Here is a 72,089-nt window from a genome sequence, read left to right on the forward strand (position 1 = left end):
ACAAATCCCAAAGCCACAGGCACAACACTGGGGAAAAAAGTCCCTAGACATTCGCTTGCGCTTGTTGTGGGAGTGTTTGGAGCCTCCTAGACGCACCTTGGTCCACATCAAGGGAGCATCCAGGGGTTTGATGCACTAAATATTTAGTTGGTCTAAGGGGCTAGTTACCTGAGTGGTTGGGATGGCTCCTCGAAGTTTTGTTGTTGATGTGGAAGGTTTGTGTGATGTGTTCCACCGATTCCACTTCCTTAACTGATACATAGGGAATCAAATCATATAATAGTAAATTCTCGTCACATGTTTACCCTGGTTGGTTGGTTACTTGGGTAAATGTGGGAGGAGGGTGTTACATTTAAAAATTTGTCACCCCTTTGAACTTGTCTTTCATGTCATAATAATTTTCTAGAAGAACAACTGATTTAGCAATAACATTTTCTAAATTAGGTTCTTTCTGAAGAAGACTCATTAATTTCTTTCTCATGTTGATTTTCATCAATGATAGATCCTGTAAAAGTATCTTCTTGTGTGAGGAAGTTCAATACTTGGTCATCATTTTCTAAGACCCTCATATTTTTTATATTCTCTGGGACTAAGGACTTAAATATCAATTCCACAAAATTTATCACGAGTAAAAAAGTATGCATGAATTAATTTAAAAGCAACATTTGTATCAACATTAGAGTTTTGTGCTCAAAGAACATAAACAATCTCAAAATGGTCAAAATTATGGATTATGTTCCAAACCTCTTATTGAGAATTCTTCATATGATTAGAAACACAATGTATAGAGTTTCATACTTGTTCAACAATGATTTTTGAATAACTTATCACTTTGATGTCTTAACATTTAAATCTATTACTTTCGGGACCTTGAGTGAGGGCCTCATACTAAGCAATATATTTTGTACATTAAAGCTCCAATCTATAAATATAAAAAAGAATTTCCTTGAGGATCTTTGAGAATACAGTCAAAACCTACACCCTTCTTAGATTTGGAGCCATAAAAAAACAACCATAAATCTATGTTTACATTAGAATTTAAATCGCTAGATTCTATGTCTGTACAATTTGATATAGCAATTTGTATATAATGAATAATTTCATATTGTAATCTTGAATTCACAAAAGGTGAAGATCTAATAGTAAAATTACCAAGATAAGGGTCAAAACAATAATTGCCTAGAATAAAATTATTGGGTAATTCTGGTTCATTGTAATCATTTAAATCGATAATGATGTGTATCACGTGTTTTTCACATTCATAATTTATCTTATTTGTCTTACAGTGTATGACAGCCATAAATGTGACCAATTAGTTGAAACATGTCCATTTAATTTTCCTAAACAATCTCTACTCAAAAGCAATCCATATCACTTTGAAATGTCATCAATAAAGAAATCAATGATCTAGTGAATTTTAGGATTTGAAGCTAATCTAATTAACACATTTTTCACTTCTCCTGATACTTTAACCTCTAATATGTCTGATTGCACAATTTGGGTAGTAGATTTTAGTGGTTCCATATTCAATTTTCTACAAACTAAATATGACATAACATTTAATGATGCACTTGAATCTAATAGACAATTATGAAAATTTCTATTTAAAATGTCAAACGTTAAAAAAGGGGGACTTGCATGAACTAGATTTATTTCCAATTAGAGCTATATTAATATTGGGTTATTTTTTTATGAAGAATTTTGTGCTTTTTACCCCATATCTCTAGTTCCTATAGAAGTTTATTGATTTTCGGATGTAGTTACTTTCAGGGATTTAATTGCTTTTTCATTTTGTTGAGCTAATTTGGATAACTTATAAAAACATGTATTACCTCTTGCTTTCATCACGTCTTCTACTAAATCATAATGCATATTATCAAAACTAATTGTACTTATTTGCACCAGAAGATGATTTATTGCTAGATAACGATTTCTTTGTAGGAGACAAAACAATTGGGTATCTTGAAATAGGAGGTCATTTACTTCTAGTTTGAGAAATATTAATTTCTTTTACCTCATCACTATCACCATCATCATCATTTGTAATTCCTCGTGAAATATCCCATATTACATTTATTAATTATTTAGGAACTTCCTCATCTTCTTGTTCATTATCATTGACCTACATTTATTCTTCCTCTTCACCTATAATAATGAGTTTACACATATTAATGAATGTTGGATAAGTTTTTTTTTCAAAATAATTAGCATTGTATATCATATAGATATTGTCATAAGAAAATTCTTCAAAATGAAGTTCCTTAGTAAAAGGTTGACATGTTGGAGGTGGAGGAATTTCTCCTAAAGGGTCTCCATGATCTCTTAAAAGATTAACCTTACACTAAGATTTTCTTTAAATATGTAAAATCATTTGCGAGTTTTTTAATTATTATTTGAAGATTGTTCAGATCAACATCTGTTTTATCTTCTTTTCTTCCATTGTTGTGCTTTTTACTTATTCTTGATCAAAGTTTTTTTCCTTAGTTTGTGATTTCCATGCTATACTTATCAATTCTTTTTCTAATTTTAATAACTTTTTTTTATGAAAATGGCAATGGAAGAGCAGTATTTAAAAATCCAATGGTTATCTTGTCTGCAAACATAGAATACATGGATATTTTGTTATTTAATGTTAAAAATATTTAATTGAAGTCTTTGATTTTCTATTTTGGGTTCATCTTAATTCTAGATTGTTTGAAGATTTATCCTCACCAGTTTTTCAAAAATAATGATTCTATGTTTGTACAATTTGATATATCAAGCTATATATAATGAATAATTTCATATTGTAATCTTCAATCCATAGAAGGTGAAGATCTATTAGTAAAATTACCAAGATAAGAGTCAAAACAATAATTGCCTATAATAGAATTATTGAATATATTTGGTTCATTGTAATCATTTAAATCAATGATGATTTGCTTCATGTGTTTTTCACATGCAATACTTATCTTATTTGGCTATCCGTTGTGTTGAAAAATACGTAACTAGGTTCAGCCTTCATAAGTATGAAATGTACTCTTGTAAATAATAAAATGAAAAATAAATTATTGTTATTGGAGCATGGGTTTCATGCTCAAGTTCTTTTATTTTATAGGTCAAGCACCCATTGAGTGCTTCTAGGGTGTATCTTAGGTTTAAGATTCATTGTCATATATTGAAGACCCTATGGGCACATTGTATCTTGTAAAGAAAATTTTATTTTTCCTTTAAACTGTCTAAATACCTGCAATATCAAGTCGACCTACATGAAGAGCCACATCCACCCTTTGAAGAGCCTATATATAGAGAGGAACTCGTCCTCCATTATACACACTCATTCATCTCATTCTCTATGTGAAGAAGAGGAAGAAAAGAAGTCAAAGAAGCAGGTACGAAGAAGAGGAAGTCGAAGAAGTCAAAGTGCTTGGGCTATATCTATCTCTCTTGTGAAGTCATAGTTATGGTTGTTTCCCTGGGTCTATCTCTAGTTCGATCTTGAAGGAAAGAGAGAGGAAAGGCATGTGAAGGTCCCTTAGGGAACCTCATTAGCCCTAAGTCTCAAGTAAAGGCAAGCAAAGAAGAAGAGAATGCTATTTGAGGGAGATTGAAGTCTCTAGGAGGAGTAGCAACAATTTCCTTGAGACATAATTTCGGATCTACAATAGGAGGTCGAAGTCACTACGACAGGAGGTTGAGTTGATCTTGATCTTGGAGGGTATTTGTCTGAGTCACTAGGTCATGGTATTCATCAATTGAAGAATCTATAAGAAAGAGAAGAGATTTATGAGTTTTCACCTCAAGAGGAGGGGTTGTGGCCCTGGCTTGCAGCCTATATATTGTGTCACTATTCTTATTGTTTTGGTAGTTGTTTGATGTATCACACATTGTAATAATAAGGAACAAAGATAATAAGTAAAAAGGTAACACAAATAGTTATCAAGTTAAGATAATTAACATACTTACTGCCCTATTGAATTCTCAACATCGTATTGGAGCTAAGGTTTGCTAAGGGCATCATGGAGATCTTGTCTACAATGAAGAAGTTCATCGAGAAGATTGCAAGTCATCTCAAGGAAGAATGGAACTTATTATTCTCTGCAAAGAAGGTATCAATCAAAGAAAGGGATGACGGTCTCTTCTCGGCTCTCTCTGGCACATTTCAAGATGAGAACATTTGGGTAATTGACAGTTGTGCATCGAGGCACGTGACTGGCCATTCCAATAGATTGAAGACCTTATCAAAAGGAAAGTCCACTTATTCAGTGGAACTTGGAGACAAAAAGAGCTATCCCATGAAAGGTATTGGATCAACCTCCATAAAGCTAGAAGACAAAAGAAACATCCACCTCAACAACATTCCCTTTGTTCCAGGTTTGCACAAGAATTTACTTTCTATTTCAAGTCTAGAAGACAAGAGTGATAAAATAGCCTTCATTGATGGAAAGGTCGTTGTTTGGGGAAAAGAATCAATTATAGATCAAGCCAAAGTTATAGGTATTTGAGAAGGAAGACTCTACAAACTAATATCTCCTATGGCCCAAGCCCTCATTCACATTGAAATTAGCCCATGTGAACTTTGGCATCGAATTTTTGGTCATGTACATTTCAAAATCCTTTCAACTCTAAGTTCCATAGTAGATGGAATTATGAATCTAAAGGAGGATCATGAAGGTGTATGTAAGGGATGTGCATTAGGTAAGAATACCAAGAGACCATTTGGAAGTAGTGCTTCACAGTCAAAAGAAATCTTAGATCTCATTCACTCTATTGTATGTGGTCCTATGACTCCTAAATCGCTTGGAGGGAATCTACATTATGTCACATTTATAGATGATCATTCAAGAAAGACTTGGGTTTACTTAATGAAAACCAAGGACTAAGTATTTACAAAATTTCAATAATTCAAAGATGAAGTGGAGAACCTTATAGAAAGAAGAATGAAGATATTAAGATATGATGATGTAGGAGAATATACATCCAAAGAGATTATAACATTCTGTAAGGAGTCTGGGATTAAGAGGGAGTTGATAGTCCCATATGATCCCAAACAAAATGGAGTTGAAGAAAGAAAGAATAGATCCATTGAAGAAAGTGTGAAAGTAATGTTACACGATTAGGATCTACCTAAGTTTCTGTGGGGAGAAGCCACCAAGACAATTGTCTACATCCAAAATCAAAGTCCTCGCGGATCTCTAGAAAAAAAAAACTCTGGAAGAAGTTGCCAATGGAAAGAATCCATTTGTAGAACATCTCCGGATCTTTAGGTGTCCTTTATATATTCATATACCAAAGGAAAAAAGAAAGAAGTTGGATCCTTCCGACATGAAGGGAACATTTGTTGGGTATATAAACTCATCAAAAGCTTACAAAATCTACATGAGAGATGGACATCACATAGAAGTCAGTCGTGCTATCATATTTGATGAAAGCATAGCATTCAAGAAATCAAATGAAATTTCTATAGACTCTGATGATGAAGAACTTCCAATATTTGAGGAGGAAGTTGACCAAGGAAAAGAAAAATCACACCATGAATAAGAAGGTCCCTACGAACCTATTCAACCTATGGTCATCCCTCAAACAAAGAAAATACCTAATTGGTTGAAATATACACTATTTGATGCAGAAGGTCATGGAGAAGCAGGCTCATTTAGAGAAAGAAAGAAACCTAAGAGATATTCTAGATATGTTGCATACATGAAAAAACTAATAGAAGCAGAACCATCCTCCTTTGAAGAAGCTAAATAATCGAGAATGGAAGGATGTCATGAACGAAGAATATCAATCTATAATGAAGAATGGAGTCTGGGAGATCGTACCTAGGCCCGAAGACAAATATGTGGTTACTTCCAAGTGGATCTATAAGATCAAACATGCAATCGATGGAAGCGTAGATAAGTATAAAGCAAGATTTGTGGCCAGAGGTTTCTCTCAACTTGAAGGCATCAACTATGAAGAGACATTTTCTCCAACATCAAGATATACAACGATTCGATCTCTAGTCTCTCTGGCAGCATCAATGGGATGGAAAATCCACCAAATGGATGTGAAGACTGTGTTTCTGAATGGCATAATAGATGAAGAAGTCTACATAGAGAAACCCTTGGGATTCAAAGTAAAAGATAGAAATGCATATCTGTGCAGGTTGAAGAAGGAATTATATGGACTCAAACAAGCACCAGAGCATGGTATGTTAGGATGGATGCATACCTTCAAAGGATAGGCTTCACAAAAAGCTTTGTTGATTCAAACCTTTACATCAAGGTTGTAGATGGTGAAACTGTAATCATTCTTCTGTATGTAGATGATCTTCTCTTGACAGGTGTAGAAGGTCAAATTGAAGAATGTAAGAAGCAACTAGCAACAAAATTTGACATGAAGGATCTTGGGCTTATGCATTACTACTTGGGACTAGAAGTCTGGCAAGGAGCTAATGAAGTTGATTTGGTTCAAGGAAAGTATGTGATCGAGATACTGAAAATATTTGACATGATCGACTGCAAACCTATGACTACTCCGATGATCACAAACTTGAAGAGACTAAGAAGTTTTTAATCTAGCTATGTGGATCCTTCCAAGTATAGGAAACTCATTGGCTCACTATTGTACATGGTGAATACTCAACGAAACATATTCTTTGCAGTAAATATTCTTAGCTAGTTCCAAGTGGAGTCGAAGCATGATCATTGGGTAGCAGCGAAACATATTTTGAGATATCTGCAAGGAACCACCCAGTATTATCTGAAGTATGACCGAAGGAATGGTGTCCAATTGATTGGATATACAGATTCTGATTAGGGAGGCAGTGAGCAAGATGGAAGGAGCATTACAAGAGGATGTTTCAGTTTGGGATCCTCCATGGTCTCATGGATGAGCAGAAAGAAAGACACATTTGCTTTGATTAGTGTTGAAGTTGAATACATTGTAGCCTATGAAGTAAGTTGAGAAGTAGTATGGTTGAGGAAGCGGTTATCTGACTTGTTTGAAGGACCAATGAACGCTACAGTGATACTTTGTGATAACACCAATTGTATACTTTGTATGATGATCCATTTTTTCATGGAAAGACAAAGAATATAAACAACAAATATCACTATATTCGAGAGCTAGTGCAAAATGGTGTGTTGCAACTACAATATATGTCCATTGATGAGCAAGTAGTTGACATATTGACGAAATTACTTTTGAACAAGAAGCTTTTATACTTGAGAGACAAGCTTGGTTTGGTTGATGTATCCTCCCTGATTGAGAGGGTGAGATAGACACTACATTCTTGTCTTCACTTGGGAAGAAAGAATGGAGGATTGGTTAACCATCTGGCATTCAATACTCTTTGAGAGTGTGGTAGGGCATTCAAGACAAGAGTAGTCATGGACGGATATTCTTTTAGGATTAGCTACCCAAGATAAAAATAATTCAATGGAAGGTCATACTCTGTGAACACCCGGGTGGAGTATGTACCTGAGAGACAATGATTTTGGTGTCTATGAATCATTGGTCTTTCCAGCATTGTTCTTTGATCATGTGGATAGATTTTTTAGTCAAGGCCTTTCTATGTAACAATGTTAATTTATATGATGCTAGACAGATGGGTTACCAATCCGACTCTTTTTATGAGATCTCTTTAGATTGAGAATGACCATGTACCTCTTATGAATACCTCCCTAGTTAAGAGGGAGTGTTGAAAAATGTGTAACTCGGTTCGATCTTCATAATAATGAAATGTACTCTTGTAAATAATAAAATGAAAAATAAATTATTATTATTGGAGCATGGGTTTCATGCTCAAGTTTTTTTATTTTATAGGTCAAGCACCCATTGAGTCATTCTAGGGTGTATCCTAGGTTTAAGAGTCAATGTCATATATTCAAGACCCTATGAGCACATTGTATCTTGTAAAGAAAAATGTATTTTGTCTTTAAAGTGTCGAAATATCTCCAAGATCAGGTCAGCCTAAGGAGATGTCAAGTTGGCCTACATGAAGAGCCACGTCCACCCTTTGAAGAGCCTATATATAGAGAGGAACTTGTCCTCCATTATACACACTCACTCATCTCATTCTCTATACAAACAAGAGGAAGAAAAGAAGTTGAAGAAGAGGGTACGAAGAAGAGGAAGTCGAAGAAGTCAAAGTGCTTGGGTTAGATCTATCTCTCTTGTGAAGTCGAAGTTAGGGTTTCTATGTTGGGTTTATCTCTAGTTCGATCTTTAAGGAAGGAGAGAAGGAAATGAAAGCGAAGGTCACTTAGGGTACCTCATTAGCCCTAAGTCTCAAGGAAAGGCAAGCGAAGAAGAAGAGAAGGTTATTTGAGGGAGATCAAAGTCTTTAGGAGTAGCAACAGCGATTGCAACAATTGTCGTGAGATAAAATTTCAAATCTACAATAGGAGGTCGAAGTCACTACAATAGGAGGCGAGTTCATATTGATCTTGGAGGGTATTTGTCTGAGTCACTAGGCCCTGGTATTCGTCAATTGAAGAATCTATAAGAAAGAGAAGAGATGTACGGGTTTTCCCCTCAAGAGGAGGGATTTTGGCCCTGGCTTGCAGTGTATATATCGTGTCACTATTCTTATTGTTTGGCAGTCGTTTGATGTATCACACACTGTAATAATAAGGAACAAAGCTAATAAGTAAAGTTGTAACACAAACAGTGATCAAGTTAAAAGAATTAACATACTTACTGCCTTGTTGAATTCTCAACACATTGTATGGTAGCCATAAATGCAACCAATTAGTTGAAACATATCCATTTAATTTTCCTAACCAATCTCTACTCAAAAGAAATCCATATCACTTTGGAATGTCATCAATAACAATATCAATGATCTCGTCAATTTTAAGACTTGAAGCTAATCTAATTAACACATTCTTCACTTATCCTAATACTTTAACCTCTGATTTGTCCAATTGCACAATTTGTGAAATAGATTTTAGTGTTCCATATTCAATTTTCTACGAACTAAATATGACATAACATTTAATGATGCACCTTAATCTACTAGACAATTATGAAATTTTATGTTTCAAATGTCAAATGTTAAAGAAAGGGGGACTTGCATGAACTAGATTTATTTCCAATTAGAGCTATATTAATACTGGGTTACTTTTTTGATAAAGAATTTTGTGCATTTTCCCCATATCTCTAGTTCCTATAGAAGTTATTGATTTTCGGATGTAGTTACTTCTAGGGATTTAATTGATTTTTCAGTTTGTTTAGTTAATTTGGATAACTTACAGAAATAGGTATTACCTCTCGCTTTCTTCACGTCTTATACTAAATCATAATTCAGATTATCAAACTAATTGTACTTATTTGCACTAGAAGATGATTTATCACTAGATAAAGATTTCATTGTAGGAGACAAAACAATTGGTGATCCTGAAATAAGAGATCATGTACTTCTGGTTTGCGAAATATTAATTTCTTTTACTTCATTACTATCACCATCATCATCATTTATAGTTCCTTGTGAAATGTCCCATATTACATTTATTAATGATTAAGGAACTTCCTCACCTTCTTGTTCATTATCATTGACCTATATTTCTTCTTCCTCTTCACTTACAATAATGAGTTTTTACATATTAATGAATGTTGGACAAGTTTTTTTTCAAAATGATTAGCATTGTGTGTCTTACAAATATTGTCTTAAGAGAATTCTTCAAAATGAATTTCTTTAGTAAAAGGTTGACTTGTTGGAGCTGGAGGTATTTCTCCTAAAAGGAGGTCTCCATGGTCTCTTAAAAGATTAACCTTATACTAAGTTTTTCTTTAAATATGTAAATATCATTTGAGAGTTTTTTAATTATTATTTGAAGATTGTTCATATCAACATCTTTCTCTTCTTTTCATCCATTGTTTTGTTTATTACTTATTCCCTAACAAGGTTTTTTTCCCTAGTTGGTGATTTCCATGTTATACTTATCAATTCTTTTTCTACATTTATAGTTTCTTGAAAAGTAATAATAGTCAAATAAGTTTTAATAACTCTTTTTATGAAAATGGCAATGGAAGATGGAAGAACAATATTTAAAAATTCAATGATTATGTTGTCTACAAACTTAGAATATATGGATATTTTGTTGATTAATGTTAAAAATATTTGATTGAAGTCTTTGATTTTCTCTTTTGGGTTCATCTTAAATCTAGATCATTTGAAAATTTATCCTCACTAATTTTTCAAAAATAGTGATTCAAAATCATTCCAGCTAGTTAAAGAACTTTGAGATAAATTAAAATATTGTAGAATCTTTTTGTTCAAAAGTATAATTAAATAATCTACAAACCACATCCTCATGGTTAACATTCAATAACCAATCTGAAAGCATAAATTGTTTTGATATGATCTCGTGAATTTGTATTATCAAGATCAAATTTTGGAAGAAATTTCTTGGGTGTAAATCATGTTGAACACTTATAATGGTGTTCTAAAATTCTTATTATGAACTGTAGCCATTTGTCTAGGACTTCCTTGAGATTGAGATCATGAACCTAGTTGAGATTTCCTAAGACTTCCTTGAGAAGATCCTGAATGAGATCCTATACGATACTATAGAGGAATTTCTAAGGGAGATGGGGATTTACTAACACCAAATTGAGATTCAATTTTCATTTCACTAATTCTTTGCCAAGCATTTTACCAATCAAATATAAGATTAGTCCTAGAGGAATATTGAGTATTAGTTGCCTCCTCTTTTTTAAATCTTTTACCTTTTGCAAGTATAGTAAATTCAACCTATGGTTTTCTAAAAAAAATTTGCTCTATGCTCAACGTAAAACTCCAAGATGTTGAAATTGAGGAAGATTATACAAAATAGATTCCCTAGAAACACCATAATACATTGGTTCATTTTGTGGGGAATGATTTGGATCAAATGATTCAACATGTGAACATTGGCTAGGATCAATTCATGGATTTGAGATTGCATTTCCTTAGAAAGAATAAGTAAATAAGTTAAATCTTCTATGGTTTGTGTGGAATATGAAAGCTCACTAGGAAGTCTTTCTTCATGTTATGGAGGCGACTTTGATCTAGATGATTGGGTTGGATTGAATTTACATGGTACTTTGCTTACCATTCATTATCAAATGCCCTTAGTTTAGTGCCAAGTTGTTGTTACATAGAAAGCCCTAAAAATTCTAACTTTATTCATCCAATGTTTAAAAAAAAAGAAAGAAATGAAAATAAAACTATTAAAAACATCGTTCAAAATTCATAAATAAAATTCATAAATCACTCCAACCTTAAATATGACATATGGAAATGATAATCATGTACAATATTCTTATTTTACACAAACAAAATCATATATATTTATAGAGTGAAATATATACATAAGCAGTTTGAACTAACTTTGCTCGAGATTGCTCTCCTAAAAAAGATTCCATTTTCTTTAAAGTCATATACAATATTCTATCAAAGAAATCAATTTTATATATATATATATATCACCTATTATTTTATTTAGATCACTTACAACACTTTAAATCGCTATATTTTATGTTTGTACAATTTGATATAGCAAGTTGTATATAATGAATAATTTCATATTGTAATCTTGAATCCATGAAAGATGAATAGTAAAATTACCATGATAAGAGCCAAAACAATAATTGCCTAGAATAGAAATACTGAATATTTTGGTTTATTTTGGTTCATTGTAATCATTTAAATCGATAATTATGTGTTTCATGTGTTTCTCACATTCAATATTTATCTTATTTGGCTATCCATAGTATGGCGGCCATAGATGTGACTAATTAGTTGAAACATATCAATTTAATTTTCCTAACCAATCTCTATTCAAAAGCAATCCATATCACTTTGAAATGTCATCAATAACAATATCAATGATCTGGTGAATTTTAGGATTGGAAGCTAATCTAATTAGCACACTTTCACTTCTAATATTTTAACCTCTAATTTGTCCAATTACAACACTTAGTGACACTTGGTGGTCCTTAATGGCATGTTTCGATTGGTTAGATATTTCATCTTTTAGCTATAGATTATGGTGATTGTTTTAAGGTTTTTTTATTAAATGTGTGTAATGTATATTTTGTGTATTAAAACAACTATTAAACATTTTATCAAAATAATTGTTCATGTTAGAGAGAAACTTTGATATGAATAGTACAAACATTTTAATTTTCAATGTTTTGGATTATTAAATAAACTATGTGGTGTATGAATTGCCTAGAGGATTCGAGAGGTAAAACCATGCAAACCATGCAAAGGAAATGACACTATTTAAGTTTTTAAAGAGGTTTTGCATCTCAATAGAATTTGTGCATTATGATATTTGTAGCGCCATGTAGTTAATGGGATTCATTGACATTTTTCGGGGAATATGTAAAATTACCTCTTTAAAAGAATCACATCTGTGGGAGATATTTAAGACATTCAAACTGACATTGAAATGCAATATGCTAGAAAGCTAAGTGTTAAAAACTAGTAACATTCATGAGGTTGCTTCTTCAAGGTTCTAAACATTTTAAGTCACATGGAATTAAAAGATAACTTATACCTCACAACAAAATGGGGTTTCTAAGGAAAAGACTCAAAAATAAAAGGAATATACTTTGAAATAAAGGTAGTGATGGGAATAACATTCTATCTCATGAAATGAAGTTCAACAATAGTTGTTGATTTTTTTGACCGCAAAGAAGGCTTAGAATTAGATAAAACCTCATGTAAAACATCATTGACATTTTGTAGCATTTCTTCTATACTATTCTTAAAGTTAAAAGATCATAATTAAATAGAAAATATAGCAAAATGTGTATTTGTTGAGGAAAAGCCTATTAACTTTATGACCTTGTTGATAAAAGATTAAATTATCAATAGAAATCTAATGTTAAAAATTCAAACACAAAATCAATGGTGTATACTTAATTAACAACAAAGTAACAAAGAAAAAATTTTAAATGTTGAAGATGAAGTTGGTCTAAGTACTTAACATTTTAGAAGTGAAAGAGGTACAAATAAGACCCAAAAGATCAAAATTGTTTTATGAAGTCATCTTTAAAGTTAAATACGATTTGATATAGAAGATCACTTAATTAAGAGAGTTTGTGGATATCATTATTGAAAAAAAACTCACTTAAACTAACTAAATTCTTCTTGCAAAATATTATTGCATTGAATGCATCACTAGTGCACAACAATTGACAATTTCATGTAATCATGTTAAGGAGGAGTTTGCCATTGTCGTGTCAGTTGAATTGGATGTTTTGATGAAGAACCAAAATCTATTCACTATAAATGGGTATCCACAAAAAAATCAAAGTTAACCATAACATTGACAAACACTAGTGCAAATATATGCATTAATGAAGGATATTGATCTTGAAGAGATATTTGTATCCACAAGCAAATTGATCTCACAAAGTAAGTTTTATTTGTTGTCACTCATTTTGGTTGGAAATTACATCTACATTGAATAGAATGGCAAATGTATTTTTAAATAGTGATGATGAGTATGTCTATATGTAAAAACGACAAGGTTTTGTACAAGAGGAAACAATTACTAGATTAACGTTGTAGTATGCCATTGTCATGTAGGTTGAATTGGATGTTTTACTAGATTAACCCTGTAGTATGCCATTGTCATGTAGGTTGAATTGGATATTTTGATGAAGAACCAAAAACTATTCACTATAGGCCAAGTTCATGTCAAATCGTCAAAGCCATAGTAAAAAAAACTTTGATCGGTTGTGAAGACCTAGAGGCTGCTCTGGCCGCGTGACCTAGCTCTTTTGAGCTCTTGCGTTGTGCATGCCCACAACTGCATACTTACTACCCTCCAATCTGCCATGGCCCAAGAGGGGAGCTCGAAGCCCCTCCCCCTTCCTTCAGAAGTTCGTGAATTTCATAAAATGGTGGCTGCATGCTGCAAACGGCCCCCACCAGCACAATGATAGAAATTTGTTAGAAAAAAAGGACAACATACCCTCGGTGGCCCTCCCTAAGGAATAAACTTGTCGATCTGCTATGAACCTAGCGGACAAAGGACTCATAGGGCAGTTCACAGGCCTCTGGCCCTCGCCCAAATTGGTAGAAGATTGGATTAAGAGAAACTGGTCCCCATTGATCAAGGAAGGTATCAAATCTTACTTTGTTGGCAAAGGCTACTTCATGTTCGTGTTTGAATCTGCTGAGGATCGAAGTCTCATCTTCAGGAATGGGCCTTATTTCATGGGGCCACAAGGTTTATATCTAAACAAATGGTCGTTGGATTTCGACCCGACACAAGATGTGCCCACTGCCGTCCCAGTATGGGTGCGACTTCCCCACCTACCCCTGCATTGCTGGACCCAGAAATCGCTCCAAATCATTGGCAACTCCCTTGGAAAATATATCGACCAGGCTGCGAGGAAAGATCAATACTCTTGTGCTCGAATATGTGTGGAAGTAGACCTTGAAGAAGGATTACCAGAAGCAATAAAACTCACAGTAGCCGGATGGTCTCACATCCAAGAACTGGATTATGAGCAGCTACCCTTCAAATGTAGACACTGCCATGGCTATGGGCATTTTGTGAGATACTGCAAGAAAAAGGCTGAAGAACAGAGTGATAAGTCGAAGGGAGAACAGTGGACCACAGTCCAGAAAGCTGGTCATGCAAAAGCACAAGGGAAAGGGCCTACAAAGGAGAACAACACTGAAGATCAAGGAAATGAAAAGAGGAACCCCCATGCCCCGGATGAGAATCCAAACCCTAATGGAAGCCCCCCCCCCCCCCAGATCCTCCTGAAGCAGATCTGATTACCCCGGCACAGATTGACATCCCTCAAACAAACAAAGGAGGAGGAACTGCCTCTCCTGGTGTCTCTCAGGGTAGCCCCTCCATTCCCTCGTATGCAGATATAACAAAGAAAAAAGCGGCAGAACCCTCTGACTCCTCTAAGGATGAGATCTATGAGAGACCCTCGAAGAGGGCGGGCAGGAAGCCTCACAAAGTAGTGAGGGAAGAAGAAGCAGAACATCTAAAGATGCAAGGCAACCAATCCACAATAGAAATGTCTATTGGGAGAAATACAAGAGCAAGACCTTCCAAGGGAGGCCTCTCAAACCCCTCGCCAGGTAAATAATGCGTATAGTCTCTTGGAATTGCAGAGGTCTGGGGACCCAACCAAAAATCGAAGTCGTCAAAGATCTGATGAAAATAGAACCCACATATATCCTCTTGCTCCAAGAGACCAAAATCAAAGGGCAAGCCCTCATGGAAATCAGCAAGTCAAAATGGAAAAAGAATGCAGGCAAAGCAGTCAGCTCGAGGGGATCTTCAGGAGGAGTTGCGACACTCTGGACTGACGATCACTTCCATCTGCTTAACTCGCATGAGACCCAGCACTGGATCTACACTGAGCTCAAGCACCTTGAAAGTAAGTTAACTATAGCCCTATTCAATCTCTATGTTCCTGTCTTTTATGCTGAAAAAAGAGAATGTTGGAATTCTCTCTCCGACTTTTTAGACCTTCATTCCCCCAACAACATCATTCTGGCCGGAGACCTCAATATTGTTATGAAGCCAAAAGAAAAAAGGGGGGAAACAGCATCAAAGACCAACTACTGCCCTTGGTCGAAGAACTCATGCAGCAGAGGGACCTTTTAGATTTTGCACCTGTAAAAGGCACATACACTTGGACCAATAATCGAACTGGGACTGACCACATTTCTGCCCGGTTGGATATATTTCTGATTCAGAGCTCCTTGCTGTTGGAAAATCTTCTTATCTCCACAAAAATCCTTCCCAAACTCACCTTGGACCACAAGCCAATTCAACTCCTTATGGCTCCTGAGGAAGACCTAAGCCCAATGCCCTTTAAATTCAGCCCTCTTTGGATTGAAAAAGAAGGGTTTCTTGACACTGTTCAATCAGCCTGGGATATTCCCATCAAAGGATCTCCCAGTGATGTGTGGGAACAAAAATTAAAAGCCACAAAAAAATCTTTAAAAGAGTGGCTAAGGAATCTATCTAAAAACCCTTCTCAACAGAGAAATGAAGTTGTTCACTCATTGGAAACTCTGCAAATGGGAATAGAAGACCTTCACATCACTCCGGAAATTCTAAATAAAGAGGTTGCACTCCAAAGCAACATCCACGGCTCTTTCAGACGGGAAGAAGAGTATTGGAGGCTCAAATCTCGTAGCCTATGGCTCAAGGCCGGAGACCGAAATACTTCATTCTTCCACTGACAGTACAATGCCCGATTATCTCACAACCATATTACTGAGATAAAAAATGAAGAAGGACAGATCTGCAAAAAGCTCGATCAAATTAAATCAACAGTTGAAAATCATTTCAAAAACCTCTACGGGCCTAGGAATGAAGGCAGCAAAGAGGATATTGAAGACCTTCTCTCTAATATCCCTCACCTCATCAATCAAGAGGACAATCAAGCTCTTCTGAAACCACTATCTGAAGAAGAAATTATCAAAGTAATATGGGCAATGGAATCAGATAAGGCCCCTAGGCCAGATGGCTTCTCTATACACTTTTACAAAGTCTGCTGGAACATCATCAAAACAGATCTGTTGAAAATGATACAAGGTTTCTTCAATAAAGCAAAGGTTGGGGGAGGTATCAATTCAACCTTCCTAGCCTTAATTCCAAAAGAGGTCAATCCAGAAACTTTTAGCAGATTTAGGCCTATTTCACTTTGTAACGCTTCCTATAAAATATTTGGTCAAAATCCTTGCAAACAGAGTCAAACACCTCCTTGAAAAATTAATCTCCGGCTCTCAAGGGGGAATTGTTGAAGGTAGACACATCTTGGATAATTTCATTCAAGTCCAAGAAGCTGTCCACTCCAGTAAACTGAGAAAAGAGAATGGGATTTTGATCAAGCTCAACATGGCCAACGCCTTCGACAGGGTCAACCACTCCTTCCTCTTCCAAGTCCTCCAATCCTTTGGCTTCCTTACTCAATTCATCAATCTCATCAAAGCCTGTATTGATAATCCTTGGATTGCCCCTCTAGTCAATGGCCGGCCAACATCCTTCTTCCAAGCTCAGCGTGGATTGAGGCAAGGTTTCCCGTTATCTCCTTTCTTGTATATTCTAATGGCGGACTCCCTTAGCAAGAAGTTTACTGCAGAAATGAATTCTAGTGACCTCCCTGGAATTCGCACTTCCAATGCCCAAAAGCCTATAAACCACGCCCTCTTTGCAGATGACTCCCTCCTTCTTGGTGGTGCCTCTACGAGAATAGCTAAATCTTTCGACTCTGTCCTAAAAAGCTATTGCAGAGCCTCAGGAGCTATGATAAATGACAGAAAGAGCTCAATCTACGGATGGAATGTGGATCAAGGCAATCTGAATAGTATAGCCCAGATCCTTGGCTTCGAGGGCTACGCCCATTGGGACAGCATCAAATATCTTGGCCTACCACTCACCTCCGAGGTTAATATCAGAACTCTGTGGCAAGGTATTATCAGCAAGATCAAATCCAAGATCGCCTCTTGGGGAGGGTTCTGGCTCACAAAGGGAGGAAAAACAATCTTAATAAAATCTGTGCTTTCTGCCCTTCCTATCTACCAAGCCTCTTTTCTTCTTGCTCCTAAACACATCATGGAGCAAATCTCCTGCCTTCTGCGAAACTTTCTTTGGCAAGGAGGCAAAGGCAATCAAAGAAAAATGCACTTGGCAAACTGGGATCTAGTAAAATGCCCAATAGCGCATGGAGGACTCCAGAGAAGAGACCCCGCACTCTCCAATCTCGCCCTCAGCTGCAAGCTTCTCTGGAAAATCTATTCCAACCCTGCTCATCCAGTCAGTGATACGCTCAGGAAAAAATATGCGCAGGGGGTCTCTCTCAGGCAACTATCTGTTGACAACACCTCCCCTGGAACGTTAACCTGGAATTTATGCAGAAACAGCATCAGTCGCTTTAAGTCTCACCTCTACTGTATTCCAGGCAATGGAAAAAAAATTTACTTGTGGGAAGACCATATAATGAATAGCGCACCCCTTAAATCCCATGATGAAATTCGTGACCTCCGATGTTGGCTTCTAGATGCAGGGTATCGCAAGCTATTTGACATAACAGAGTGGGATCGCAAAGGGAATTGGCAGGATTGGAGCTTCCCAATCGTACCGGAGCATCTCCTTCCACAGCTGGCAGCACTGAAATCGCTCCTCTCCAATGTTGCGCCCATCCATCATGACAGTCCAGATAGCTGGGGCTGGGGAGACACCGGCACTTATACCACTACAGCAGGTTATATCGCTCTGTAGCCAAAAAAAGATAAAATATGTTCTCCCAGCATTTGGAAACAGGTTTGGCATTCTACAGGACTTTCGAAAGTCAAATTTTTTTTTTTCCCTGGATCCTCATGCATAACAAAGAGTTGACAAGTGACAATCTGCTAAAAAGAAACATTGCTGGACCTCATCGATGCATCATGTGCAAAAATGTTGGAGAGACAGCCCCTCATCTATTCCTAGACTGCGTTTTTGCCAAGGAAGTCTGGAAAATAACGCTCCTTGATCTGCAAGTTAATCTGCCCCAGCAATGCACCGTGGCTGATCTTTACTCCACATGGTTCCAAAATTATCCTCATCCCATTCCCAGCAACTCTCTGTGGTATCACATTTGGCTTTCAATCCCTAAATTCGTGTGTTGGGAAATTTGGCTCGCCCGGAATGACTTGACATTCAATAATACTCCTTGCTTCCCTGCAAAAATAGTTGCTAAAGCTAAAGCTCTTCTCCTAGAATCTGTTCTTCAGCATTCGCAAAAATCAGATTCTTCTCTCCTCCCTTCTAAAAAGAGCTAGTTGAATCATCTTAGCCCTCTCCCCAAAGGCAAATCTCTGATCCTCCCCCTTCCCAACCCTCACTGGAGATTAAGAGATCCAGAAGCCAGCTTCCAACTTTGGTGGAGGAATCAACTCAAAACTACAATTTTCTTCGACGGAGCCTCCAAGGGAAACCCTGGGGCAGCGGACGCTGGTGGAGTCATCTACTCCCGGACAGCACTAGAAAACACTGCTTCAGCTGGGGGCTTGGTCATCATACAAATAACCAGGCAGAACTTCTTGGCCTCACAAAAGCCTACCAAATTGTTCAGGAAAGAGGCGTCAAAGATTGTTAAGCATTTGGAGACTCAAAAATCCTCATCAAAAAGATCAATATGCAGGTCCAATTCAACAACGCCACACTCAACAAGTCTTTGAAAAGGCTAATGACCATACTAAAGGACTTTGAATCCTTTCAAATTTTCCACATTCTCAAAAGCTCGAATAGTGAAGCGGATATAATGGCAAACAAAGGTTGCCTTCTTGCATCGGGCAAACTCAACATCAATGACAATAGTATTATTCAAGCAAGTGTTCCTTAACCTGAGAAACAGAGTACATCATGATGTATTAAGATGTAAGATATTGTAGTGTAACAAGGTTGATTAGGCTCCAGCCCAATCAAATCATAAATAAAACATACCCATTTCAGTTAAAAAAAAAAACTATTCACTATAAATGAGTATCCCACACAAAATTCAAAATTAACAATAACATTGACAAACATAAAATGCAAATATATGCACTAAGGATATTAATCATGAAGAGGCATTTGTATCCACAAACAAACCAATCTCATAATGTAATTTTTATTTATTGTCACTCATTTTGGTTGGAAACTACGACTACATCGAATAGAACGACAAATGTATTTTTACATGGTGAGAATGACAAATTTATTTTTAAATAGTGATGATGAGTATGCCTATACATAAAAACAAGGTTTTGTAACAAGAAGACATAAATACTAGATTAACATTATACTTGCAGGTTGTTGAGGGGTATGGATTGAAGCAAGCACCAAGAATCTAGGGTGTGAAAATAATCTAGCATATTCAAGTCAGTGGTTTCTTGTAATTTTATTTTGTGTTTCTGGTTAAGATTAAAAACAATAAATATATTTTGGTTTTCTTGCCAAGATAAAAAATGATAAATATATTTGTGTTTTATTTATTTATTTGTTAAGATTAAAAATGATGGATATGTTTATACTTTTGGCACTTAAGTGAATGATAGTAAATTCACTTGATAGAAAAAAGAAAAAATACAACTTGTAAAGCTTTTAAGATATCAAAGCTTGTGATTAGATGCATTATCATTTCAAGTCTTAATCTTCAATACCCCAACCTAACCTAAGGTGTCACAAGATGTATACACATAATGCACACAAATTAGGAATAGGGGCACTAAACAAGCGAGCATAATCACTTTGTAACCAATCAATCATTATAATACCCAACATAAAGTGTCACAAGATGCATACACATAATGCACATAAATTAGGCATAGGAACACTAAGCAAGCAAGCATAATCACTTTGCAACCAATCAATCATTATAGTAGGGGAGCACTACCTCTTTCACCCTCAATACGATAAAGATCTTGGCATATTGAGGCATATAAATTATAGTGCACCAATACTTACGATCAACGTGAGATACAATAGAAGAAAATTTTATGGTAATAGAAAATATTTTAATATACCACATTATTGGTGTATCTCACTAGAAAGCTAACCAAACAAGCATAATCAACATGCAACCAATTAACCAATATATGAGTAGATAAGATACCATCTCTGTCAATGCCCTCATTGACAAATGATTATGTTATGTAAGTAGGGGTGCCATGGGCATTGACAAATGATTATGTTATGTAAGTAGGGGTGCCATTGTGAGTGTTAGAACCAATGCTCACAACAAAAGTAGAATAAGTGATTAAGAGATTTTATAGTCATGTAAACTAGAGTAGGGGTGTCATTGTGAGTGTTAGACCCAATGCTCACAACAAAAGTAGAATAGGTGTTAGGGTGTCATTGTGAGTGTTAGAACCAATGCTCACAACAAAAGTAGAATAGGTGATTAAGAGATTTTATTATCTCGTAAACTATTTCAATAGACTACAAGAAAGATTTATATAATTATTATTATTCACACTCACCCACACAAGTCATAAAGGAGAGAATTACAAATTGAGCAAGCAAATATAATCACCTATTATGTTAATAGGGGCATAGGGGCATCACTACCTAAGAAGAATAACACTGCGAGAAAGATTTATATAATTATTATTATTCACACTCACCCACACAAGTCATATAAAGGAGAGAATGACACATTCACCAAGCAAGTATAATCACATATTATTTTAATAAAGGCATCACCACCGAGGAAGAATAAATATAATTGAAGTCACTCCATGATGTTTCAAGATATACATCAGATTATAAATATCCATCATATTATTCTCGCACATGCACATCAGCCATATCCATCATATTATTCTCGCACATGCACATCAGCCAGATAAAGGAGGAAGGGAAAGTTTGAATGAAAGCATAATTACCTCAACCAATTACCCATTATGTTAGTAGGGATGAAATCAACCAATTACCCATTCATATCCATCATATTATTCTCGCACATGCACATCAGCCACATAGTCACACATGCACATCAGCCAGATAAAGGAGGAAGGGAAAGTTTGAATGAAAGCATAATTACTTCAAGCAATTACCCATTATGTTAGTAGGGATGAAATCCATTATGTTAGTAGGGGAGACTAACATAATTCTTTGTAATATGAATCTCATGGTATATTAAGAGTTGTATATCAAAATATATACATATTACAAGAATCTCATGGTATATTAAGAGTTATATATCAAAATTTTACAAAGATAACCACTATTCCAAAATCTCATAAGATAAGTGTATCTTACTATTATTATTCCTTCGCAAAGACCACTTAGAAAACATGGTTGAGGCCAAGCATGAAAACATAATCACCCCAACTCATTGTAAAGATTGTAAAGCAAAGATTGTAAAGCTTTTTCTACCATTTTAAATGTTGATTTAAAATTGTCAATAAATAAAAAATCAAATGCACTTATCAAATTTTGTATAGGAAAATAGTGCGTAGCATAATTCATGTTGCAAGTACAAACTCAAATCTCAAATTTGCAATTTTCCTGTGGTAATAGTTGCTGAATTTATCAGCAACACCAACAACCCGCAATAAAAAAATCAATGCACTTATCATATTTTGTATAGGAAAATAGTGCGTAGCATAATTCATGTTGCAAGTACAAACTCAAATCTCAAATTTGCACTTTTCCAGTGGTAATAGTTGCTGAATTTATTAGAAACACGAACACCCCGACATAAAAAAATCAATGCACTCATCAAATTTTGTATAGGAAAATAGTGCATAGCATAATTCATGTTGCAAGTACAAACTCAAAACCCCGACATAAAAAAATCAATACACTTATCAAATTTTGTATAGGAAAATAGTGTATAGCATAATTCATGTTGCAAGTACAAACTCAAATCTCAAATTTGCAATTTTCCAGTGGTAATAGTTGCTGAATTTATCACAAACACCAATTTTCCAGTGGTAATAGTTGCTGAATTTATCACAAACACCAACAACCCGACATAAAAAAATCAATGCACTTATAAAATTTTGTATAGGAAAATTGTTCGTACCATAATTCATGTTGCAAGTACAAAGTCAAATCTCAAATTTGCAATTTTCCAGTGGTAATAGTTGCTGAATTTATCACAAACACCAACAACCCGCAAGTACATTGGAACGAGACTAATTATTTAGGGATATGTTAATAAGTATTTTGAGATATGCCGTGTAAAAAAGTACCTTGAGATATGTTAAAAGACTTTCATTTTGAAAGTGGAAATGTTTTTAATTGACTTACTTTAAAAAATTTCCAGCACATAACTAAACTAATATTCAAAACACAACGTAGTTTGTATAGGAAAATTGTTCGTACCATAATTCACGTTGCAAGTACAAAGTCAAATCTCAAATTTGCAATTTTCCAGTGGTAATAGTTGCTGAATTTATCACAAACACCAACAACCCGCAAGTACATTGGAACGAGACAATAATTATTTAGGGATATGTTAATAAGTATTTTGAGATATGCCGTGTAAAAAAGTATCTTGAGATATGTTAAAAAACTTTCATTTTGAAAGTGGAAATGTTTTTAATTGACTTACTTTAAAAATTTTGCTCAGAAACTACGTTGTGTTTTGAATATTACTTTAGTTATGTGCTGGTATATTTTTTGATGGATATTTCTGGTCAACAAAAGCAAGCAAACTCTTTTCCATTATGAAAATTTATTATAATGAAACAAGTATATCTTACACACTACAATTTCGATTAAGCAGCTGTGATTGAACGGTATCTATTCCATCACAATAGCCTAAGGCTTGCCCTTAGCCCTGTCTGCACTAAATGGCCCATTTGGGCAAGCACGCAGACAAACCAGACAACAAGACGTGAACATACCTCTGGAAGAATTTTACCCCGATAGAAGAATAACACCACCCCTACTTTTACCAACCAACCTAGCTGCTCCTTTTGATGCAATGAAATAACCATGAAAACGAGTTCAATTTTTGCATTGAGGCCTCTTAAATTGTGTGTAAATTATCTATAAGATAAGAGCCTCCAAGGCATTAACATATCATTGTGTGCCAATAGAGTTCTAATGTTAGCATTCTAATGGGGCATTTGAATTCAATTCATTCAAAATATAATACAATTATTGAAAAATATCAACTCCCATAAAATAAGATACCCTCTAAAATAAGAGACCTATATGAAAGACAAATTTTAAGTTATTTGGGGCCTTTGTTTAAAGTATACTACAATTGAAACCCCCATAAAATAAGATGCCCTGTAAAATAGGAGACCTATATTAAATTTTTAAGACCCCCATAAAATAATAATGCCCTGTAAAATAGGAGACCTATATTAAATTTTTAAGTTCTTTGGTGCCTTTGTTTAATCTGTATGGATATAGAATGAAAGCTTTAATGTATTAGTCAAGCCTGATCCTCAACAATATTGCCTATTTAGCCTAGTCCATTCTAAACCCCTACAGCAAAGCATAACATACCTTACAGATGGAAGCTTTAAGTCTCTGTAAGAATCAGATAAAAAAATCCAAGTCAGTGATTTATTTTTTAAAATATCCGAATTGGCTGCAAAAAATATGGCATTTAGAATTCGAAGGTATTTGAGAAATTGGATCTAAGCAAATAACTTGTTGCTTGCCGCACTACAAACTAGCGGTGTTAAGGATTCATTCTTGAACAGAAACAAAAACACTTGACACTAGAAAGTGCTAGACAAAAAGCAAAAGGCATCAGTACATGAGAAAAATCTTTGAATCCTTTCCTTTGGCATGATATAGGATTTTACCTGCAATGCCAAAGATGTTCACTGTTTCTACTATTACCAACTTAACAAAAACCTCGTGTAAACCAAGAGAATGTAGAGTTCAAATTGCAAGCATGTTAAAAATTTAAAAAATTAATGAGTGTGCTTACTAGAAAAGCATACAAGAAAGTTTTAGGCTTGGCCTGAGTTTGTTATAAACTATAATTTAGAATACCACGAGTAACTGCTACTTTGAATAGTTCTTGTACTTACCGTCAAGCCATGTAGATAAGTGGATATGAAGTTTCAAATAATGAAATGCTATGCACTGCCTCCTAAAATACCAACGCTGACAACAATAGACGACTATAACAATCCTCCCCACCACTCTTCATGTGCCATTCTAGTTTGCCCACCAGAAGTTTGGAAGTTCATTTTCTGTGCTTAAAATTTAAGTTGATACTGCAGTATCACCTCGGATGTGCGGAAATTTGGCCGGTACACTAGTCCATGAACACAACTTAGCTCCTAATGACAGTGAGTGCAAAGAATGTCATCTTGGTTCTAACTTCTATCTATATGAAAGTTGGCAGTAACCTTTGTTAGTTTCTGATAGAATTGGTATGTACATTGGAAGAAGAGAAATGGAAGGGATGAAATGCTTTTTTACACTTTAGACAAGAGGAAACAGTTGACACGGGCTTCTAAACAATTCGAGGGAATTAACAAGGCTTAGAATGAACACGACTATTTCTAGTTTAAATCAATATCAACACGTTCAGGATTTCCCCTTTCACTTTGATAAGCAAGGAGCTCTGTCCCAAGTTGCCCTTTGTCTCCAGCTCCAAACGCGTAGAGATTCCCCAGTTTTGTCAGTGCAAATGTATGAGCGTTCCAATAGATTGAATTTGTTAAACTGATCTGCACAACCTGTTCTTGTCTCTTTTTCAATGAAACAACTAACTTTGGATGTAGGACATTTTCGTGCCTTTGAGCCTGAAGATCGAACCAAAAATATAGAGCATGGAGACATTAGTTTTCCGTTGGAAGCAATGATTAATTAACAGAAAACTCATTGCGTGTCATATGCTCCAGTATAGCTGCCATATAAACATCCGTGACAGTATAATGTGAAGTGCAGTGACCCAGACGATGGAAATCAGTAACTTTAAAGATTTTGAGGACCAAAAAATGTCACAAATACCTGGTTCTCCGTGGCTGCATCGAAATGCCCAAGGCTTGATGACTCGCCACAACCAAAAGAATAAACATCCCCATTGTCTGCCACCACAAAAGTTGTGTAGTCACCTGTGGCAACATGGACAGCCTTGATCCCTTTCAGTGATTCAATTGCCTTGGGTACAGACTCACACTCTTCATTCCCATGTCCCAAGCAGCCATATCGACCCCATCCCCATGTGCATACACGTCCATCCTTACCTACAACAGCAGCATGCCATGCACCTGCTGCTACAACAATAGGCTGAAGGCTCAGGTGTTGAAACTGCTCAATTAGCCGAGGATAACGTTCATCTGTCCTACAGCCATGTCCAAGCTTTCCTCCAAGTCCACAGCCAACAGAGTATACCGACCTGCAGATTATTGAACGAGAGATTTAAAATTGATAGGATAGTTCACAATCTCCTCTCAACACTAATGCTCACCATATATTGTAAGTAAGACTACACACTGATTGAGATACATGGAACAAAATTGCCTTGCTGATGTTTCAACCATGCTGGACAATTATCGGAGTTCAAGTCTCCAGATAAAACTTCTGAACCACAATTTTACTAAATTAACTTAAAACAATATTATGTGTGTGTGGAGCATAGAATGATCTAAAAAGTTGTTAGAGATTACATGCCACTCGGCTGACATGTAAGAGCTAACAAATAACAGTAGCCTGCTGCAATTTGTACCACGGGTATATCCTCTAGAACACCTTTCAACAAATGTGGTTTCAGATCTTGTGGGTCAGTTTGATGGCCAAGTTTAGCATCCACACCCCAAGAGAATGTATATACTCTGCCTTCTCTAGAAAGTACAGCAGTGAAGAAGTTACCAATAGCTGCTTGTACTATGAAAATACCCTCCAGTGATTCCACCAGCTGTGGTGTGGTGACATATTTAGAGCCTAGGACACCATACTCAGAGTCCCCAAAGGAATCTTTACCAAATGCATACACCCTACCCATATCACTGATGAGAATTGTTCGACCTGCCCCTGCAGTGGCTTGAATTATTCTAATGCCCTGAAGTGACCTGCACAGACATGCGAACATGGTTATTCAAAATGTTGCAAATATTCCAAATATAACTGCAACCAACATTTACCCAAAGATAAGGTAAAAGGCATGCAAGCATCACGTAGATAAAAATGTTTGAGTTCACAGAATGGATATATATTATAAGCTCAGGTTCCCTATTATTAGGCAGGACCTTTTGTTGTGTCAAAATCAACGATCATATGGAAATCGTAATCATGACCATTGACTCGTAATCACTTGCATTGGCCAGCTCTTCATGGCCAATGATTTGCAATAGCTGCCACCAGCCAGTACACCAAATCCACTACATGAATCATAAAGCCTCAAGTATATACCTGATTAACCTTGGCCGCCATTCTTCTTCTTTTGTCCCATGACCTAGCTGCCCAGAACTGTTAGATCCAAATGAATAAACTGCTCCAGTCTTTGTTACCACAATACTATGACCAGGGCCAGCAATGGCTTGACACTTTTCACGCCTGAAGCATACTTCACCAGCCTTCAAAAATCGCAATACCAACTTCCACGAACCTCCACATCTTTTTTTTAGGCTCTCTCTTTCTTCTTTTGTCATTGGTTTAAATACAGTTCTTCTTTGGCACATATCCAATGCCGCGAGTTCAGAAATAGACAGATCAAAATCAGGGGAAAAGTTTGCAGGTTGTCTGAAAAACAAACATGTAGCCTGCAATACAGGATTGATTCAAAGGCAGCTTCTGAATAACATCGCAATCAGTAAAAACCTCAGAAAGGGACAAAAGATCATGTACTAATACTTGCCTCAAGGCTTGCAAGATCTTGTGGATCCAAATCACATTCGGTAAGCACATGTAAAACAATTGAGGGATTAGCAGCTAGTGGGAACTCCCCAGGAGTTGAATTTCCAAAGCAGTGGCGTTGCTGACGCTGAAAACTTTGTGGCTGAATTACAATAGCAAGAGACTGTTCAGTGATTCCATGGTATTGTATAGATGGAGCCTGCGAAAGGGCTCCATTCACTGTAGTGTCCATGGGCACTGCAAACAGCAGTGCCCTTATTCTTCAGAAAACTGACAAATATATAAACTGCAGTCGATAGCAAAGAAGGATTTTTAATGGATTGAATAATCATTTCGACCCGCACATGCAATAAATGAAAGTTTTAGGGCCTCACAAAAGCACAGCTCACAGGTACATTGTAGCACTAACAGACTCTTCTAGTAGATAATAATACGATAGTTTGATTATGAAAATGGAGAATCAAAATTCTGCTCCTTTTATGAACAATATATAAAAACTGATTAAATCAAATTATTCAAGTAAAACAATAACAAAAACACGGCATATATCAAAACCGATTTATGGATGACTGAGACAGGATAAAATCCACAACGTTACAAGTTTCAAAGATGATGAGTATTCTTCCATATGGCACAGGATGTTTTAATCGATGTAAGTCTTTGGCCACTGATAAATCAAGAAAACAATCTTGATTAATGATCACTGCTCAATCAGGGGGAGGCAGGAGCATGAGGGGTTATATTCAACCCCAAAGGAGAAATAGTGACAAAATTTGCTTGGGGACTAGGAAGCACTACAAACAATCAAGCGGAAGATCTTGCACTATGGCAGGGTCTCAAGATAGCATTGTCCTATGGGATTCAACAGCTCGCTATATTTTGGGATTCACAGGTAACAATTCAAAAAAATTATTATTCAAAGAACCCCTTGGGGGGCCAACTCCCTCTAGATGAAAGAATTAGAATGCAATTAAATAAATTTGAGACAACCAATCTATTCCATGTCAAAAGAGGAAACAACGAAATGGCTGATGATCAAGCCAATATAGGAGCAACCTTGGAGGAGGGGACCCTCTCCCTTGATGAAGGTATCACCCATACATGTCATGTCCCATGAATCCAAAAATTAATTGGACGAGAAAGCGGCAGGCTCAGAACCTTATGGAACTAATACAAGAATTAAATTCTAAGCTTATGATAAGACGGCCACGATGTGTGTCATGCAAGCTCCAGCGTCAGGATGAAGCATCTAGATGGTTAGGCAGCATGTCAAATTGCATGCAGGAGGATAGGTGGGAATCAAGCTTGGTTCACATTAAATTCCTTGCAATTGAATTGATCGCCGGTGTCATTACCACTCCAATTCTCTCTGGTACAAATGAACTTGGAAGCAGGGCAAAGGATTTGTCGCAGGGATTTGTTGGTTGTTCGATGCAGCTGCTGATCAGAGGCATTAAATTTGAAGCGATGGCGTTAGGAGACCAAGGAGCCAAGAAGGCATGGTACCATGGTATTTAAGAGGTATACCCCCTGCTTCTTATGCATTGTTTCTGGTTAAATTCTCAGTGTTCGGTAAAATGGCCACTCCAGGCGCTAAGAGCAGTGGAAACGGTGGCAAGGAATTTATGTTTAGTTCATTGGAGGCAATCATGAATTCAGTTTCGAAGCTCGGAGAGCAGGTTACCCTGGAAGCCCATTCACATTTTGCTTTAATAACCCACCAATTAGAGGAGCTGTGGAGGGAAATGGAATGCCTCCAGGTTATGGTGACCACACTGGTGAGGAAGATGGACACGTTAAAAATCAAGGTGGAAGGTATTGAGGTCAAAGTTGAGTTGGCAGTTGTTGGAGTTCTAAAGGAAGTCTACGGCTTGTGTGACCGCCCGCTAGGAATCTATGAAGCGCACGAGCACAGCAGCCCCCAAGATCAGCGAATGGAAGACCCTACTGCTCAGGAGAACAAAGAAGATGAGGCTAAACTCGTTGCGAGTTCTGTGGAGTTTTTTGGCGTATATATAAAATAAATAATGTAAGAACTCTTGAGTGGAAAAGACCAGGTAAAAACAGAATGTTTAGTGAGCATTTCTGGTCTATGGCAGACAAAGAATCATCTCTTGTTGCAAGGGTTCTGGCCCGTTCTCCAGTTGTCTCAATATTGTGGAGCTTTTTGGCGTATATATAAAATAAATAATGTAAGAACTCTTGAGTGGAAAAGACCAGGCAAAAACAGAATGTTTAGTGAGCATTTTTGGTCTATGGCAGACAAAGAATCATCTCTTGTTGTAAGCGTTCTGGCCCATTCTCCAGCTGTCTCAATATAATATAACCATTTCTTTTTTAAAAAAAATGATCACTGCTCAATCAAGCACACTAGTTATACACCTGGAAGTCATGATTCTTGTTACTCAATGGAAAGAGAAAAATGCCATCTCTTTGGGCATAAAATTTGTGGGTCAACCTCAAGCCACGATATCTTTGCTATATTATGCCTTCCATTTACATTGCCAAATTATGACGCATTACAAGGAGGCCAGATCAAAATTAAGATAGAACATGACTGACGTTTATGTTTGTCTGAGCAACCCACATCTTATCCACGTTCATCTTATACTAAACACATCATCCCCATAGGTCATGAAGGTTATGCTCATCTGAGAAATCCAGTCAAGCGTGCATGTCAATACAGACATAAAGGAGACGGTATCTTTCATTTTAGCTCCATCAATTAATGCATCACTCTCAATCACTACAGTGTGTACCCCAATCATAACTGTTTAGGAGAAACATTCAACCATAAAGCAAATGCATATGGATTTTGATGTTGTATTGACCAAACCTAGAACTACTCTAGTTTGATGCCATATACTTATTCCTAGTCAATGGTCCAAAATCCCCTGTAGCTCACCCAGCTGTTGTTTGATGTGAATACACTGCGGAGATGGTTTATATTTCAAAAGCCTTCACTGCCATCCAAGCCTTGTGTGATGTTATGTGTTATGCTTACCAGATGGTTTCAATCTTACAATCCTTCCTGGTCCTAAAGGACTGTTTGATGTATGTAGTTACATTTGGGCCAATGGCTTAACTTGTTATCATCTGCAAACCAAGATGCTTTCCTCACAACTCTACCTGGATGGATTAGATCAGTAGATGATAACGTTCTCGATATTTGATTTGTGTACAAGCATCTGACATCTTATCAAATGTACAGACAATAGAAGAAGTTAGAGGCTTAGCTTAACGTGGACAAGTGCTTCTTTCCAAAGAGACTGATTCAATCATTCAACTGCCACAAACTCTAATAGAATAAGAATGAAAGGCTAGGATAGCCGCATATAGAATGCAAAGGGGGGTCTTTGAGAAGCTTTTACTTCTGAACGTTTAAGAATGGGATTTGACTGGATGAGAGAAGACAGAGAAGCACAGCCGTTTGGCTGGATGAGAAGTCAGAAAACGCTAAAAGGTGGTGTCTGAGAATTCATTTAGCTCAGTATCAAAGAAGAAGCAACTTAAATCCCGATACTTACAAGACAGATCCAAAAAAATTCTGATGTTTTTTAAGAGGAGTGATATTAGACTCCTGATCGCACATTTTCTATCAAAAACTGATTGCCAAAATTCCTTTTAGGTTTGGGAAAAATGTATGAGGTGGTCTGTACACAATATCTAAAAAATGTTTTAGTGTGATTTACCAGATGTCCTGCAAAGATCGTCCCAAGAGTTTTCCATAAAGAATGGTAATCTGAAAGAACATTATCAAATAAACAATATTCCTGGGAAGGGTACTTGTAAGTCAGACAAGATATTCAATGACACTGATGTTTCCAAATAACCTAATAAAATCACCATCCTCGCAAGCAGGAACAGTTACGGTGTCAAACTTCCCCAGTAGCATTAGATTGCTGGCATTCAGAAAGGTGATAGTAATTTTGAAGAGATAGGGATTTTATGCCCCATAGTCATTCTTTAAATTGTAGAATGTGAGAATCATGAGTAACGCTTATAGTGGACTGGACCTAGACTATTGGTGTTTAAGATATTAAAAAGTCAATACTGGTTTTCTGCTAGGCTCTGATCCAATAAAATCATTGTTTTATTGCAAAAACAGAATATGCAACGTATTGGGCAGCTAAGCATTGTAAAATAAAGTAATTGGCCGATAGAGCTATAGTATACAGAGCACTGGAAACAGTTTGTTATTAACCATTCCAAATTCTAGATTTAATACCCATAAGAAACGACACACTAGAAGGACGTGATGATGATGTTAACTGTACTAGCAAGCTAGCCAAATGATGTTTTTTGGTAATTGGAAAATTGGTCAAAGCTGGTGGAAGTTTGTTGTTTTCATTTGCATTGACATTAGTTCTAATTACTTCTGAACTTTAAGGGTCAAAGACAACTAATACAAAGAGTTGAAAAGGGTAAGACAAAAGATACTATAGAATATTCAATATCCATTCAGAAAAAATACTTCATCATTTGAAATTCTGAGAAGCGCCATTTTGGTTCTCACAATTAAGTACGGGATGTGTTCTATTGGATAACCAATGAATTTTAATGAGCTCATTGTTGGTAAATTTGGCAATGAGGATATCGAAAATATAGGAGAGAGGCATGTTGCCTTAAGCCTTATAGTCCAAAACACTGCATATAAAGAGCTAAAATCGTTGGACAAGGAATGGGCAAGGAATGCTGTAGAATATCCAAGCAGAAGATTTTGATGATTTGCATTAGGGAAAACAATTGCAGTTTTGTTTCTGGGGACATAAGCCCATATTTCCTGTTTAGGAAGGTATGGACTGTTCTCCTGGACAGTCAATGTCTTTTACTTCTCTCTCTCTGTTTCCTTTCTATTTGCCGGGGATGGTGATTGCAGGCCCAAAAATATCAATAAAAAATCCTTGAAACACTTTTTGAAGCAGCAACGAGATCTTGGTAAAGGAATCTAACTGGGATTAGCCAATTCACTACAAAGACAAGGCACTGAGAAAGGCTACAAATTTGGCAAATTAGTCGATCATACAAAAGTAATGAAGTGCATTACATGATCATAACATCTTAATCCGTACACTAATGTCAGCTAAAACGGTAAACTTGTTATTGATGTTTTACATATGCATAGGGCAATGAGGACAGTATGTCATTGTTATAAACATCTGCCATAGAGCAACTGATTTATAATCTTATAAATGAATGACTTAGTCACTCTGATACAAATCTATGAAAGCCGTGGAATTAAAACCAATCGATGAATACAAACATGTCTCGAGGACAATTAAGACACAGTGTCAACTGTTAGAAAGAAAAAGGTATGTCAACCAGAAGAATCCATTCACTGGCTCTCCTAGAGAAAACCAAAAAAGCTATTACGGGACACAGAGCTACTAGTAGGATAAAATAATAATATATTCATATGTGTTGCACATCATTTGGTCTCAGTGGATGAAAGCTGTATTCATTCATGATTTGATTTGAATAAGGGTTTCCCACAATCATAGAAAATCAAAGCGGGTAGAGCAAGGAATATCTGACTAGCAATTGTGAATTTCAACAATTACACGGACACATAGAAGCGAATGAAACCTCAAGATAGTGATTATATTTTAATAATCACAAGGAGGCATAGAACGGAACCAAACGAAATCAAAGGGATATGCCACTTTAGTGAACCACAACCCAGGGAAACAAAAAACAGCCACAAGGGATGACAATGAAAGCCAAAAACAACAGGATGGCATTACATTGAACTGGGGGCTTGCACTTCAAGCCCAGTTTCCATATTTTGTAATGTTTTTGGTTTGCAGTAATACCTTATAAACCAGTTTTTGGTGTGGAGTAATATCTTATAAACCATTCCTGTCTCCCACAGAGATTGCTATAGATATGTGCTTTGAAGTGTGTTGTGTTGTGAATAAAACATCCCCGCCTCCCTCAAACAACAGTTACATCATACTTCCAAAACCAGTATTAATGTGGAAGAAATTTTTAATATTAAAAAATGTTATGTCACTGTAATAAAATAGAATAGCTTGCACCTTCCTATAGAGAAATGGATGTGGATAGGAATATGCTACATGGAAGCCGATGGCAATGTAATGAGGCATCACAACCAACATAAAAATGGGAATGGCTAGGAATGGCAAAAGGGTTAGCGATGTTGGTACCAGGATATCAAATCAAAGACTTACCCCTCAGAGCTGGCTTCCAGATTGGAAAATATAAACCATCTATATCATTATGGATAAGAGAAAAACAAAATAACATAGGTGTATCAATTTTGCTATGTAAACTAAATTACATAATCTATTGGTAGGGGCTATGTCTATATATGAGCCCATAGCCAGATTAATCAGAATACTATTGTAGCGACAATATACATAAAAGCCTACGGCCAAATTTTTATCATAAATTCAGAGCACTTATGGAACATATGAACTCCGATTGAACAAATGACAAGGTAATTCAGATCCAACCCATACTTTGACCAGCATAACCAAATTATTGAACAAAATCAAACAATTTTGTTAAACCAAACCATCACAATCTGCATCAATCATCGACCCCATAATCAAATCTACCCTTTCTTTTCCTCGATAGAACTTCGGGTTTGAACCTCGATCAATACCAGAAAGAGGCGGCGGCAAAGGGAGCTCACAGAATCCCGTGCTGTACCACAACCATTGGAAAAATCAAATTCCGATCAATTCGGCAGTTGACAAAACGAATTTCAAGCTAAACAAATACAGGATTTGGAATCTTCTGCACCAGAGAGAAGGGAGGGTAACACAGTGGACAAAATGGGGTATTATTGAACCAATCTTGCACCAAATTGCCCGATTCTAGGCTCGATTTAAAGCCTGCTGCGCAATAAATATAGCAGAGGAGGTCATTTTGACAGTGGATGCAATAATTGATGAGTGCACGTTGGAGAGGGATGCATGAATCACTGAGCTAGAAAAACGTCATACGGGCAATTAGGAAAAACAGAGGCCTCCGCTGGTCTCACGCTCGCTCACTCTCTTTACAAAGACGGCATTGCCTCGAGGAGATGCTCTACAGACGTGTCACCGTCCTGGCGTGTACGGTGTTCTGGCGTATAGCCGGCGTCCACGTGGAGCGATATGAGAACATCAGATAACTCGTGGAGAAAAGCTATGTAAGGAAGGAAGAGCTGCTGAGTTTGTGTAATTATTATTTCTAGTTTAAAAAACCTAATATCATTAGGGATTTGGAGTGTATTATTTGAGGTTGAGGGTTAGAAAATTATAATAATGGCAGGGAGGACTTTTGGGGACATTGAAAAGGCCACCCAGCTATATTTTGATTCAGAGCCCCACGCCACCCACCATTTTGGTCCTCCTCCTCTTATGGGATACCTCTCCCTCTCCAACTTGCCCGGCATTGCCTCCTTGTAGTACTTGTGGTATGGTCCTTGAGATGTTTATCTTCACTCAAAGAATTTTTAAATTGTTTATAATTTTTTTTTTCTATTACTGGTGGAATCAGTTGTGTATTAGTTGTTGTATTCGCGTGATATAGGGTTGATCTTTAGTAGTGTATTAGTTGTCGTACTTGCATGATACAGAGTTGATCTTTAATCGATGTCACTATAACTTCTCTCACAGGATATAAGATAAGATAACTATATTTATGTCCAACTAATGACCACAAAGTAAGTCAAAGGTTCAAAGTAGGTCAAAGGACTATTGAGTACAATGATGTCCATAAATTGTGGGAGAACCAAATGGTCTTCTATAAAAAATACAATGCAAGAACACAAAAGATACAATGTATGGAATGCCTCGACGGAGAAGATCTAGGGGCTAATGGGTATGAGGATTAGACCCATCTCTCCTAACATCCGACGTTGGTTGAAGAACACTGAAAAAAATTCCACAAAGTTTGTTGGCCTGATTAGGGGCTAGTAGGAGGTGCAGACTGTCCACTAACTCGTTGTCTGGGGGAGTTTGCGCACTGCTGAGGTTTGGAGGACCTAGTCCGTCTCACAGGGACGGATTTGAGACGATTGCGCTGCTAAGGTCTCGTGTGGCGGGGTGAGGCCCCATAGATCCTCACTTGTCTAGAGTCTGGATATGAAAAGGTATCAATCATTCTCTTTGTGCCCCTGTTTGAAAGTAGTACCCTGAAAATGTTATGATCCTCTATGTGGGGTCAACCCCCAATGGTTGCCACTATAACCTCCAATACAATTGCATCGCTCCCATACACAACGCACGAACAACACACGAGTAAAACAAAATTTAAACCTACGACATACACAACAACACACATATCTTAATAATACATTCACTAACCAATAAGCCATACCCCTAAAAAACTTTACATATTACAAATCTTAATTTACATCATAATTTTTCCTAAATCACAATTTTATTTTCTATAATTAATTTTTTAATTAATATAAAATATATTAAAAATAATTTCATATGAAAATTTTCAACAAAACATGTGATAGTGCAATTTTCCACAAATGGGTCAATAAAATAATCATCATTTAACACACCAGATATTTAATGATTCGTAATGAAGATGCCGAATTCAAGATATTTAATGATTCGTAATGAAGATGTCGAATTCATATCTGTTTTAAATATATTCACAACATTAAGCACATGAAATGTTAGATCTAAAAATGGACCATGAATGGTTTATGTACATATTATTTATGAGTGCTTTGAAAATGAGAAGGCACTAGGAGAGTCTAAAATACCACATTAGATTGAGGGGGATTCACTCATTTTGCATATGCAGTTTTTAGATTTCATTATAGGTTTTCCTTTTTTCAAAAGGATACAATATTGTACAATATAAATAGAATCTTTTCTATTGGTATATTTAATTGAGTTTTTTTTAAGTGCTAATAATTTAATAAATTATATTATAAAAATTATTTATATATATAAATCAATAGTTTTTAAGTAAAAAAAATTGGAGTTTTTAGAGTGTCGAATCTATATATGCATTAAAAAAATCAGTTTAAACAACACAAATCAAGATTTAGTTACAATTTTTTTCGTCAGATTCAATAAATCTGCCAAAAACTCCAAAAAACTCTGTAACAGCCCCACTGATTTTCCATGTAAATGGAAGGATATTATAAAGGCAAAAATAAGACCAAGGTCATGGGACACGTATTCCAAGCTGAATGGAGGGAAAAATATTAAAGTGGGTATCACTTGTGGTTAATTAATGACTATGGAAATTGACATTGGCATTGGCAAAAGGCAAAGAGCAATAAATGACAATTAATTCAAGGAATAAAGGAAAATAGGAGAAAAAGAAGATGAAGGGATAGGAATATGCATGCAAGGGAAATTAGAGAGAAAATAAAGGAAAATGAAAAAAAAAAAGGAAAAGGAAAGGAAGAGACACCAGACATCAATGATAAAAAGTCATCTGAGAAACAATTGACAGATTTTGATCAGTTTTCAGTTTTGCTCAACTTTGGATCAGTTTCATAAACTGAACTCCAAGAGGAGAGAGCACTTGGACACAAGCAAGCAAGCAAAGAACAAGCAAAGGAAAGCAAGGGAGCGCAAGGAGAAGATTGGAGGAGCAACTACAACAAGAAGATTTTGCAAGTAATAGGTTGCATGTGTGATTTCCTTGTTGGGATTTGATTGCATGGTGCATGCATTTGGTTCACATGATTATTTTGTTGTCATTGGCATGGGATTTGCTTGGATTGACAGTGGTTTCAGCCTTGCCTTGTCATTTTGTTAGGTCCCTATAATACTAGTGTATTCCCTTATTAGTATTGTCATTGTAGCCCCTTATTGTTATTGTTGTGCCCATGTTGTCCCCGTATTGTTATTATTGTGCCCCATAGAAGCCCACTATTGTTATTGTTGTGCCCTTATATTATTATTGTTATGTCGACTCTAATTATATTGTGACCCCTTAGACTCCTATATATAGAAAGGAGGTCTTGTTATTTGTATCATCCAAGAATTTTTCATTTGTGTAATGTAAATGAGGTTGCTCCCTCGAAGAGGCTGATTTGGAAGTCATTGATCTATCTTTTCTTCTATTTTGTGAGTTGGTTGCATAACATTTGGTATTAGAGCTTTGGATTCTAGGGTTTCACTGCTCCAAACAGGTCATCATGGAATTTTCACTATAATTTTTTTTCTACGATGTTTCAGAAGCTAAAATTAAATCCCATTTGAGCTGAAATCTTGATGAACCTTGGATCCAAATTTCAGATCTTTTCTCACTATATTTGCAGAGATATGATCCAAGGAAGTTAGAGTTTTTGCAAGCTCCCGAATTACATCCCAAACAGTTGACCTTAGGAAAATCGTCATAACTTTCTCTCTGAGCAATGGATTGAAATTTCATAAGAAGTTACAGAAAGAGGACGGACTGTAGTTTTATGTGTATCGTTTTTAGGTCCGAAGGTCGAAACAGTGACACGTGGCAGGTAATACAAGTTTGCTCTACTGAACCCGTCTATAATCACATCATCGTGGGAGATTTGGCATAACTCTTTCTTGAAGAATCCAATATTGATTACACTGGTGGGGCTAGAAAGATGACTCATAGGGCTACCATAGGACACAATTTTAGAAGATCTAAAATTATAGAGATACAATATATTCAATATCGAACTCCTACAAAGTGAAAAAATGTGTGTAGTTTTTTTTTAATTGCATAAGTTTGGTTTGAAAAATTAGTTTGAAGTGATTCAAAGGGCATAGTGAGGCATAATTATTATTAATTGATGTCTCGAAGAAATAAAATGTAAACACCTAGTAAGCAACTTGAAAGCTCTACCATGACTCATGAAGAAGAGGAAGAAATGCAACATGATATATCAAAATTACGAGACCAAGTGCAACAATTTTCACTCTTACAAAAAGTAACAAAAGCTAAGATGAATGGTATAGAAGCAAAACTTAAAGGCAACATGGAAGATTTGAAGATAGATTTGACAAAGTTGCTACAATAAATGCTTACTAATAGCGAAAGGGTAGTAAATGAAACTCATGATGAGAACAAAAGAAATGTTAATCATGATCTCATAGACTCTAACGTTGGATTGAAGACCCACCATGTTTCAAAGATCAATATGAGGAAATTTGATGGCAAGGATCTCGTAACATGGATACTACAGATGGAGCAATATTTCGATCTCCATAATGTGCAAAACACACAAAAAGTACACATTGCAACTTTATATTTGGAATCCAATCAGTTTGTATGGTATCGATGGCTTTGCTCTCGTAAACAAATTGTCACTTGAGCAATTTTTATGGAAGAAATAATAGCACATTATGAGGATACAGAAAGAAACACCTTTTTTAGCCAATTGATAAATCTCAAACAAAAGGGTTCAATGGTGGAGCACATTGAGGACTTCCAAAAAATTGAATATAAGGGTAAAAGATATTCCAGAGGAGCATATGATTAATGTGTTCATAGGGAATTTTAAAGGATAACATCCAACATGAGGTTCGCCTTTGGGAACTTGATTCATTGGAGAAGACATTCAGGTTGGCAAGAAAAATTGAAAGCAAAATTATGGCAACAAGGAAGCCTACCACTCACAAGTATAAAGATGGAAGTGTTGTTGCCCCTAGCCTTCCACAACCTACGAGGTTGACACCACAACAATTGGAAGAAAAAAGAGCAAAAGGTTTTTACTATAGTTGTGATAGCAAATACACTAAAGGTCATAAGTGTGCTGAGAATAAATTATTTTACATAGATTGTGAAGAGGAGGAAGAAAAGGAACAAGAAACGTCAAAAGAAGAGGATATACACCAGGAACAAACCCTAGAGAAACAAGAAATGAATCTGGCCATATCTTGTAATGCATTGGTCGGAATTACCACTCCTCAAACTCTCAAGATAGAAGGACATATCAAGAAGAAAAAAGTAATAGTGTTACTTGATTCAGGCAGTACCCATAATTTTATTCATTATAAGATAACTAAGGAATTGAATTGCTTCCTATATCCAGCACCAGAGTGTCAAGTGATGGTTGCAAATGGAGGAACCATAAATTGCTCTGGAAAGTTCCATAATATCAAGTTATCCATGGGAGAATATGTATTGAATAGTCCAATGTTTTCCATTCCAATGGGTGGTGATGATGTTGTAATAGGAGTTCAATGGCTACAATATTTGGGTATGATAGCTTTTAATTTTCAAGAACTTTTCTTGAAAACAAATTTCAGAAGGATAGGAAGTTGAATTAAGGGGTATCGTAGGGAAATCGGGAAAGATAATTAGCTCTAACGACATGACAAAGCTTCTAAAGAAAGAACAACGAGGCGTAATTGCACAATTATGTTTGCTAGAGGTTCGCACATCGAAATAATCTATTTTTCCATATCTCCAAAATGTCTTGGACAATCATTCCAATCCCAAAGGCCTCCCACCTATTCATTATCATGATCATGCTATTCATTTGATTCCATGAAGTGTTCCTCCAAACATCAGGCCTTACAGATATCCCTATGCCCAAAAGAGTGAAATTGAACGTATGATTGCAAAAATTTTAGAGGCTGGTATAATTCAACCTAGTCAAAGTTCTTTCTCTACTCTAGTAGTATTGGTGCACAAGAAGGATGGATCATGGCACATGTGTCCGGATTATAGGGAGCTCAACAAGCTCACTATTAAAGATAAATTTCCCATTCCTGTCATTGATGAATTATTGGATGAATTGCATGGATCAACTTACTTCACCAAGTTGGATCTTCATTCAGGATATCATCAAATCAGAATGAAGATTGAAGGCATTCCCAAAACAACATTTAGAACTCATGAGGGTCATTATGAATTTTTGGTCATGCCTCTTGGCCTTACTAATGCACATTCTACATTTCAAGGTTTGATGAATGTCATTTTCAAACCCTTCTTTAGAAAATTTGTGTTAGTATTTTTTGATGATATACTAATCTACAACAAGTCTTGGAATGATCATGTTCAACATGTTGACAGCGTGCTCAAACTATTGGAGGAGAAACAATTATATGCAAAAACCTCCAAATGTTTCTTTGGAGTACAAGAGGTGGAATATCTGGGTCATATTGTATCTCATGAAGGTGTTAAGGTAGACCCTAGAAAAATTAAAGCCATTAAGGAATGGAAAATCTCCACATCCTTAAAGCATTTGCGAAATTTCTTGGGTTGACATGGTATTATCGCAAGTTTTTTAAGAATTGCAGGAGAATAGCAGCACCTCTAGCAACATTATCGAAGAAAGATACATTTTCATGGACTCCAGAAGCAACGAAGACCTTTGAACATCTTAAAGAGGCAATGTGCCAAGCACCAGTCTTAACTACACTAGACTTCACAAAAACCTTTATTGTGGAATGCTATGCCTCTGGAAATGGAATTGGTGATGTTTTAATGCAAGAAGAAAGACCCATTTCTTTCGAAAGTCGTCCAATCAAAGGAAAGTATTTACACAAAGCTATTTATGAGAAGGAAATGTTGGCAATACTACATGCACTTAAGAAATGGCGACCTTACCTAATGGGAAGACACTTCAAGGTAAAAACGGATCATGATACTCTTAAATACTTTTTAGAACAAATATTATCTTCATAAGAGCAGAAAAAATGGGTCACAAAGATGTTGGGTTATGACTTTGAAATCATGTACAAAAAAGGGAAGCAAAATGTTGTTGCAGATGCACTCTCAAGAAAGGATGAGGATGTGGAAGCATTGCTTTACACCATTTCTATTATCCAACCAGAATGGATAAACGAAGCAAGGGATGAATAGAAGAATGATGAAGAAGTGTGGGCACTCATTCAAAAGCTACAACAAGATCCTAGTACATCTGATACATTTAGCTAGAAAAATGATCGTTATGGTACAAAGATTGTTTATACCTCTATAAGAATTCCCAACTCAAACAAAAGATTCTTATGGAATTGCACACCTCTCCCTTAGGAAGGCACTCGGGATTTTTAAAAACTTACCACAAGGTTAAGAAGGAATTTTTTTGGGATGGCCTTAAATATGATATTCAAAAGTTTGTGGCGAAATTTTTGGTTTGCCAACAAAACAAAGTTGAAAAAATTAAGGTCTCAGGTCTATTACAATCTTTATCCATTCCAAGTCAACATTGGGAGGAGGTTTCAATGGATTTTATCATAGGTTTACCCAAGTCCGAAGGAGAGAGTGTCATCATGGTGGTAGTTGATAGACTTACCAAGTATGCACACTTTTGTGCATTATCTCATCCATTTAAAGCCAATACATTTACTACTACATTTATGGAAACAATTCAAAATCTACATGGAAACCCAAAGTGACAGAGATCCCATTTTCACTAGAAATTTTTGGACATAATTATTTTCTTGTCTGGGTACTTAGTTAGCTCATAGCTTATCTTATCATCCTCAATCTGATGGGCAAGCTGAAATAGTAAACAAATGTTTGGAAGGATATCTTCGTTGCTTTGTATCTGATAAACAGACACAATGGATCAAATGGTTGCCTCTAGTTGAATGGTGGTATAACACTTCCTGCCATACTGCAACAAAAATGACCCCATTTATGGCACTTTATGGATATCATCCATTGTCCACCACATCGTATTTAAGAGAAAATTCTAAGGTTCAAGCAATGGAAGATCACATCAAGCATCAACAACAAGTTCTCCAACTCTTAAAGGATAACCTCACTTTGGTGCATAATAGAATGAAACAACAGGCAAATCAACATCGTAGCGAAAGAAGTTTTGATGTAGGTGACTGGGTATTTCTATGGCTACAACCATACAAACAAATGTCCCTCAAGCAAGCTAAGAAGGATAATAAATTATCACCAAAGTATTATGGTCCGTACAAGGTGTTGCAAAAGATTGGTACTATGGCATACAAATTGGAGCTTCCTACAACTTCCTGAGTGCACCCAGTTTTCCATGTTTCATGCTTAAAGAAGGTTATAGGTGACAAGCTCCCAATTCAAACAATATTGCTAGAACTTGACGAGGAAGGAAAAATCATATTGGAACCTGAAGAAGTCACAGAAACAAGAACTAGACAACTAAGAAATTGATAAATTTTAGAGTATCTAATCAAGTGGAAGAACTTACTCGCTGAAGATTCCACATGGGAGGATGAGAATTTTATACCGAAGCATCCAGAACTACTCAAGCATTGAGGACAACACTTTTCTGAAGGAGAAGGGCATGTTATGTCCCTATAATACTAGTGTATTCCCTTATTAGTATTGTCATTGTAGCCCCTTATTGTTATTGTTGTGCCCATGTTGTCCCCATATTGTTGTTATTGTTCCCCATAGAAGCCCACTATTGTTATTGTTGTGGCCTTACATTATTATTGTTACGTCAACTCTGATTATATTGTGACCCCTTAGACTCCTATATATAGAAAGGAGGTATTGTTATTTGTATCATCCAAGAATTGTTCATTTGTGTAATGTAAAGGAGGTTACTCCCTCAAAGAGGTTGATTTGGAAGTCGTTCATCTATCTTTTCTTCTATGTTGTGAGCTGGTTTCATAACACATTTCCTGAATAGCCATGGTGTGATGGGATTCATTCTTGGTTGAGCTTTGCATTGTTGGAAGATTTTGGATTCGGGTGAGGTGGTCTCAAGAAAATCCCAAGGGTTGGGGGTGAAGATGGTTTTTCTCTAGGAAACTGTTGACAAGTGGGTGGAGATTGGAAAATTCCTTTAGGCATGGTGAAGAAATTATAAGGCATACAAGCTTGTTTTGGTTTGGTGATTTCTGGACCGTTTTAGGTGAAATCACTATGGTTGAGGGTTGAGGTGGTTTAGCCTCTGGAAGCCCTAGTTGGTTTTGTTTTGGTTTATCCCATGAGATCCCACATTCATGCTTGGAATATGGCATGGGGGTGATTGGCTGAAAGAGAGATTTGGTTTAGCCCAATCTATGGTCGAGTGGTACGTTGAAGTCCCTAACTTGGTTGGCTTTATATATATATATGTTATTAAGTGTTATTTCTTATTGAAATTAATGAGCACATATATTGGTTATTATGTTGAATTTTATGACTGGTTTGTCATGGCTTCATTATGGTTAAATGTTGGTTATAGGCATGGTTAAATGATGTGCTCTTGTTATGGATCTTGTTCATGATTCGATAAGTTGTTGAATGGTTATATGAATGCATGAGCTAACAAGTGTTGTTGTAGCTAGCTTGAGAAGGGTAGTGAGCCTTCTTGATGATTCTCTGGTGAAATGAATGAGACCATGATCAGATATGCATTCATGACTTGTAGCTACCATGTTTACCATATGTTTGTCTAAATGTTTATCATGTAACTAGCGTGTTTGAGCAATATCTGAGCCTAGTATAGTTTTTTTAGACTTATGATTATATTTTGGAAAGTTTTGGGTTGTTCTAGGCAGTGGCATGTAGGCTAGCCCTAAAATTGTGGCATTGATTTCACGGTCATAGGCATATAACTAGGAAATTTCAACTACAACTACAAGAAGGAAAGCTTGTGCATGCAGTTGGAGCCTTTTTGTCGCATGCACAGCGTGTAATGCATGTGGTTGGGCTATGAGCTTTGGTAAAAATAAAGTTCGAGCTTAGGAGATGATCATTAGTGGTTATTATCTGACAACTCGGTGATCAGGTTTCCTTGAGGGGTTTCAGTAAGTTTCTAGTTAGTAGATCCCACTTCCATAACTAGAACTTGGATGTTGGGTCATCTCATAGTAACTCTCAGCTCATGTTTACCTCGGAGAACTTTTAAAAGCGAGTAAATGTGGGGTGGGGCGTTACGAAGTCACACTTAAAGACTACTCCTATATAAAAGAGTTTAAAATCCTAATTATATGTAACAATGGGTACTTTTTGTAATAATACTTAAGTTGATTAATTATATAATTTCTTAATATTATAAAATATTTAAACTGAGAATGAGAGATGAAGAGGAGCTCTGAAAATCCTCACGGTATCTAGAGTTTCACTTTAGGCAGCCAAACTATGCCTAGATCGAGTGATTTTTTGTAGATTTCTTCAGAATTTGGAACAATGGCGAAACTTTGTGACTCTACGGTGAAGACAACTCCTATTGTTGGTATGTTGGTTGGAAAGGAAGGTTCATCTTATACCTTTTATAGCTCCATTTTGAAGTTAGGTTCTGCCCTCCTGATAGTTCAAGAAATTTCTTCTATTGATATGGATTTGGACAAGGAAACTTTCAGCTACGAATTTTTTTTCCTAGAGAAAGGATTGGTTTGATGGTTCAATGTCTTTTGGTCGCAGCTAGCAGTTCTGCATAAATGGATATCTGAATTTTGGAAGCCCCATATATCATATGACATGAATATTTACCCCATGGCTCAGAGATTTTCACAGTTGTCTTTGACAACATCGAGGATAAAGAGGTTATTTGTAAATTTGGTCTGTGGTTTTCAGGTAGTGTTGGCTTATTCATGCAGCCATGGTCTCCCAATTTCGATGCAGTTACGACTTCAATCTCCACTACTCCAGTTTGGGTAAGACTTCTAAATCTCTCATTGCATTTGTGGAACATTCAAGCATTAACATCTATTGGGAACACTCTTGGAAAATTGTGTCGCCTCTATCTAGATACTGAACATTATTATAAAACAACCTATTCTCACATTTGTGTGGAGATGAATTTCATAATGGGCTTTCCTACTGAAATAAATTTAAAGGCCCCAAACTATGTTTGGGCTCAAAATTTGATTACAAAAATGTTGCTTTTGGGTGCAGAGCATGTTATGAAACAAGGCGTGTGTTTAAAAATTTCCCCAAGCGGCATGGCAATACAAATTGAAGAAAATATTGAAGGTCAAATTGGTGGGAATGAGTGAAGGGTGATCACAATACAATAGATAAAGAGGAAGAGCTCTGTGAATTGAAAGACTCATAAAATAAATATGAAGAAGGCACTATCAAAGCAAACACAATGGGGACTAATCAGAGGAAGAAAGAATCATAAAACATATTTGAAGCTAGTGTTGACAAGGAAGATGCACCAGAGATGAATCAGGGGGGAATGCAAGAGGATCCTCTGATGCAGGAGCATGAGACTTGGAGGGAAAATCTTCAAACTTATTCCAAAAATCCAAAAAAATGTATAGGCAATGGAGTGGGGTCCTTTAGCCAGCAATTTCCATGCTTTTCTAGTTTAAGATAAGGATAGAATTAAGAATAAAATCATGCAGTAATAATCACTTATGGATAAGCTATAACAAGCTTTATGCATAATTGCTTTAAATTTCTCTATGTAAAAGGCATGCCTTTGTATGGGATAAGGACTGAGAGGGCTTATCTATTAATTATAAATGAAATAATAGGACGCGTGAAAGAAGTCGTGCCCGAAGGCATTATCATCTGCAAAAAAACTCTTTCTGTGCATCTAACTGATGGTCTCTATTAAACTGTTATTTTTTTATGGGTGTATCAGTTCCGATTCTGTTAATTCTTGTGTTTCATTAGTGGTGATTCAACCTTTGTTTCCCACTTAATACTTAAGTTGACGGCCTGTTGGGTTGTTTCCCTTTCATATCGACGTGCCTGTTCCTCTTACGTGCATTGTTCAGTTCCGCGGGTAAAACTCTATTTTACACAGGAAATCGTGAAAATACTTAGCCGGAACAGAGTTCCGGACCTGAAATATTATCACCTCTGGACTATACCCTCATCGGGTCTGAAACCTTTATCGCATCGCTGAGTGGGAGCAGAACAGAGATGAACCGTTGGAACACCGAACTCCGATAGCATGACACTACCGGAGCCGAAACATTATAGGGAGGCTTTAATAACATATCGGGTCCGCGATTATTATCACATCACAAGATCGGAGCAGAGGAGCCTTGTATTGGGAGCACTGGAATTGCCGATTGCGATCTCTGATAACACTACGTGTTATCGCGTCGGAGAAAGGAACACTGGAAGGACCGATGGTGACCGCCGACAGTGGTAAATGCGTTAAATGCATTTCTTGAATTTAAAGTGCTGATAGTTAATTCTTTAGAATTAACAATATAGTGATAATAAGGTGCCGATAGTGTATTTTTCGTTCCTTTGGAATGAAAGCCCTCCGCCTGTGTATACAACATTTTAACGCATTTCCTTTGTTTTAAAGCACGATAGTCTATCACTATAATTCCTATGGGATTAGAGTTCCGATAGAGGAAGAAAATAGGCCAATGATATGCTTTGTGCCCGATAACAAGGATTGGGGTGATTAGAGAAAATAAAACTTATGAAGCAGTCATGCTAATAATAGATGGCTGATACACCTGTTGAAACAGAAGGAGAAATTCAGCTAGAGTTAGAATAAATTATTTCAGGTTTCAGCCATTTGTCCATATCGCCTGCACCGAGGCCCTTCATTTGGTGGGTCAAGTAAGAGTTGATTTAGGGTGAGTCAACCGGTGTGATTGGGGCTTGTTGGGCCTCCATCTACCATTGTTGGTTTGCCCTCCTTCGTGGATTCGATAAGTCATTATGTTTGCTTCAACCAGCTGATGTTGAATTGAATCTCAGAAGTAAGATGATAGGACGTGGTGGAAGAGGACGACTTGTTGAAAACATTGAAGTAATGGAAGTTGTGCAACAGATGCAAGCTAGATTGGATGCATTAACAATAGGCAGAAATATAGATGATGGAGATGTTAGTGAACCTAAGGTTGAAGCTGCAGAGGAGGAAGCTGTAGCAGTTACCCCTGAGATGAGATTCTTCCAGTCAATGTTGAGATCCATAGCTAGGCCAAAGATCGAGGTTTCAATATATGAAGGAGGACTGAATCCAGAAGAATTGATAGACTGGATTAATGGCATGGAAAAATTATTCGACTATGAAGAAACAGAAGATGAGAAGAAAGTAAATTTTGAAAAGGCCATGCAACGCTTTGGTGGGATGGTGTGCAGGTAGAAAGAAAGAGACTTGGCAAGCAACCTATCAAGAATTGGAGCAGGATGGTAGCAAAGCTAAGAGGTAAGTTTCTACCAAGTAATTATCAGCAAACCTTGTTCAGACAGATGCAGAATCTTAGACAGAGGTCTTTGACAGTGAAAGAATACACAGAGGAATTCTACAAGGTAAGCATAAGAGTTGGAGAAGCCTAGGATACAGATGAGAAGGTGGCTAGATATGTGAATGGCCTTAGGATGGACATTCAAGATGAGATAAGTATATTGTCTCCTAAAACAGTAGAGGAAGCTTATCAGATAGCACTGAAAGCTGAAGAAAAACTCATGAGGAAGCAGTCTGCCAAAGGGAGAGGTACTTTCCGAGGAAGGGGAAGTCAACGTGGTAGAGGGAGATCTACAACACCTAAAGATGGAGCTAGCAATAGCTCAACCCAGCATGCACCCACAGGAGGTGATGCAAGAGGTAGAGGGAGTTTTTCTAGAGGGAGAGGAGGCAGAGGAAGAGGAAGAGAAGTAAGATGTTATAGATGTAACAAATTAGGACACAGAGCCTTTGAGTGCCCAGAGAAAGCATAAACAAATCAGAGGAATGCTATTGTTGCTCAAGATGAGGGGGAAGCAACAACAATAGTGACAGAAGAAGAAAATATACCAAAGAGAGGAGAATCTTTGGTAGTTAATAAATTTTTGCTCAAGCTAGCAAAGGAGATAGTTGAACCGTCACAAAGAAAGACTTTATTCAGGACAATGTGTAAAGTTCAAGGGAAATGTTGTTAGATGATCATTGATAGTGGCACCACTGATAATTTGGTCTCTACAGAAGTGGTGGATAAATTGAAGCTGAAGACAATGAAACATCTAACACCTTATAAGGTGTCATGGTTACAAAAGGGACATCAACTGTTAGTGAATGAACAGTGTGAAGTGGAATTTTAGGTGGGCAAGTATAAAGATAAAATTGTATGTGATGTGATGCCAATGGATGTGTGTCACATATTGCTTGGAAGACCTTGGCAATATGACAGAGGAGCCATGCATCATGGGAAAAGAAACACCTACAAGTTTGGAAAGGATGGTGTCAATCATATGTTGTTGCTTCTGCAAGAAGAAGATGTACCAGGAAAGAAGATTGATCCAAAAACTCTGTTACTAGGAGGAAAGGAATACTTGAAGCAGATTGAAGAGAGTGAGGTAAATTTTGTTGTAATTTGCAAGCCCAAGGTAATAATGACTTCTACTAAAATTTCTGATTTACCCATTGAAATTCAAATAATGTTGGAGAAATATTGTGATATTATTGTTGATGATTTACCAAATGAGTTGCCACCCGTAAGAAGAATTAGCCATCATATAGATTTGATTCTTGGAGCAAGTCTACCTAACAAAGCAGCTTACAAAATGACTCCTACAGAAAATGAACAGGTTAGAAAGCAGGTGCAAGAATTGCTCGACAAAGGGCTGATCAGAGAAAGCTTGAGTCCTTGCGTAGTACCAACAGTGTTGAGTCCAAAGAAAGATGGAGGTTGGAGAATGTGTATAGCTTCAAGAGCCATCAATAAAATCACAATCAGGTACAGATTTCCTTTGCATAGAATTGAAGATTTAATGGATTGCTTGAGTGGAGCAAATTATTTTTCAAAACTAGATCTTAAAAGTGGGTATCATCAGATAAGGATAAGAGAAGGGGATGAGTGGAAAACTGCTTTTAAGACAAATGAGGGATTGTATGAGTGGAGAGTAATGCCTTTTGGGTTGTCAAATGCGGCAAGTACATTTGTGAGACTCATGAATGAACTTTTTAAAGATTTTATTGGTAAATTTGTAATAGTATATCTGGACGATATATTAGTTTACAACAGATCTAAAGGGGATCACATGAGGCATCTGAATTATGTCTTACAAAGGCTACAACATGAGAAATTATTGTTGAATTTGAAGAAGTGTTCATTCATGAAAGAAGAGCTAGTGTAATTGGGTTTTGTTATTTCTGCTGAAGGGCTAAAAATGGATCCAGAGAAGATCAAGGCAATCATGGAGTGGCCTTCACCTAAAAGTGTCTTTGAGGTAAGAAATTTTCATGGTCTTGCTAGCTTTTATAGAAAATTCATAAAGAATTTTAGTAAGATCAATGCACCTATTATTGAGACCATAAAGAAGGACAAACAATCATTTAGATGCACTGCTGAAGCAGAAAAAAATTTCAGCTACTAAAGAAGAAAATCACTAAAAAGCCTATTTTGGTTTTACCGGATTTTAGTAAGCCTTTCCAAGTGAAGTGTGATACCAATGGAGAAGCAATTGGAGGTGTTTTAATCCAGGAAGATAGACCTATAGCCTATTTTAGTGAAAAGCTAAATGATTCCAAAAAGAAATATTCTTCTTATGATAAGGAGTTCTATGCAGTTGTACAGTCATTAAAAAAATGGAGGCATTATCTAATGTCAAAAGAATTTATCCTTTACTCAGATAACCATGCACTACAATATATTATGCAGCAACCAAAGCTTAGCCAGAAACATGCCAAATGGGTGGAGTATCTTCAAGGTTTCCATTTTGTTTTGAAGCATATAAATGGCCAATCAAACAAAGTTGCAGATGCCTTAAGTAGGAGGAATGTATTATTTCAAGAGAGTCAAATCCAAGTGTTGGGTTTTGATTTTCTTAAAGAATTGTATGAAACAGATCCAGATTTTAAAGAGGCATTTGAAGCTTGTAAAAATCTTGTTTTGATGGATAGGAGTAGATGGTTGGATTACTTCTTACAAGATGGATTGTTGTTTAAAAAAAATCAGCTGTGCATACCAAACTGCTCAATGAGGGAGAATTTAATCAAAGAAAAACATAATGGATGACTTGCAAGACATTTTGGCATAGAGAGGACTTTTGAATAGTTGAACAAATTTTATTTCTGGCCGAAAATGAAATATGAAGTGGAGAAGTATGTGAAAACTTGCAAAGTCTGTCAACATGCAAAGGGAAGGAGCCAAAACACAGGTTTGTATATCCCTTTACCAATTCCAGATAGGCCTTAGGATATGGTAAGTATGGATTTTGTTTTCGGCTTACCAAAGACTCAAAGAGGTAATGATTCAATTTTTGTTGTAGGTGATGCTTCTCACATTGCTAATTTGTTTTTTAAGGAGGTTGTAAGATTGCATGGGTTGCCTAAAAGTATTGTCTCAGACAGGGATTCCAAATTTGTTGGACATTTCTGGAGGACACTATGGAAGAAATTGGGAACTAAATTAAGTTTTAGTTCTGCCTATCATCCACAAACTGATGGACAGACTGAAGTTGTGAATAGGAGTTTAGGCAATCTTTTAAGGAGCCTTACTACAGAACATCCAAAGCAATGGGATCAAGCGTTGGTGCAAGCTGAATATGCATATAATGACTCACCTAACAGGAGTACAGGACAAAGTCCATTCCATATTGTTTATGGAATGCATCCAAGAGGAGTATCTGAGTTGAGAAACTTGGGAAAAGAAGAGATGAGAAGTGCAGAGGGTGAAGATTTTGCTTCAGAAATGCAAGCAATACATGAACAAGTGAAACAACAGCTACAGGATAGCAACATCAAATACAAGACTAGAGCAGACATGAGAAGAAGAGAGGTGAAATTTGAAGTTGGAGATCTGGTTTTAGCACATCTTAGAAAGGAGAGGTTTCCAAAGAGGGAGTATAACAAATTGAAGTTCAAAAAAATTGGACCATGCAGAGTGTTGAGGAAATTTTCTGCAAATGCCTATGAGATTGAGTTACCCCCTAATGTTGGAATATCACCAATTTTTAATGTTGCAGACCTGTACAAGTATGAGGGTGAAATTGCAATTGATACAACTCAAGATCAAGAGACACAAGAGATTGACTGGGTAAAACAGTTACCCACAGCAAAGGAATTGCAGCCAGAAAGAATTCTGGACAAGAATGTGTTTAAGAAAACAAGAGGACGAAAATACTTCCAGAATTTGGTAAAATGGAAGGACCAGCCAACCGCTGAAGCTACTTGGGTTACAGAAGACATGCTATAGAAACTGGGCAGTTCTGTAGATGAACTCATGGACAGGAGCCCATGAAGAATTTTGTCCTCAGGAGTTTGATGCAGGAGCATGAGACTTGGAGAGAAAATCTTCAAACTTATTCCAAAAATCCAAAAAAATATACAGGCAAAGGAGTGGGGTCCTTTAGTCAGCAATTTCCATGCTTTTTTAGTTTAAGATAAGGATAGAATTAAGAATAAAATCATGCAGTAATAATTGCTTATGGATAAGCTGTAACAAGCTTTATGCATAATTGCTTTAAATTGCTCTATGTAAAAGGCATGCTTTTGTATGGGATAAGGACCAAGAGGGCTTATCTATTAATTATAAATGAAATAACGGGACGCGCGAGAGAAGTCGTGCCCGAAGGCATTATCATCTGCAAAAAAACTCTTTCTATGCATCTGACTGATGGTTCTCTGTTAAACTGTTATTTTTTAATGGGTGTATCAGTTCTGATTCTATTAATTCTTGCATTTCATTAATGGTGATTCAACCTTTGTTTCCCAATTAATACTTAAGTTGACGGCCTATTGGGTTGTTTCCCTTTCATATCAACGTGCCTGTTCCTCTTACGTGCATTGTTGAGTTCCGCGGGTAAAACTCTGTTTTACACAGGAAATCATGAAAATACTTAGCCGGAACAGAGTTCCGGACCTGAAATATTATCACCTCTGGACTATACCCTCGTCGGGTCTGAAACCTTTATCGCATCGCTGAGTGGGAGCGAAACACAACTGAAGTGTTGGAACATCAGACTCTAATAGCGCAACACTACCAGAGCTGAAACATTATAGGGAGGCTTTAATAACATATCGGGTCTGCGATTATTATCGCATCGCAAGTTTGGAGTAGAGGAGCCTTGTATTGGGAGCACTGGAATCGCCGATTGCGATCTCCGATAACACTACGTGTTATCGCGTCGGAGAAAGGAACATTGGAAGGACCGATGGTGACCGCCAATAGTGGTAAATGCATTAAACACATTTCTTGAATTTAAAGCGCCGATAGTTAATTCTTTAGAATTAACAATATAGTGATAATAAGGCGCCAATAGTGTATTTCCGTTCCTTTGGAACGAAAACCCTCCACTTGTGTATATAACATTTTAACGCATTTCCTTTGTTTTAAAGCAATGATAGTCTATCACTATAATTCCTATGGGATTATAGTTCCGATAGAGGAAGAAAACAGGCCGATGATATGCTTTGTGCCTGATAACAAGGATTGGGGTGATTAGAGAAAAAAAAACTCATGAAGCATTCAGGCTAATAATAGATGACTAATACACCTGTTGAAACAGAAGGAGAAATTCAACCAAAATTAGAAGAAATTATTTCGGGTTTCAGCCGTTTGTCCATATCGCCTGCACCCAGACCACCATCCTCCAGACTCGGGAAAAGAGGAACAACAACTAAATCGTGTGGAAAATGTACTCACGCATGAAGAAATCAAGCAAAAAGTTGGAGAGGAAGCCTCTTGGGAAGACCAAGTAGATGAAGAAGATCTCAAGAACAAGAACTAGAATGTTTAACCAAAATCAACAGAAAACTCCACATGGGTACAAATCAAGAAGAAAGGGAAAAATGTCTCACCAAGAAAAACTAGAAGTCAGAGCAAAATAAACCCAAAATAATGGTAAATTTATATTTTACTTATACATAATATTTTTAGAAGTGCATATAATAGCTTATATAGAATAGTGAGTTCTAGGGGAGGGAAAATAAGAAGATTTCTTTGGAAATCTTGGACAGTAGAAGATATAAATGAAGAAATCAATGTAACAAGTTCTAGCCTACAAACCATATTTCTTATAATATAAACTCCATAACCGTTCCTTTCAAAAATATATATACATATTTAAATTGAGAAATATGTAAAACTAATGTATGATGGCTAAATTGAAATATTCACTATATTTTATGGTGATAAACAATGTACTCTTCAAAATCCATTCATATAAAGAATATAGAATCTTTAACCCACTGGGCATAGAGTAGATGGTGATAGGATGTTTTGTTAAGTTGCTTTGTGATGTAAAGGTCACTGATTCAAAACTTGTTAGGGTCCCACCCTAACCCCTTATTTATGTAATAGGATCGAGTCATAGTTATAGTTAAGTAAAGAGTCAATAAATCCCATATTAATAATTGTAAGTGGTTAACCCGCATTTAATGAAGGGATCACAGTTAGTTGCAAATGGGCCATGGTATTAGATAGATGGTATTAATAAGAACCATGGTATTGCCCCATGGTATTGCATGTATGAATGCTATATAAAGGATAGAGACCCCCCTCGAGGAGCATCGTGTCTTATTTTGTATTGAGCTCAGCTGTATTAGAGGTTGCCCCCTCAAAGAGGCAAGTGAATGTTGCTTTCTTAACAATAAAATACTTGATGTTATTTCTCATTGTTCTATGTTCTGGGTATATTTCTTCGCATATTTGGTATTCTGGTATTGTCTTGCAGGTTAAGAGCATAACAAGTGGTATCAGAGTGCTTTCCAGGGCCGGTGGGATCTCCAATTTTTAGCATTTTTTTTTTTGGCTAGAGACGTGTTCTGACGCCTTTAAACCACGGGATCTGTCGTTAAGAGCATAAACCTGCGGATTTGGGGAGGCATGCACGCAGGAAATACAAGAGGTGGTCACGCTTATTGGACTCCCTTGTAACCCCTGTGGGTACCCCTTCGAGTAGTAGCGCATTAGACAGATCCGCGCACAGAGTGTCTTCCAAGTACCCTCTTGGTATATCGGAAGCCCCCTAGCTCCCTTGAAACCTCGCCATAGATAAACCGTTGGCCGTCTTGCTACTACAGTACATCGAGAATAGCACTCAGAGAGATTACTCACACGTACGATAGGGTAGTCGGGTTGTACAGCTAAGGGTACGGTTGATCCTCCTTGGTTAGTGCGCTGAAAAATTTGGGTGAGTACTACTGTCAGACCCTTATGTATATTGTGATATGTAGCACCTGACACTCTTGGAGACCATAGTTCCCTTCTCTATCTCTGGATCACGCATAATCTTTGCCAAATCAGATCTTGCAAGTGGGGTTTTGTCGCAGCAGTAGCAATCAGTTCCGCTGTACAAATCTCTCAAGATCAGCCATTCAGATCTATTAGATCCATAAGATTCGCAGCTCCACAGTTCAGATCTATTAGATCGGCCATTTAGATCTCTCAAATCCATCAGATCTGCCATCCAGATCTAAGTAGTGGTGTGGGTTCCTATACCTGGGCGTGATTTTCGCAGGACTTTTGGCAGCATTGAAATTTTTGGGATTCGGCTACTGCAGTGTTCCTAAGCAAGGAGTAAAAAAAAAAAAAAGTGTCTGAGACCCCCCCGGGGTGCTTATTGGTGACTTAACCCATAAGAATCAAGATGACGATTTGAGCAAGGTGGTACCATTCAATTGTTAGTGCCAAAAAATTCAGGTGGTCCTAAATTTCAAGTACATTGGATCAGTGCATGGTACAAACTAGAGCTCAAGCTATGGCGAATGAGAGGATTGAAAAACTTGAATCAACATTGAACGAGGTACTGACATCGCTGAAGAACATAAATGAAACACTCTCAAAGGGCAAGATGGAGGAACGCGCGGAGAATGAAAACAGTGAGGGTGAGTCTAGCCAGTCTCTTCACCTCTTTGGAACCCACCAACAATCCCATCCGCGACCACCCAAGCTGGACATGTATAAATTTGATGGCTCTCTCCCGGCTGCATGGATAGCACAAATGGAGCAATATTTCAATCTAAATTACATCCTGGATAATGCAACTTAGCTTAGTGTGGGTATCATGTACTTGGAAAATGAAAGATGGCAATGGTGGCAATGTCATCAACGTTGCTATGGAAGGCCCTTGATTTGGGAGACATTCAAAAAAGCTCTTATGGATCGATTTGACCATGAATCTGACTTTTTGGGTCGTCTCACTAAGCTCCAATAGACAGGAACAGTGAATGAATATATTACAGCCTTTGAAGCCTTAGCTTTCCGCACTGGTGGTCTATAAGATGAGTTCTACACGGAATGTTTTGTCAGTGGTCTCAAAGAAGCCATATAAGCCCATGTCCGACTGCCCCACCCTAGCTCTTGGCTGCATGCTTGTAGGATAGCTCATGAAGTCGAACGTGCATTAGCATCCTAGTCCAATCGACCAAATTTCATCGCCAAGGGTCGCCCCCTGACAGGCTCAAAGCACTACCCAAACACTCAAGGTTCAAAAGGTGTCACCAGCAGAAATGGCGGAAAGAAGAAAGCAAGGATTATGTTACTACTGTGATGAGAAATACTCCCCTGGGCATAAATGAAAGGAGCCCAAATTCTTTCAAATTGATGCTACTGATCACAGTTCATCGGAGGAAGCCCCACCACTTGAGGAACCAGAGGAGGAAGAAGAGGACAACCAGCAGGACAATGTACTTGAAGAACCAGTTATCTCGTTGCATGCTTTGGCAGGGATTTCTTCACCTCAAACTCTCAAAATCAGAGGTTTTATTAAGCATCGCCCAGTAGTAGTCTTGATTGATAGTGGAAGTACACATAATTTTATCCATCAAAGAGTCGCGGAAGCAGTGCATTGTTTTGTCTGAGCAGTTTCTAACTTCCAGGTCCAAATTGCTGATGGGGAAACAATGAAATGTGAAGGCCACTGTGAAAATGTCAAACTTCAAATGTGGGATTATCAGTTAAAGATCCACATGTTCACCATACACATGGGAGGGTGCGACATTGTCCTCGGTACTGAATGGCTTTGCACACTTGACCCAATCACAATGGATTTCCAGGAGTTATATATGAGCTTTAAGCAGAAAAACCACACACATACCCTCTGCGGACTTCAGACAGGAGCTCCCTCTATCATCAACTCACATCGGATGGAAAAATTGTTAAAAAAGGGCCACCATGGAGTTATAGCTCAATTTAATGCCATCCGGGCCTTCGAATCCCATTCTCTTCATACTCATCCTGAGATGCAACAGATCTTAAACAACCATCTGCCAGTGTTTGACAAGCCTCATGAGCTTCCACCCTCAAGAGGGGAACATGATCATAGCATTACTTTGGTCCCAGGGGCCCAACCACCAAATGTGCACCCATATAGATATCTGTTTGCCCAAAAGAATGAAATAGAAAAAATAATCAAGGAACTCTTCGAAGCAGGTGTCATTCGTCCCAGCATTAGTCCTTATTCATCGCCGGTGGTCATGGTGCTTAAGAAAGATGGGGAATGTCGTATGTGTCCAGACTTCAGGGCCCTTAATAAGTTGATAGTCAAAGATAAATTTCCCATCCCGATTGTCGATGATTTGCTGGATGAACTAAATGGGGCTCAATTCTTTACTAATCTCAACCTTCGCTCAGGCTACCACCAAATTCGCATGAAAGAAGTAGACATTCCAAAGACTTCTTTACAAACTCATGAAGGCCATTATGGTCATGCCATTCGGTCTTTGTAATGCCCCATCCACTTTTCAGAGCTTTATGAACCACCTGCTCAAACCATATCTTAGAAAATTTGTCCTTGTTTTCTTTGATGACATCCTCATCTATAGTCACACCTAGGCCACACATCTTTAGCATGTAGATCTGCTCTTGCAACTGCTCCGCAAGCATAACTTATTTGTCAAGATGTCCAAGTGTTCTTTTGGCATGGAAGAAGTTGAGTATTTGGGCCACATTATGGGGCGTGAAGGTGTCAGGGTGGACCCAAAAAAATCCAAGAAATGCAGGATTGGCCTCAACCTAAAACCTTGAAGAGCCTCAGAGGATTTTTGGGTCTCACAGGCTACTATCGCAAATTTGTCTGCAATTATGGTCGCATTGCTAGGCCCCTCACTCAACTCCTCAATAAAAATTCATTCCTCTGGAATGATGAAGCACAACAGGCCTTTACAGCTCTCAAACATGCCATGTGTTCCACTCCAGTCTTAGCACTACCCGACTTCACCAAATCTTTTGTGATTGAATGTGATGCTTCAGGTACAGGTATTGGGGTGGTCTTAATGCAGGAAGGTCGGCCCTTGGCCTTCACGAGCCAACAACTAAGTGGGAAGAATCTGGGACAATCTACCTATGAGAAGAAGATGATGGCCATCTTACATGCAGTAGATACCTGGCGACCATACTTATTGGGGTGACGTTTCCAAATCCGCATAGACCATCAAAGCCTTAAATATTTTTTGGAGCAATGCCTATCCTCACCACAACAAAATAAATGGCTAGCCAAAATGCTGGGATATGATTATGAGATAATTTACAAGAAAGGGCATGAAAATATTGTAGCAGATGCATTATCCCACCAATTTGAGGAGGAAAGTACCCTGCTCGCAATTTCCCTTCCCATTCCAGAATGGATTGAAGAGGCTCGCAAGGAATGATTTTCACATCCTTGGCTCTCCCAACTCATTAATTAATTGTAGGTGGATCCAAATTCCACAGCAGGCTACTCGTGGTAGGATGAGATTCTTCACTACAAGGACAGAGTTGTAATATCACCAACATGCACCCTCAAAAGCCACATTTCGGCGGAGTTGCACTCATCTCCCACTGCAGGACATTCAGGCTTTTAGAAGACGTATGCTCGCACTCAAAGATCAATTGTTTGGACAGGCATGAAAAAGGACATTCTTACTTTTGTAGTTGAATGCGACGTCTGTCAGTGCCACAAAGGAGAAACAGTCAAATCCCCAGGCACATTACAGCCATTGGCCATCCCAGCCTTAATCTGGATGGAGGTTTCTATAGAATTCATTACAGGTCTCCCAAAGTCAGGAAACAAGTCAATCATTATGGTGGTTGTGGACATACTTTCTAAGTATGCTCATTTTTGCACCCTACCCCACCCTTTTACACCGACTTTGGTCGCTCAATCTTTCATGGATCAGATCTTCAAATTGCATGGCATGCCCACTTCCATTGTGTCTGATCATGACCCAGTCTTCACCAGTCATTTTTGGCAGGAAATCTTCCGGCCACAAGGTACCCAACTACAACTCAGTACTTCCTACCATCCACAAACTGATGGTCAAACTGAAGCAGTCAACAAACGTCTGGAAACATACCTTAGGTGTTTCACTTCAGAAAAGCAACATCTCTGGGTACAGTGGTTACCTCTAGCTGAATGGTGGTATAACACCAACTATCATGCCACCACCAAAATGACTCCATATGAAGCAGTTTATGGTCAACTCCCTCCTTCCCCTACTTCTTATATCAAGGGATGCTTGAAGGTACAAGTAGTGGATCAACTCCTACAGACCTACACAACCATGCTAGCCCACCTTAGAGAGAATCGTCATCAAGCTCAAAACTGCATGAAGCAACAGGTAGATCAACATCGCTCAGAACGCCAATTTCAAGAAGGGGATCAGGTATTTTTGAGGCTACAACCATATAAGCAAACATCACTCAAAGACAAGGGTTGTCAGAAACTATCTCCAAAATTCTACGGACCGTATCAAGTACTTTAGCGCATTGGAGAAGTTGCCTACAAGCTAGCTTTGCCACCCACTGTAAAAATCCATCCAGTTTTCCATGTCTCATGCCTCAAGAAAGTGATTGGGAACAATTGCAGAATTCAAACCAGTCTACCTGAACTGGATGAAGAAGGGTCAATCTGGCTCCAACCTGAACAGGTTCTTGACACACGAGAATAGCACCTGCATGGCCGCATGATCAAGGAAGTCCTTGTCAAGTGGAAAGACACCTCTCCAGAAGATGCAACCTGGGAACCAACCACTATTCTTCAGCAGTTTCCGCAGCTTCAGCCTTGAGGACAAGGCTATTCTTATGGGGGAGGGCATGTTAGGGTCCCACCCTAACCCCCTTATTTATGTAATAGGATCGAGTCATAGTTATAGTTAAGTAAAGAGTCAATAAAGCCCATATTAATAATTGTAAGTGGTTAACCCACATTTAATGAAGGGACCACAGTTAGTTGCAAATGGGCCATGGTATTAGATAGATGGTATTAATAAGAACCATGGTATTGCATGTATGAATCCTATATAAAGGATAGAGACTCCCCTCGAGGAGCATCGTGTCTTATTTTGTATTGAGCTCAGCTCTATTAGAGGTTGCCCCCTCGAAGAGGCAAGTGAACATTGATTTCTGAATAATAAAATACTTGCTGTTATTTCTCATTGTTCTATGTTCTGGGTATATTTCTTCGCATATTTGGTATTCTGGTATCGTCTTGCAGGTTAAGAGCATAACAAAACTCCATGGGAAAAAATCCAACCATGCTAAGACTGGTGTGGCCTAGGCTGGATGTGATCCCTGAGTAATTTTGACAACATAGATGCCCCTGAGTCGTGATTACTCAAGCCACAGGTTAGGCGTGCTAGTCATCTCAGGACTCACATTACCTAACAAACAAACAAAAAAAGATTAGAAAATATTTTAGCTAATAATTAAAATTTATAAGCTTAACACTCCATGAAATGAATTAAAAGACAATGATAATAAAATTTAAAATGGAGAGGTCAAGTCCCACTAGCACAACCGGTTGAGGATGGGCCTCGTTAGCAAGGCGACCTAGGATCAAACCTCATAGGGGTGGTTGTGTCTATGCTAGGGGCAGGAGACATGCTAAAACATCCAGTCAACTTAGGGTTGTTGTGGCCTAGGCCAGGTGCGATCCTCGGGTGAATTTGACAGATTGGATGCCCCTGGGTCGCAGTTTCTCAAGCCATAGATCAAGCCTAGAGGATCATAGACAACTTGACAAACAAACAAAAAGGTAAAATTAAAAGATAATATTAAACATAAAATTATATATAATATAAATTGCTTAGTTATTATTATTAATTTTATTTTCAGATGAAAAAAACAATTGGTTATATTAAGGAAAGGTATAGCAGTACGTATGATTCCATTTCATGGATGATCGACATTTTATTATCAGTAACAAATAATCCATCCATAACCCCCATTAAAAAATAATCATTTTTCAGATAAACCATTGTAAGGAAGCTATAAAGACCAAACTAAAACATTTTTTCAAAAACAAAACTTAATATAAGTAACACTTGATAACTGATAATGAAAAATATAGTCATCGATCATTAAAAGCATCTAGTAGGTCTAAAAAATTGGGCCACTATGGAAATTTAATGAGTCCCACTTCTTGAATTGTGTTGTCTTCATAGTAGCAGAAACTCATGGCACCCTCAACATCTGAAAGCCCTTCTTTGGATAGAGCATTTGCAGTCATATTAGCTGTTTGGTCAATTTAGTGTCCTAAATTTCTCTACATAAATTATCAATCCGGGTATCGTAAACTGATGAAGTGTAGTGCACTATATGTGCTAGATGACCCTTTTTTACTTCATTGTTTTTTAGTTTTATGTTGTTTTGGGGGTTTTTGATCCTTTAATCCCTACTGATTTACAATGTACTTAACAAGATCTTAAAACTAACTTATGTAAAGACTGTTAAGAGCCTAAAGAAGTGAGAACCAAAAGAGCTTAAGTAAGCTTTGGAAGCAAAGTTTAATCAAGAAATAAAAACAGAGTTTCTATTTTCAATCATATCATTATTTCCAAATCATGAGCTACAAACTAAAAAGTAAAATTGCAACTACTGTCTATTCAATTAAAAAAAAAAAAAAAAAACAAAAACAAGACTAAATGAAATACTGAAAACTGAAAGTGAAATTGCAACTATTATATAATCTATTACAAGAACAAAACCAAATGAAATACTAAAACTGAAAGTGAAATTGCAACTATCTATTATGGAAACGAAACTAAATGAAATACTAAAACTGAAAATGAAATTCCAACTATCTATTATGGAAAACAAAACTAAATGAAGTGCTTAGTTACTCTGCCTCTCAATTTTGGGAGAAAAACCTCATTGTGATGGAATTTTGAGGAATTTTGTACTTCATCATTCTAAGAAAATAAATGCGCTGATACAAGAAAGACTCATTGCATGAATGAAGTATTCAACCGCTTAGTTTAAGATGAGTCATCAACTAGAAGGGCTTTTTAGAAACATTCATCTACACCATGAGTCAATAAACTAGTAAGGAAATGGCAAGAGCAATAATGGTACTGATCAGTTTAATTGAAAACCTAAAGACTAATGAAACAGAAAATGAAACAAACTACTCTACACTACTGAATTCAACTTCTAACTACTGATAAAAACTAGAAAGAAATTAAGCAAAGAGAGATCTATTATGTACTGAAAGAAGCTATTCTGCATTAGTAAGAAAATGATAAAGACTGCATTATAAACAAGGTTAGTAAATGGTTATGAACACTATGGAAGAAACGATGAATTTACAGTTAACTAGAGAAGATAAAACAAAATGAAATAAAACCTCAGTCAGCGTAGGGGCCCTCTACAACTGCTCAGGTTATGTGTACTCAATCAAAACTCCAAGAAACTCCTTCACATATCCATGAAACTTGTGGTCTTCATATTAAAAGAAACACAAGAAATGAGTTTTCAAATTTACAGAGCAGTAGTCTGAGCTTAATACATCAAGAAATTCGAACTGGCTCTGAGTTCTTTACACAGGTATTTATAAGAAAATTATACAATTGTTTGTGGAGAAAAATAAGCTACAACCAAAAACTCGTAGCAGACACGCACACTGAATTTTCTTCCTCGGCTACTGGAGACATAAATCTAAGATGATGGCTATTGGATTCGGTTGCACAGATGGCTGTTGGAGTCCGTGAGTTTAAGAAGTTGTTTCAGATCCCATCACCGTGAAATGTGTACAAAACAGAGTCCTGTTGCCTTTGGTCTCTCTACGTTTGACTTCTTCATTAACTGAAGTATTGTACCATCTTCCTTGTTGACCTGGGCTAGGTGAATAGGACACGATCCATGGGATGATAATTTCCAAGATGCCCATGTAATTAGTTTCTCCTTCTGACACCTGGAACCTGTTAAAGCATGGAAGTAGCTGCGGAATAGCCGATTAGCTGCAGAATAGGCTGCGTTCCGTAGCTAAAAGAGAAACTTATTCAAACAGCAAAACATAAAAGCATAACATTTAAATCACTAAAATGTTCTCCTTAAGGCAATGTATACTGGTTATTAATGATAGAGATGCATTTTCTTCATGGAAAAACAAAGAAAAGGGATAAGAAGAGTTGCTAAGGAAAGGGCAGTTTTGAGGCTCAACATACCCCCACTGCAAAACCATTGCATGTCCCCATGCAATCAAAATTGTGAACTTCCTCCTCTTATTGCATCTGTTCTGATACTTCAGCCAACACATCCAACTTCCTCTTCTTGCTTTTCTTTGCACTGACTGCCATCCTTGGCTTCCTCATAAGAAATCTATATTTGAGATTAATAAGTGTCCTGTTCAACGTTTTATTTTTCCTTTTCAGCTTCCTGTTCTTCTTGTGCCATAATCCCAAGTGTAGCATTGTGTTGTCATGAATAGCTCTATCCAGCTTATTTTGTTCCCTTAAGGTTTCATTTTCTTTTTGGATGTGCCTGTTCAGAATTTCTAGCTCATAGATCTCTTGTTTGAGAGAGCTAATTAGAGTTTCTTGTGTGGTGACAGGCTGTTGTGGAGGAGAGTTCTGTGGACTTTGTTCATATGGAATACTGTCAGGGGACTGAACTGGGGTTTCTTCCTCTAAATTTATAAACTAGGCCTCTTTTGATTTCACCTTCTTCACCTTGCCTTGGAGTCTAGAACTCCTTCTCACGTTTTGGAAGCTTATGGTTTCTTCTTTTGTGTCCTTTTTCCTCTTTCCTTTCTCCTTATTTTTCTTGATTTTTTCTTTGATCTTGGTTAGTCTTTCAGAAAGCAGTTGTTCATCTTCTTGAGGTGATGAAGGTTTAGGAATGTCCTTATTGATTTCTTCAACCCTCTCTTTCATTTTTCTCTTCTGTTTGGTCTGCTCCCTAACCTCTGGTTTAAGAGCTATCTCTGCATCATCTTTTTGTGAGGGGCCTTTAATGTTGATATTTCTTCTTCTACTTCTTTTAATAGGACTTCCCTCAGATAAATCTGGAGCATCTTGGAAGAAATTCCTTACCAAGAAGTCCTCCCATGTATCCCCTACACTTCTCAAATGAAATTCAACTAAAATATTCACTAATCCATGGTGATATAGAGTGGTTTCTATTGATTCAACTTTCTTTTGAACATTTGTTGCCATTCTTCTCAGACTATTCAAAAGGAAAAAGGGAAGATTGAGGGTTCCATTCTCTAGAAAATTCATTAACAATCGTATATGATAAACATACATAGACCCAAACCTCCCTTCACATGTAATGAATTTTTGCAGTATTAACAACATGCTACTCCATTTGTTTTTGAGTGCAGAAATTGGAATCCCTTTTCTAAAGACTGAAACATCCATACCTGGGTTTTTAAGAATCACCTTCCAAGATTCATCATGAAACTCTTTGTTTTTAAACCACCTTTCTCCTAGCCTTGGGAGTTCTGTTGCTTCTGCTATGAAGGACTCGGTAACTGCAAATTTGATGTCACCTATTTCCACTTTCATGCCATCAAATGACCTGGCAAAGGATTTAGTGATTTCCTTATGGTAACCATTAAATTTTTCAATAAAACACAACCATCCAGCCTTCTGTAACATTCCCTTCAGCTGCGGATATCCCTCCATGTATTTTACCCCTACGGGTTCAGTTCTAACAATAAGCCCCATATCCTCTATTCTCGGTTACCCTTCAAAACTACTCTCACTGTCTAAGAAATAGAATGACTGCGTAAATGGTAATGGAGTGACTGGGTATATAGAAGCAGAATGATTATGGATATGGAAATGGGATGACAGGGTATATGGAAGCAGAATGACTGTGAATTATGGAAACAGAACGACTGTATATACGAAATATATGGAAACAGAGTGACTGTATACACAAAATGGCTGCGTAAGTATGAGAGAAAAACTTAAGAGTTGGCATGTAATAAATAAATAGTCAGGGTTTGAAGAGTCGTATATAGGTAGGTCATGTCATTAACCTGACCGTTAACAAATGTAGCTGTGGAGGACCGGTTAAGTACAAGTTATGGAGTTTGAAGCAGAGATTAGTTATGAAGGAATCATTGGACCGTTTATCATTGAAGACGGAAGATATGGCGGAGACATTGTGGCAGTCAAATCACATGATGATTAATTAAGGAGACATGTGATCATACATGTTATACAAGCTTATGTTTTTGAATTTCTTTTTGAAATAAATTTTTGTATTTTACCTTTGGAACCTTTACCTTCCGCTTGCTAATATTTTGATGTTTGCTCCACAGGTGCTTTAGGCATGATTGGTCTTCAAAGTTGATTTTTCTTCAATTACCTGCATACAAGATTTTATTATGAACTAGACACTTGTGCTTGGACTAATAATCAAACTGTTGCTGCAGAATCAGATTAGCTGCAGAACAAGATCAGCTACGGAACGGAATCAGCTGCAGAACATGGAAACAACTGCAGAATGTGAAAACAACTGCAGAATGTGAAACAGAGAGTAAAATATGGCTTATGAATGAATGAAATGGAAATGGCTGTGTAAGTGAAAATAAGACATGATGATAAATGAAAAATGGAGATGAAAGAAATGTTGGGAAAGGAAAAATTTATTGGTGAAATATGGAAATGGAAAGAAGTGAAGCTATAAAAGTAAAACAGAGTGAAATGAAATGAGACAATGAATTTTGCAGAATGCTGAGTGACTGTGGCTTTTTGTCACCATTTTTTTCAGAAAGGAAATGGAAAATATAGGGTGTCAGAAACTTCTGATTTTCACCCTGTATTTTCTATATAAGCATGCCAATCAATGATTGGTTTTCAACCTTATACAATTTTTTTTTTCTCTTTTTTTTTAGATAGGAAAAACAAAGACTAAGTTGGTGGAGAAGAAGGATTCTTCTTCACTAACTTCATTTCAGAATTGTTCTAGAAGACCTTGATGAACTCCTCCTTTGAAATTGGTTTTTGATATATTTTCAATCTATGACCATTCACAAGAAGAGGAGTTTGACTTTCATCTATTGTTCTGATCCTCACTGCTCCATTACTGAAGACTTTTTCAATCTCATATGGCCCAAGCCAATGAGTTTGAAACTTCCCTTGAAAATATTTAAACTTTGAATCAAATAACAGTATCCAATATCCCTCTTGAAACCTCTTGTCCTTGATATATTTGTCATGCCATTTAGCCCTCTGTTGTTGGACTATACCAGTCCTTTGAACTGCTTCTTGCCTGATTTCATCAAGTTCATTTAATTGCTCCAGTCTATGCTTTTGAGCCTCTGATAAATCCATCCCCAACTGGACTGCCATCTTAAAAGTTCTGATTTGGAACTCTATAGGGAACAAGACTTGTTTCCCATAAACAAGTTCATAGGGTGTATGTCTCGTTGTGTTCCTCCATGTAGTTCTATAGGCCCATAAGGATTTAGGAAGCCTTTCTGCCCAATCTCTTCTATGTAGATGCACAATTTTGGTGAGGATTCCTTTAATCACTTTATTTGTAGACTCCACTTGACCATTTGCTTGTGGATGATAGGGAGTAGATTTCCTATGCTTGATCTTGTACTCCTCCATAAGCCTTTCCATCATGTTGGATGTGAATTGAGATCCCTGATCTATCACAATTTCTCTAAAGCCCACTTTTCAAAGGGTTTGATAAGTACTTGAGTTTGTAATGGCATTTCATTTGAGGGAGCAGGTTTCCCTACCCTTTGGCAGCTATCACACCTTCTGACATATTCTTTAGCATCTTTGAAGATGGATGGCCAATAATATCTTAAAGAAAGGATTTTATAGGTTGTCCTCTTGTTAGCAAAGTTTCCACCACACGGCTCATCATGATATGCTTTGAAAAGATCAGGCATTTCATCTTCCCTGACACACCTTCTGATCAAAAGATCTGGCCCTATTTTATACAATTCGTTAGTGATCCATGAATATCTTGCACTTTCTTGAATAATCTTTCTTTTATCTCTAGGAAACAAATGTGAAGGTAACTTCCTTGTAACCAAGTAATTAGCAACATCTGCAAACCAAGGAGTTTGAGTAGTTACTGCAAAAAGATATTCATCAGGAAACTTATCTTCAACTAGAGAGTCTTCTTTGATATTCTGAATCCTGGACAAGAAATCAGCAACTGTGTTTTGTTTTCTAGGTCTATCTAGCACAGTAATGTTGAATTCTTGCAAAAGTAAAAGCCATCTTGTAACTCTGCCATTAGTAATAGGTTTATTCATCAAATATCTAATTGCAGAGTGATCTGTATGAACAAAGGTTTCATAGCCTGTTATATAGTGTCTGAACTTATTAATTGCATGAACAACAACTAAAAATTCCTTTTCAGTCACAGTATAATTCAACTCAGTGGGAGTCAAATTCTTACTTGTATAGTAAATGGCATAAGGAATCAAATCTTTTTGTCCCAATACAGCTCCCAGAGTTGTATCTGAAGCATTTGTGGAAATATGGAAAGGAAGTTTCCAATTTGGAACTCTTAAGATAGGTGCTTCAGAAATTTTTGCTTTCAAGGTTTCAAATACCAGTTGGCAATCAGGACTCAAACTGAATTCACAATCTTTTGTAAGCAATTTGAAGAGTGGAGATGCTATTTTAGTGAAGTTTTCTATAAACCTTCTATAGTATCTTGTAAATCCTAGAAAAATTCTAACATCCTTTTGGCAATTTGGAATTGATAACTTAGAGATGACTTCAACTTTAGATTTGTCAACTTTAATCCCTTCTCCCGAGATGTGATGTCCTAAAACAATACCTTCTGTAAACATCATAAAACATTTTTCATGGCTTAGTGAAAGGTTTGTTTCTTTACATATTTTAAGAACTTTTTCCAAAATTTCCAAAGCTTCTTCAAATGTGTTTCCATAGACTGTAAAATCATCCATATATACCTCTACACAATCATGTATTAGATCAGAAAAAAATTCCTAGTACTGCTCTTTGGAACGTTGCAAGAGCATTACACAACCCAAAAGGAAGTACTCGGTAGGAAAAAGTACCCCATGGACGAGTAAATGTGGTTGTATCCTGATCCTCAGGTGCTACCTGAATTTGATTATAACCACTAAAACCATCCAAGAATGAGAAATACTTCTTACCTGCTAATGTATTTAACACTTGATCTATAAAGGGCAAGGGAAAATGATCTTTAAGGGTTGCTTTATTCAATTCTCGGTAATCAATGCACACCCTCCATTTGCCATTCTTTTTAGGCACAATTACCAAGGGAGAAACCCATTGGCTATCTGAAATTGGGTAAATGAAGTTTACATTTAGCAATTTTTGAAGCTCTTCTTTTACAATCTCCCTAAGATTTGGATTCATCCTTCTATGAGGTTGTCTGATAGGTCTACTATTTTCCTCAATATAGATATGACAGATACAAGTCTTAGGATCAATGCCTTTCATGTCGCTGTATTCCCATGCAAATGCAGCAGAATGTTTTTGTAATGTTTTGGTTAGCTCTTCTTGTTGTAGTTTCTCCAAGTTTTTGTTTATGTTCAATGTCCTACCTAGAAAATTTTCAATTGTAGAGCTACCGAACTCTTCCATAGAATAGAGAGACATCTATCTAGATGACAAGAATTCAACATTAGATTTTTATTGAAATTGTGCATGATCATATTCTGAAGATGTTTCAAAATTTTCCAATGTGTTCAAAATTTGACTATCTTCACTAATTTCTGGCATAGTAAAGAGAGGCTGAATATCATCTTCATCATCAATCCATTCCTTATCATCTATTTCTATGATTGCTTTTGCTGGAGGATACAAAGTAAATTTCTTTGTTGAATTACCATCATAAATATACATGTCACCAGATCTACAACTAATAAAAGCATCAGTTGTGGCAAGCCAAGGTCTTCCTAATATGAGTGGGTGTCCCCCTAAATTATTCTTGGGAGTTTTTTTTTTTTTTACATAATCGGTCGCTGTTTGTATTCCAAAAAGAATATTGAGGAGGCTAAGCTCCTATGTTACAAGGTATTATGCCTAGGAAGCAGAGTAAGGAAATATTACAGGGAAGACAAAATTCCTCTTTGCTTCTGTCATGCTTGACTTTTGGAAAACCTGAACAAGTATAGATTCTAATAAACTGAAACAGTAAGAAACAGAATTTGCAAGACATGCTTAGTCTATGTTTATATGACTAATTTGGTGGGCTATAGATTCTTTAGGTTTGCCTTCAGCTTCTGCGTTCCGTAGATTTGAAGAGCTAGTGCTGGGAGCGATATTCTTTTCCAGGATGAACTTCAGAACGTCAATGGAATATTTGACATGGCTACGTCTGTTTGAGAGGTCATTGAACTACTCCTGAAGGGAAGAAACTCTATGGAGAAAGAGATTGAGGTCGACCTCATGCTTCTCCTTAGTGATTTGGGTATGGATGTCGATTTTGGTGTCCAAAATCTTCTGATGAGCACGGATTTGCTCCAGTTCTACTTGCAGGTCCATGCAGTGAAGGCAATCTTCATTTCTCACCATTTCGAATGACCAGTCTGAGTTCTTCGAGCGCTGTGAGAATAGAGCGCTGCTAAAGTGTTGAACCAACGTGCCTGGGGAGAAAAAACTGAAAGGAGGAGGGGTAGAATAGAGGGAATGGGAGCGAAGGCTCTGAGCTGAAGGATGGCCAAGAGCAAATGACAGATGAAGCGGGTGCAGCCAGAAAAAAGATGAGATGCGATACTGAGCGAGGGAGAGAGCGGTTAAGTAGGCGAGCTTTGTCGAGGGGTTAAGGGAGAATAGGGTGGAAGTCACGGGAGAAGTGCGAGGTGGATCACGGGAGGGGAAGGAGTGGAGTAGAGCAGTATAGGTGATGGGACAGGAAGGGGAAAGGCAGATCAAATCCAGAGATTTGGAGGTAAAATCATCATGATGGTGAATTCCCATGTGGATTCTGGCAGCGACCAAAATCTGAGTCTGCTTGATGACGCTGCAAGTGTCAGTGAGAGTTGATTTGCTGCGAGCCTTTATAAGAATTGATTTAATTCTGATCATGGTAGATAAAGTTGGGATTCAATGGAGTTTCATGAAAGATTGCCTATGGATCTGGTGCAAGCTCTATTGGAACAAGTGTCAACCTCCTTATTGAAGGATCGAAGAACATGGAAGAAACGAATATCCATCATTTGCTGTGAGAGAGCTTGACACCAATTGATAATTTGATGCAGGAGTACATTAGAGGCACTTCGGTTGTGAACCATTAGACTTATGATGACGGCTGAGCCTCCAAGGACCACTGTAGTGTTTATGCCAAGTTTTTGAAGCTAAATGAGCACTTGGTATAGAGTGAGAGCTTCAGCCCTGTTGTTGGAGAGGGGGCCTAACCCCCATTCATAAGTCATTTTGATTTCTCCGTTGGCATTGTAGATGATTCCACCAACCCCTACTGTTCCTGGATTAGATTTAGAGGCCCCATTGAAAAAGAGATAGTGGGTGTTGCTGTTTCTAAGCCAAGTCAAGAAATCCTCATCTTTCAATCTTATTTTCCAACTGTGATTAGAGTTGTTGAGTTGGTTGCTAATGTTACTCCCTCTTTGGTTGTTGTCGCTTTTATCCAATAGATACCCTATGAAATTCCTTTCCTCAACATAGAGATTAGCGATGTCAATTTTCTTTTGACTCTTGACTACGATGGTTTCTAAAGTAAGACTCCTAGCCTTGTTACATAATTTCCTTGTGTTGGTTTCTTTGTCTTTGAAGACCATGCGGTTTCTTGCTGACCATATGTTCCAAAGAAGAGGATAGGGAAGAGCATCCCAAACTCTTTTAGCAATATTATGCTTCTTTCGTTGCCACGAATAGTTATTTTTCCAAAGGTGTAGAACTTCAACAATGGAGCTTTGGGGGTTCCAGGGAGATGGGTGTTAAAAGAGATTTCTTTCCAACAGGCAATGGCAAAGGGGCAAGCGATGAAAAGATGTTGGATGGTTTCTTCATCAGCTTGGCAGTTTGGGCAATGGAAAGGACCAATTATGCCTCATTTTTGCAAGTTATCAGAAGTGAGAACTTTCCCCTTTAGGAGGACCCAAATGAAGAATTTTATTTTTTGGAATGGTCTCTGATTTCTAGACAATTTTCTAGTGCGGCCAAATGGGCATGGGGTATTCATTGTTACAGAAATGCTGGTGGGCAGCTTTGATTGTGTAATCGGAACCTGAAGGGTCCCAACGGAAGCCATCGATGCCGTTTTTTTGAATTGGAGCTATGCTATGAAGGTGGGCTTGAAGATTAGCAAAACTTGCTTCGAGGTCTATGGGTATGGCTGGGAAGGTCCATCCTGTCCAAGTCTGGGATTGGTTATCCCACTGAGATATCTGGTCCAAGTAATGGAGCCCTATGTTGTCAAAGAAGGTGAGGATTTGATCAGTTCCAGGTTTGCTGTTGATGGGTTGCTGTCCCATTATTCTGTCTGCTCCAATTTTGATGTTGGTGCCGCCCTTGGGAACTTTGGAAATGTTTTGGGCGAGAAGGGGGATTGCTTTCTTGCACAACCTCCAGATTTTAGAGCAAACTCTGTTAGGGATATCATAATCCAAGAGGTGTTGTCTTGGATGGTTTAGATATTTAGCTTCCAACACACTTTTCCACCAAGAAGATTGGCCATTGATGAATCTCCAAACAATCTTGCCACCGAAAGCTAGATTTAGGATTTTGGGAGATCTGATTCCTAAGCCTCCACGATCCTGGGTTTGAATGACCTGCTTCCAATTTATAAGATTGTACTTATTTTTTTCACTTTTCCCCCCTTGCCAAAGAAAATGACGGAGGATTACTTCCATTTTGTGATGAAAAATAGCAGGAGCTTGCAGTAGCGTGAATTGTTATAAGGGTAAGGAAGAGAGACCTATTTTCAGGAGTACAAGACGGCCTGCTGGATTAAGCCAAGTGGAACCCCATTGATGCACTTTCCTTTTCATTTTATCAATGATAGTATCCCACACTTCAGCTTTTAGAGGACCAACGCTCACTGGCATGCCCAAGTAATTGAAATTCCCCCAGTCTAATTTGTAAGGGACCCCAAAAGTGCTAGTGATGTTATGCAGGACTTGAGCAGAAGTGTTCCAACCATAGATGCAACTTTTGAGCTGATTGACCATACCTCCTGAGTATCCCATGTATTGGTCTAATAGGGCTTTGAACCGGCGGGCTATTATATTGGAGGCTCCTCCCATTAACAGTGTATCGTCAACAAATTGAGAGTGGTTTATGTTTTTGACTCCATTCCAAAATTTAATACCTTTGATAAGACCGACACGCCGATTGTAGTCCAAGGCTTTACTAAAGGACTCAGCCATCAAGATGAACAGGTAAGGAGAAAGGGGACAACCTTGTCTTAGCCCTCGTGAGGATTAGAAGGATGGTCCTATTCTGCCATCAACAAGAGGAGAGATCCAAGGGCCTGCTATGCAAGCTTTGATGAGATCAAGGAAGAGCACATCAAACCCCATTTTCTTGAGAACTGCAAGGAGAAATGAGTGTCTGACTCTGTCGAAGGCGTTGGCTAGGTCCAATTTTAGAATGAAACCTTTTTCCTTTCTAGATTGGCTGGAGTGTATGGCTTCTTGGACAAGGAGAATTGAGTCAGAAATTTGCCTGTTGGCCAAGAAACCTCCTTGATTTTTAGAGATGAGTGAGGGGAGGAGAGGTTTAAGACGAGAGGCGAGGATTTTGGTTAGAATTTTGTAAGAAGAATTGCAAAGAAAAATGGACTGAAATTGGGAAAAGGATGAAGGTCGATTCTCTTTAAGTAGGAGGGCAAGATGGGTGGCATTGGTGAAACCTCCAATTTTACCCTTGCGTTGAGTCCATTTTATCATCTTGCCAAATATTTTTAGGTTGTTCCCCAATAAGCTTGGTAGAAGTAGATGGGGAAACCATCTGGGCCAGGAGCTTTG

The 72,089-nt window shown here is 37.3% G+C and overlaps 2 protein-coding genes across 3 annotated transcripts; one reads left to right on the plus strand and one right to left on the minus strand.

The window, feature by feature from the left end:
* Positions 1 to 17,054: 17,054 nt before the first annotated feature.
* On the plus strand, positions 17,055 to 18,227 carry LOC149205653 (uncharacterized). Its single transcript, XM_089397465.1, has one exon. It carries the CDS (start codon positions 17,055 to 17,057, stop codon positions 18,225 to 18,227), a length of 1,173 nt encoding a protein of 390 aa, XP_089253591.1.
* Positions 18,228 to 24,317: 6,090 nt separating this feature from the next.
* On the minus strand, positions 24,318 to 34,272 carry LOC149205654 (ultraviolet-B receptor UVR8-like). 2 transcript variants are annotated; one of them, XM_089395133.1, is made up of 6 exons: positions 33,880 to 34,272; positions 27,253 to 27,537; positions 26,808 to 27,157; positions 26,066 to 26,467; positions 25,407 to 25,794; positions 24,318 to 25,198 (listed from the first exon to the last, which is right to left on the minus strand). In XM_089395133.1, exons 2-6 carry the CDS (start codon positions 27,481 to 27,483, stop codon positions 24,956 to 24,958), a joined length of 1,614 nt encoding a protein of 537 aa, XP_089251259.1. In that variant the 5' UTR covers positions 27,484 to 27,537; positions 33,880 to 34,272; the 3' UTR covers positions 24,318 to 24,955. The 2 variants fall into 2 exon arrangements, with proteins under 2 accessions (XP_089251259.1, XP_089251260.1); XM_089395134.1 differs by lacking the exon at positions 33,880 to 34,272 and adding an exon at positions 33,833 to 33,856.
* Between the last annotated feature and the right edge of the window lie 37,817 nt (positions 34,273 to 72,089).

The sequence above is a fragment of the Pinus tabuliformis genome, chromosome 1_2, assembly GCF_031772625.1.
Source record: "Pinus tabuliformis cultivar Carrire ecotype Pingquan chromosome 1_2, CPIR1, whole genome shotgun sequence".
NCBI lineage: Eukaryota > Viridiplantae > Streptophyta > Pinopsida > Pinales > Pinaceae > Pinus > Pinus tabuliformis.

Bases quoted from the DNA above. Each gene is read 5' to 3' on its own strand.
- LOC149205653 (XM_089397465.1), top strand. From the start codon at position 17,055: ATGGCGGACTCCCTTAGCAAGAAGTTTACTGCAGAAATGAATTCTAGT.
- LOC149205654 (XM_089395133.1), bottom strand. From the start codon at position 27,483: ATGGACACTACAGTGAATGGAGCCCTTTCGCAGGCTCCATCTATACAA. The intron at 27,158-27,252 runs GCAAGTATTAGT...CCTGTATTGCAG, and splicing joins AAGATCTTGCAAGCCTTGAG to GCTACATGTTTGTTTTTCAG. The intron at 26,468-26,807 runs GTATATACTTGA...ATGTCTGTGCAG, and splicing joins TGGCGGCCAAGGTTAATCAG to GTCACTTCAGGGCATTAGAA.